This window comes from Mobula birostris, chromosome 8 (assembly GCF_030028105.1).
Source record: "Mobula birostris isolate sMobBir1 chromosome 8, sMobBir1.hap1, whole genome shotgun sequence".
Classification (NCBI taxonomy): Eukaryota; Metazoa; Chordata; class Chondrichthyes; order Myliobatiformes; family Myliobatidae; genus Mobula; species Mobula birostris.
In genome coordinates, this window is record NC_092377.1 from 159,400,791 (window position 1) to 159,472,316 (window position 71,526).

Genomic DNA, 71,526 nt, shown 5'->3' on the forward strand with positions numbered 1-71,526 from the left:
GTACTGATTAAGGAAACTTTCCGGAACATATTTGACAAAATTTATCCCATCCAGTCCTTTTACAGTATGGGAATTCCAGTCAATTTGTGCAAAATTAAAATCACCTACTATAAACAACCTTATGCTTCTTGCAACAGTCTGTGATCTCTCTACAAATTTGTTCCTCTAAATCCCTTGGACTGTTGGGTGGTCTGTAATATAGCCCCATGAATGTGGTCATACCTTTCTTATTTCCAGTTCCACCCATTTCACGTCACGAGACAGGTTCTCCAGTCTGTCCTGACAGAGCACTGCCATGATATTTTCCCTGACCAGTAGTGACACCATTACTCCTTTAATCCCTCCTGCTCTGTTGCATTAAAGTCCCCCTCCAACTCAGGTGCAAGTCATCTCTTCTGTACAGGTCCCACCTTCCCTGGAAAGGAACCCAATGATCCAAAAATCTTATGCCTCCTTCCTATACCAATTTCTTAGCCACGTGTCTAGCTGTATAATCTTCCTATTTCTGGCCTCACTAGCGCGTGGCATGGGTAGTAATCCTGAGATCACAGTCCTGGGGGTCCTGCCCTTTAACTTAGCACCTAACTCCCTGAACTCCCTTTGCAGAAACTCGTCACTCATCCTATCCATATCATTGGTACCCACATGGACCACGACCTCTAGCTGTTCAGCATCCCACTTCAGAATGCTGAGGACTCAGTCTGAGATGTACCAGACCCTGGCACCCGGGAAGCAACATACCATCTGGGAATTTTGTTGTCGCCCACAGAATATCCCTTCTGTTCTCCTAATTAACAAATTCCCTTACACCAGATATCACTCTTCTCTCCCCTTCCCTTCTGAATCGCAGAGTCTGACTCAGTGCTGAAGACCTGACTGCCGTGACTTTCCTCTGCAAGTCAGCCCCCTCAAAGTATCCAAAGTGATATACCCGTTGTTGAGGGGGATGGCCACAGGGGTACTCAGCGGTGGCTATTTAACCCCTTTCCCCTTCCTGACTGTCACCCAGTTTCCTGTGTCCTGCACCTTGGGAGTAACTACCCCTCTTTATGTCTTGTCTATCACCCCCTCAGCCTCCTGAATTATCCAGAGTTCATCCTGTTCCAGCTCCAACTCCTTAACACAGACTGTTAGAAGCTGCAGCTGGATGCACTTTTTGCAGGTGTAGTCATCAGGGACAATTCGGGTCTCCCTGCCTTCCCACATCCTGCAAGAGGAACATTCCACTATCCTGCCTGGAATCTTTACTGTTCTAACTGAGCAAATGTATAGAAGGAAAAAATAAACTCTCTCTAGCATTTTTTGCCATCTCTGAAACTTCTCTCTGAAGCCTCAAAATCTCCACTCCTAACTCTGTCCACTCCAAAGATGGCCACTCAGCTTGCCCCTGCCTTACTTTAGTTTGTTCTTGCTAATCAATCCCAGACACTGATTGGCCACTGCTCAAAGCTCCAAAACAGCCGCAAGTTGCTGCCTTTTCTACTCGATCAGCAAGCGGAGTGAATTACGTCTTCTCAAGCTTCTCATCTCTCCAACTGGCTCCTATCTTGTTGCATTTTCTGTAAGTTTTACCTTTAAACCTGCATTGGTCTGGTGTATGTGAGCACCTGCCACAACAGTAACACAAAATTGTTTGGGCAGGCTTGCTTTAGATGTTGCAATCTTGTTCACGCTCACTTTCATTCCTGACTGCAACTGAACTGCGCCTCTGTCTGCTGTTTCCATTGATACAGCAATTTCAACTGCTCTTTAAATGTGAGTTGTGCTTCAGTTAGGAGCCATCTTGAATATTTTCTTGTAAGGTTACACAAGCTAACTGATCTCTCAATGCAGATTTATGCCCATCATTGAACTGACAATGCTTAGACAACTTCTTCAATTATTCTTCAATTCTTCAATTCAGTAATGTAAGTCAAAATGGACTCCCATCCCTCTTGCTTCCACTTATGAAACCTAAAGCATTCTATAATCAATAATGGTTTCTGTTCTAAATGTTCCTGCATTACGTTCATGATATCAGCAAAGTTCATTTTGGCTAGTTTGGTTGGAGCATTCACATTTCTAAGCAAACTGTATGCTTTTCCGCCCAATGCACTCAGCAAAACTGGCACTTAGTTCTCATTAGCTAATTCATTTGCTTCAAATTACTATTCAATTTGCTCAGTATGCATTCCAGTTATTTGTTGTGCGATCGAAGGCATCCATCTTTCTGATGTAGCCAGCCATTTCTGCTTTTTTTTCAAAAATCATCATTATTATCTCCTGGTACTTACTGATTATGAACCTATTAATTTGCATATTTTCTGTCTTTTTTAAAAGTTAACCATATCTGTCCCTTCCTGAAGAAACACGTGCTGCACTGTTTTTTTTTCACTTGATCATTTTTTGCTGCACTTTTTTTAAAACTCAAAATGTCTCACTGCACTTCAAAAAGTGGGTAATTGTCTTGGGTTCATTTAAAAATTCCTCGTCACTACTGATATGTTTTGTAACTCCCAAACATAAAACTAATTGAAAGAAAAGCACAGGGAGACCAGAACAAACGGGTACTCTTCATTTTTACTTTTAGTGAGGCGCTCGCTTATGACATGGTGGCGTAATAATGCATGCTATTCACGTACTTTTACATATAACTCATAATGAATTATTAAAACAAACAAAGAATGATAAATCAAACAATACATGTACTATTTTCACAAATTACTGGAGGAACTCCACAGGTCAGGCATCATCTATGAAATGAATAAACAGTCGACATTTCGGGTCAAGACCCTTCGTCAGGACTGGAGTGGAAGGGAGAAGATGCCAGAACAAAAAGTGGGGGGGAGGGGAAGAAGGATAGCACAAAGGTGATAGGCAAAGCCTGGTGGGTGTGAAAGGTCAAGGGTTGGTGAAGAAGAAATCTGATAGGAGAAGAGATTGAACCAAAGGAGAAAGGGAAGGAGGAGAGGACCCAGAGAAATGTGGAAAGGCAGGTGAGAAGAGGCAAAAGGCCAGACAGGGGAATAGAGGAAGAGGTGAGGGGGTTTTTTAAACTGGTAGGAGAAATTGATATTCATGCCATCAGTTTGGAGTCTACATAGACGGAATATGAGGTGTTGTTCTTCCATCCTGAGGCTGACCTCATCTTGGCAGAAGAGGAGGCCATGGACTGACATGTCAGAAAGGGAATGGAAATCATAATTAAAATGTTTTGCCACAAGGAAGTTCTGCTTTTAGCAGATGGAGCAGAGGTACTCAATGAAGCAGTCCCCTAATTTATGATGACTCTAACCAATGTATCAAGAACACCGGACACAACAGACAACCCCAACAGATTTACAGGTGAAGTGTTGGAGGTGAGGGAGGAGGTGTATGGGCAGGTGTAGCTCTTAGGCTGTTGCAGGAATAAGTGCCTAGAGGAAGATGAGTTGGGAGGGATGAATGGATAAGGAAATCCCTGTGGAAGGCAGGGGGAGGAGGTAAAGATATGTTTAGTGGTAGGATCCCTTGGGAGATGGCAGACGTTGCAAAGGATAACATTGAATTTGGAAGCTGATGGGGTGGTGTGGAAGAAAATTAAGAAGACAATTAAATTTTGAATTAATTGGCAGATGGAGTTCAACCCAGATAACTGTGAAGTGGTTCATTTCGGTAGGTCAAATTTGAAGACAGAATATAATATTAATGGTAAGACTCTTGGCAGTGTAGAGGATCAGAGAGATCTTGGGGTCCATGTCGATAGGACACTCAAAGCTGCTGCGCAGGTTGACAGTGTTGTTAAGAAGGTGTCTGGTGTGATGGCCTTCACCAACCGTGGGATTGAGTCCAAGAACCGTGAGGTAATGTTAAAGCTATGTAAGACCTTAGTCAGACCCCACTTGGAGTACTGTGTTCAGTTCTGGTCACTTCACTACAGGAAGGATGTGGATACTATAGAGAGAGTGCAGAGGAAATTTACAAGGATGTTGCCTGGATTGGGGAGCATGCCTTATGAGAATAGGTTGAGTGAACTTGGTCTCTTCTCCTTGGAGTGACAGAAGATGAGAGGTGACCTGATACACAGTAGATGTATAAAGTGGCGAGAGACATTGATTGTATGGATAACCAGAGGCTTTTTCCCAGGGTTGAAATGGCTAACATGAGAGGGCATTGTTTTAAGGTGTCAAAGGTAAGTTTTTCTTACAGAGAGTGGTGGGTGTGTGGAATGCACTGCCAGCAAAGGCAGTAGAGGTGGATACAACAGGGTCTTTTAAGAGACTATTAGATAGCTACATGGAGCTTAGAAAAATAGAGGGCTATGCAGTAGGGTAATTCTAGGCAGTTTTTAGAGAAGGTTTCATGGTCGGCACAACATTGTGGGCCAAAGGGCCTGAAATAGGCTGTAGATTACTGTGATTCTAAATTTTGTTGTCATCTGGACTAGCTATGTATTGCACAGGACTTGGGTCATGAAGGTGACAGGGACACTGTCTTGCTTGTACAAGCTAACCATAGCTAGAAATAGGTCATGCCAGTGATGAGGTAGTGTTAACCTTTGTCCAAGACTGTCTAGCTAATAGAGGAACTGACTGTAAACGAGTAATTCTAATTTTGTGTATCACACGGTTACATTGGTAGACTTGCTGATACCTAAAAAGTGCTTCTTGAAATCGCTGACCAATAGCTGCTGGCTATTGCCCAAAATTTACCGTATAAATTTAAGATGTAACCTGACATTGGTGGAGTCATAACGCAACGGTTGCCCGTGATCACGTATTAAAGAGTAGCCTTAAACTGAGGTCTGTACCTTTATTTCTGTTCCATAACAGAGTAAAGTCTCCAACAGTAAGTGGTTGCAAAATTATTTTACAGTAAAATACAATAAATCGGGGTAAAGTCTTCGACAGGTGGTAGGTAAGCACTTTATATGGCACTGGGAAGGCCTCACTTGGCGTATTGTGAGCAGTTTTGGGCCCCTCATCTTAGAAAAGATGTGCTGAAACTGGAGGGTGTTCAAAGGAGGTTCACATGATGGCTCTTGGCTGGTATTCACTAAAATTCAGAAGAGTGAGGGGTGACCTTGTAGCGGTGTGCTACACACAGCGCTAGAATAACCACACAGAGTCGGTGAATTAGAGTTGCGATGAAAAAGATTTATTCAGACTTCGCGGCCTGCTTTAAAGCCTTCCTGTTCCCGCCCTCCCTGGGGCGGGACTGCTGTGGGGAATGCGTATTCCCAGACCCTTTCCGCGCGCGGGATTTTCCCCCTGCTGGTGAAGATGGCCTGGCGGCCTTTTTGGGGCCGGCCCTCTGCCTGCGCGCGCTGTTGTGAGCCGGTTCGTGGGTGCCAGAAAGTGGGTCGCCACAACCTCATTGAAACCTGTCGAATAGTGAAAGACCTTGATTGAGTGGATGTGGAGAGGGTGTTTCCTATGGTAGGAGAGTCTAAGACTAGAGGACACAGCCTCAGAATAGAGGGACATCCTTTTAGAACGGAGATGAGGAGGAATTTCTTTAGCCAGAGAGCGATGAATCTGTGGAATATTTTGCCATGGGCAGCTGTGGAGATCAAGTCCTTATGTACAGTATACTCAAGGCACAGGTTGATAGGTTCTTGATTGGTCAGGGCTTGAAGGGATACAGGGAGAAGGCAGGAGATTGGGGCGAGAAGGAAGTAGATCATCCATGATGAAAAGGCGGACAATACTCAGTGGGCTAAATGGCCTAGTCTAACGGTCAGGACAAGAGGGGATCTATATCACTATTACCACGGCATGGGAGATGCAGTGAGTGCAGATGCTCAGGAAATGGAGGAGATGCGGATGAGGGAATGTCAATAGTGGAGGCTTCTTCTCGGCATTTATCCCTGCAAGAAGTCTAAGTGCTACACCTGTCCATACATCTCCTCCCTCACCTCCATTCAGGGCACCTGAGTACATATGGTAACACCTACATACTTCGAAAATAAATTTTACTTTGACTTTTTGTCCATTAAATGTCCTGGGTCACCAACATACGGGTATCAGTAACTGGGGCCTTGTGCTTCCAGAGCACATACACTCAATGCCCATTTTATTAGGAACCTCCTGTATTTGAAAAAGTGGCAACCTAGTGTATGTTCGTGGCCTTCTGCTGCTGTAGCCCAAGCATGTGGCAGCAACTCAATGCATAAAAGCATGTAGGCGTGGCCAAGAGGTTTAGTTGTTCTTCAGACCAAACAGCAGAATGGGGATGAAATGCGACCAAAGTGATTTTGATCATGAAATGATTATTGGTGCCAGATGGGGTGATTTGAGTATCTCAGAGACTGCTGATCAACTGGGATTTTCACACACAACAGTCTGTAGAGTTATAATAAACAAAAGAAAAACAGTGAGCAGCAGTTCTGTGCATGAAAACAGCTTGCTAATGAGAGATGTCAGGAAAATGGCCAAACTGGTTCAAGCTGACAGGAAGGCAACAGTAACACAAATAACCACACAACAGTGGCGCACAGAAGAGCATCTCTGAAGGTACGACATGTCGAACCTAGACATGGATGGACTACAAACATACATTCAGTGGTCACTTTAGTAGGTACAGGAGATACCTAATAAAGTGGCCACTGGGTGTATATGACAGCAGTGTAATGCTTAATCAATAGCAATACCTCCTTCCTGTTGATCTGCATACTGGGAATGGTGACACAGAAGGATCTTAAGACTATATCGCTTTGTGCTCCCAGGATTGGCATCTGCTGAAAAGGGATCATGCTCACATTATGAACTGGATGCTCTCCTCACTGCAGTAGTGGGAACCAGGCACGAATCACAAATACCTTGCTAATGAAAGAGGCCAGAGGAGCTCGGCCAGACTAGTTCAAGCCGTCAGGAAGGTGAATGTAACTCAAATAAAAAGAGAGAAGAATTGTGAGGTAGTGTTCATGGTTTCGTGAACCATTCAGAAATCTGGTGGGTGTCATGCTTCACTCCGATCACAAGGGGGCGCCAGAGTCCTCCAGATGCCGACACTGCTCCTCCTCTGATATTTTCACCTATGGACACTACCAAAAAAACTACAATTCGTACTCTCAGTATTATTTGTTACTTACTTAATTGTCATTATTGTTTGATTTTTGTATGTTTGCATGGTTTGTCTTCTTTTGCATATTGTTTGTCTGTCTTTGTCTCTAGGTTTTCATTGGTTCAAATTTGTTTCTTCGTCTCTACAGTGAATGTCCACAAGAAAATGGCTTATACATGTGATATACATATGTGACATATACATACTCAGATAATGAATTTACTTTGAATGTAGGCGGGGCCAGAGAGAACAAGAGGGAAGGTGGAGTTGAGGAGAAAATTATTTACTGTACACAGTCCCTGATGAGAGGAACAAATGAATATCCAAAGGTGTGTCTGGAGGTGTGCAACCGAGAAACAAAGGGAACCTAAAGGAGAGAGAATTGAGATTTGTTAGAAATCTGAGTTGCAGACTTGGAGAAACACACAAAATACTGGAGAAACTCAATGGGCCAGGCAGCATCTATGGGGAGAAATAGACAGTTGACTTTGGGGGTCTGAGGGGCAACTTCTTCCACGGAGAAGGGGGTGGGTAGATGCAGCAAGCTGCCAGAGGGAATGGTAGAGTTGTGTACAAATACTAAGATTAAACAACTTCTAGCCAGATACAGCATGCTTGGGAAAGGCAAAGAAGGATGCGGGTAAACTATAAGGAAATTACAATAACCCTGACTCCATCTTACCCCTTCCCTTCTCCCCACCTCCCTCTGGTGCCCCTCCTCTCTCCCTGTCTCCCATGATCTACTCCCCTCTCCAATCAGATTATTTCTTCTTCAGCCTTTACCTACTGCTATTTATTTTTTTCTTCTTCTATATTATGTATTGCTTTGAACTGCTGCTGCTCAGCTAGGAAATTTCATGACACATGCCAGTGATAATAAACCTGATTCTGTCATCTCTCAGCTTCTCACTTCATTCCCCTCTCCCCCACCCCACCTTCCCCCTCACCTGGCTTCACCTATCACCTTCTCGCTCGTACTCATTCCCCTCCCCTCACCCTCCTATCCTGGATTCTTCCCCCTTCCTTTCCCAGTCCCGATGAAGGGTCTCGGCCCAAAACATCCGACTCTTTACTCCTCTCCACAGACGCTGCCTGACCTGCTGAGTACCTCCGGCATTTTGTGTGTTAGGTACTCTAATGCACAGGACTCTGCAGACACTTTCAATGCCTCCAAGGCTCAAGAGAAAAAGACTTATTTCACTTATAAAACAGCAATCCAATGTCTTGAACAGAGATCCCTAGTTGTAGAATTTCACACAAGGACAAACACTTACTCCTCAAGCACCCCTTGGGTCTTAGCTGTTTCAACTTCAGCGGAGTTAACATTGAAGATGAGTGAGTGCGTTGCTTGTATTTCCATTTTGCAAACTTGAAAATGCTGATTATCTTTTGTTTTATATGCTCAGTGGCCACTTTATTAGGTACACCTGTACACCAGCTCATTAGATCAAATATCAAATCAGCCAATCATGTGGCAGTCACTCAATGCATAAAAGCATGTGGACACGGTCAAGAGGCTCAGTAGTTGTTCAGATCGAACATCAGTATAGGGGGAAGAAATGTGATCTAAGTGACTTTGATTGTTGGTGCCAGATTGCTTGACTATTTCAGAATCTGTTGACTTCTTGGGATTTTCACACATAACAGTTTCTAGAGCAGGGGTTCCCAACCTTTTTTATGCCACGGACCCCTACGAAATTTCTGTGGACCCCAGGCAGGGAACTCCTGCTCTAGAGTTGACAGAGAATGGTGCGAACGACAAAAATATTCATGTGAGCGGCAGTTCTGTGGGCAAAAGCACCCTGATAATGAGAGAGCTCAGAGGAGAATGGTCAGACTGGTTCAAGCTGACAGGAAGGTGACAGTAACTCAAATAACCACACATTACAACAGTGGCGTGCAGAAGAGCATCCCTGAACATACAATGCATTGAACGCTGAAATGGATGGGCTACGAACGTACACTCAGTGGCCATTTTATAAGGTGTAGGCAGTACCTGCTTAAGTGGCTCTGAATGTATATTCCCATTTCCTTTTGACAGAGAGGAAGGCCATTATGTCCATTAAGTCTTTCCCCACCCACCCAGCAATTCTATTCCAACAGTAATTCTGCCCCACCCCCAGATTCTACCCCTCAATTACACAACTGGGGCAATTTACCACGGCCAATTAAACTTACCATCCTGCGCATCTTTGAGATGTGGGAGGAAACCGGTGATGGACTGGGCTGTATGCACCACTGTCTGTAGCCTTTTCTGTTCAGGCCAGGCCAGTTCCGATACTTTCACTGAGCAAATTGAGAAGTTTTCAAAGTTTTTGGATGACCTGCTCAACCAATGCCTCAGGTCTGTACTCTATACGTAGCTGATCCTGTTGCGTTCTCTTTGCCCCATAAACTTTTCCTTACAATAACCCTTGATTGATACATCTACCTAATTTTGTCTTAAAAACATTAACATTCTGCTTCCACTACTGTTTGAGGAAGGGCATTGAAGTTGAGTTTATTCTCGTGTGCACAAGGACTGTGAGGTAAGGTACAAGAAACAATTTGCTTGCAGCAACATCACAGTCATGTACAGTACTTGCGTAAGTCTTAGGCATAGCTATAATGAGGTTGACAAAGGCTTTTGCACAGTACTGCATTTGTCACCATGGAGTGAAGGGCAAGTTGGTAAGTCTGGCAGAAACAAAGGATATTGGAAACGGCGGGGGTGATGCTCCACGAGAGGTGTGTAGGACAGGTGGTAGAGGAGTGCCAGGGGCGGGTGAGGGTGGCATGGGTGCAGATACACGCAGCCCTGAGACACCAGGCAAGGTCATTTGATTCCAAACAATTGCTTTAAGACGATAAGATATAGGAGCAGAATTCGGTCATTTGGCCCATCGAGTCTCCCCCGCCATTTCATCATGGCTGATCCAATTTTCGTCTCAGCTCCAATTTCCTGTCTTCTCCCTATATCCCTTCATTCACTGACCAATCAAGAATCTATCAACCCACTGCCTTAAAAATACTGTACTGCCTGTGAAAAAGAATTCCACAGAATCACCAAGTCTGGCTAAAGAAACTCCTCCTCCTCTTTTCTAAAAGGACGCCCCTCTATTCTGAGAATGTCCCCTCTGGTCTTAGGCTCTCCCACCATAGGAAACATCCTCTCCACATCCACTCTATCAAGTTTTTTCACCTTTCGACAGGTTTCAATGACGTAACCCCTCATTCTTCTGAATTCCAGTGAATACAGGTCCCGAGCCATCAAACACTCTTCATACGACAACCCTTTCAATTCTGGAATTGTTCTCATGAACCTCCTTTGAACCCTCTCCAGTTTCAGCACATCCTTTCTAAGGGGCCCAAACCTGCTCACAACACTCAGAGTATGATTGACCATTACAGAATGTGTCTCTGGTACTTCCTGCCCCTTCCCCTCTCCCCACAATGATTCCCCTCTCAGTCCACAACAGAGACACCCCAATGCTAGACAGTGATGCATGTGCTGAGGATGTTCTGCCTGGAACATCTGTAGAAATTTGCAAGTCTTTGGTGACATGCAAATCAGAATCACTTTTATCAGCACTCCCATATATCATGATTTTATTTTGCAGCTGTAGTACAGTGCAATACAGAAAATTACTACAGCACCGTGCAAAAGTCCTAAGGAACCTTAGCTATGTATATGTGTGCCTAAGAATTTTGCACACTACTGAATGCTTAGAGAACATACAGAATACAGATTATAGATACATTATACAAAATAGCAGAAATTAAAGTGTTAGTGTGCACAAAGAGACAGTCAAAATACTACAAGTGGTGATCCATAGTGTTCTGTTGCTAAGGCATGTCACCAAGGACTTGCAAATTTCTACAGACGTACCAGGGAGAACACTCTGGGTGCTTGCATCACTGTCTGTTATTGAGGTGTCAATGCACAGAATTGGAAAAAAGCTGCAGAGGGTTATAGCTCCATCTTGGACATGAGCTTCCCTCTCTGAGGGCATTTTCAAAAGGCAGCATCCGTCACTAAGGACCGTCTCCACGCACTACATGCCCTCTTCTCATTACAGAGGAGGGACAGAAGCCTAAAGACCCACACTCAAATGGTTCTTCCCCTCCGACATCAGCTTTCTGAAACCATAAAGACTACCTCACTAATTTGCTCTCTTTTTGCACTATCCATCTTTTAAATGTGTTGGTGCATGGCCGAGTGGTTAAGGCATCGGTCTAGTGATCTGAAGTGGTCTAGTTCGAGCCTCAGCTGAGGCAGCATGTTGTGTCCTTGAGCAAGGCACTTAACCACACATTACTCTGCGACGACACTGGTGCTAAGCTGTATTGGCCCTAGTGCCCTTCCCTTGGACAATATTGGTGGCTTGGAGAGGGGAGACTTGCAGCATGGGCAACTGCTGTTCTTCTATACAGCCTTGCCCAGGAAACCTTCCAAGGCGCAAATCCATGGTCTCACGAGACTAACGAACGCCTATATCTTTTAAACATATTTATTATTGTAACTTATAGAAATTTGTTATGTACTGCTCCGCACTGCTGCCGCAAAACAACAAATTCCACAACATAAGTCAGTGATAATGAACCTGATTATCACCGATAGATGCCACCTTCTTCTTGGAGCAATGTCTCGTGTGGAGAGGGCTATGTCCACGTTCCCTTGCCGTGACTAAACGCCGGAAAAACTGCAGGTCACGATTGCGAACTGCAGGGAGTGACTGAGTGCCGCGGGCAACCCACCCTGGGCTGGATAGCCCCATGGCGCTCCCCCGACAACTCTGCAACTTATGTTTATCTTGTTCTGCAAATGTGACTAATTTATGTCAGTGTTGATTTACGCTCGCCGTGTATCGCTGATACATAGAAACTAACTCTCGTGGTATTTATAACCAGTCTAGCTGTTTCAATGACAGTAAACTTCAAACTCCAACAGAGTCGACGCCCGCATCCGAAATACCAAATGGATACATAGACACTGGGCCAATCAGCGTGGGGAACAGAGGCGGGAACTGAGAGCGGTTCTCCAATAGGGAGTGAAGGGGGCGGGGTTCCGGTGGCGGATTGAGCCAATAGGCGGAGGGGGGAGGAGCCGGGGAGGTTCCGGAGCGGAGCGGGGGCCGAGGACCGAGGACGAGCCATGATCCACAGTCTGTTCTTGATCAACGCGGCGGGCGACATCTTCCTGGAGAAGCACTGGAAGAGCGCGGTGAGCCGCTCGGTCTGCGACTACTTCTTCGAGGCGCAGGAGAAGGCGAGCGAGGCGGAGAATGTGCCGCCGGTCATCCCCACCCCGCATCACTTCCTCATCAGCGTGTACCGGGACCGCATCTTCTTCGTGGCCGTCATCCAGAGTGAGGTGCCGCCGCTCTTCGTCATCGAGTTCCTGCACCGGGTGGTGGACACGCTTCAGGTCGGTGCTGCCTTGCCCCCTCCCTTCCCGGGAATGGGTCTCACTATGCAGGATCTGACCCCTCTCCTGGGAAGGGCGGGGGTCACACCGTGAGGGGTCTGCCCCACCGGGAGTCGGTCTCAACCGTGACGGGGGGGGGGGGAATCTGCTCCGAACCCAACCCCCGGAACGGGATCTGACCCCTCTCCCTCGAAAGGTTCTCACCGTGAGGGATCTGCCCCATTGGGAGTGTCTCAATCGTGAGGGACCTGCCCCCTCCCCCTCAGATTGGTCGCACACTCCCCCGGGGAAGGGTCTTACCGTGAATGATCTGACGCCCACCCACTCCCCCGGAATGGATCTCACTGTGATGGATCAGACTTTTGGGAACGGATCTCGCTGTGAGGGGCCTTCCCCACAGGGAGTCGGTCTCAACCACGAAGGGTTAAACACAGAGACAGACACACACACACACACACACACACTCTCTCTCTCTCTATCTGTATCTCTCTCTCTCGGAATGGATCTCACTGTGATGGATCAAACTTCTGGGTATGGGTCTCACTCTGAGTGATTTACCCCCCCCCCCAGCGGATCACACTGCTTAGCTTGTAAAGATCTGGATTTTTCTGGTCCTGCCAGTCCCCCACCATCCAGGCCAAGCTCCCTTTCTCCCTATAACCATTGGGAAGGGGATACAGGAGCCTTGAGACCCACATTGCCAGCTTCAGGAACAGTTATTGCCCGACAACCATCAGGCTCCTGTACCATTGTAGGTAACTTCACTCACCTCAACACTGAACTGATTGTGCAACCTGAGGACTCTACACCCCCAGAGTCTCAGATTTTATTTTTTATTACGTTTTTTTTTTATATATTTGCATTGTTTGTCGTTTGTGCATTGGTTGTTTGTCAGACCTTGTGTGCTTCATTGATAAGACCAGAAGACATCGGAGCAGAATTAGGCCTTTCAGCCTATTCAATCAACTCTGCTCCTCCATTCCATCATGGCTGATTTATTAGCCTTCTCCCTGTAATCTTTGATTCTATTGTATTTCTTTATTCTACTGTGAAAGCTTCCAGAATATGAATCTCAGGGTAGTAGATGGTGACATACAAGTTATTTGATAATAAATTTATTTTGAATATTTGACCCCACACACCCACGCAGGTGCATGTATGCACATACGTATACACACAAGCACTTCGAGGCCTTTCCCAGAAGATTCGAGGCCGATGCAGGCAAGGGTAGTATTGGTAAGATGCGGCATAGTCTGTCTACCCATTCACTTGAAAGTGAGTGAGTCTACAGCCAGGTTGCTTTCATCTTTTTCCTTGCAACTCCGAACAAGCCATTGCTACTATCCCCACTCACGGATCACTTCCATTTTCCCTGAAAGGTATTCTCACCACATTCCCACTGCAAGTTGCAGCGGCCGTTTAATCTACCAACCTGCTCCTCTTTGGGATATGGGAGGGAGCTGGTGGACTCGGGGCAAACCCACACTGTCACAGGGAGAATCAGAATCAGGTTTATTGTCACTCAGTGGCCACTTTATTAGTTACACGCTGTATGCCTGCTCATTAATACAGACCTAATCAGCCAATCATGTGACCTCAACTCAGTATGTAAAAGCATATAGACATGGTCAAGAGGTTCAGTTGGTGTTCAAAGCAAACACTGAATGGGAAAGAAATGTGATCGAAGTGACCTTGACCGTGGAATGATTGTTGGTGCCAGATGGGGTAGTTTGAGTATTTTGGAATCTGTTGATCTCCTGGTATTTTCAGGCAGGCACAGCAGTCTCTTGAGTTTACAAAGAATAGTGCGAAAAGCAAAAAAAAAGTCGAGAGGGCGGCAGTCCTGTGGGCGAGTACACCTTGTTAATGACGAGGTCAGAGGAGAATGGCTGTTCAAGGTGACTTTATGTTACAACAGTAGTGTGCAAAAGAGCATCTCTGAACGCACAACACATCAAACCTTGAAGTGGATGGGCTGCTCATGAACACGCAGAAATGCTCTTGGCGGCTACATTATTAGCTCCCTAGTAAATTAGCCAGTGAGCGTATGTAATGAGATTGCTTTAGGTTACAATAATAAATATAAAAATAGTGCAAAAAGGGAAGAAAATAATGAGGTTGGGTTCATGGTCTGTTCAGGATTCTGATGGTGGAGGGGAAGAAGCTACTCCTAAACTGATGAGTTGTCATCTTCAGGCTCCTGTAGCTCCTCCCTAATGGTGGTATTGAGAAGAGGGCATGTCCCGGACAGAATGAACTCCTTGCAGACAACGCCGGAGGTCGGGATTGAACCTGGGTTATTATAACTGTGAGGCAAGAGCTACTCTAACTGTGCTTCCAAAGCATGCAAGTTATACCTGGTTTCCCCGTCTCTCCCATTAGGTAGAAGCTTGAAAGCATGTACCACCAGGCTCATGGGCAGTTTCTGTCCTACTGTTAGGCAGTTACGCTGGAAAACATAGTTTTTCGAAAGAGTTGCTTCCTCAGAACTTGTTTTTTTTGTTTATGATAGACCACTTGAAGCTGAACACAAATAAGTTTTCAGGCTACTTGTATCACATAGGAATTTGGAGAAACAACAAATTAACTTTTATTGAATATAATGCATTTAATTGCATAATGGTGCTGATGCTTTACAGTAGATCAACTAAGCTGAAAATGTTTTGCTGATGATTTTCGTTTGTACTCAGTGTCCGAGGCTTCTCGCTTAAGTGTCCAACGATAATCAGCCAGCATTGATGGATTCCAGTTGCCCTGATACCGTTTCTCCATGACCACAATGTCCTGGTGAAACCTTTCACCAGCTTGTCACTGACAGCACCAAGATTTGCAGGGAAGAAGTCTAAATGGGAATGCAGAAAATGCATCTTTAGTGGCATGTTGCACTTCATGGTTTTGTGTGCTTGAAAACCATGTTACCAACCAGCTGCACGTAGTTTGGTGCTCTGTAGTTGCATAGAAAATTTTCAGCAACATCCTTGAATGTCTCCCACGTGACTTTCTCTGGTCTCACTAACGTTCTTCAAATTGCCTGTCATTGATCCCATGTTTGATTTGTGGACCATCAAAGATGCCTTCCTTAATCTTGGCATCTCTTATTCTGACTTGAAGTATCAATTGAAACGACAAATACAGATGTTTTAAAAAATGGGCACATGATGGGGAAATTTCATGGTGACTTTCATGATCAGCAGCCCAAAAATCCATAAGATAGAACTAAAACAAATCAGGAAGCAGTATCTTGCCCAGTGTTGAATGATCCCTAAGATGGACGTAACTTCACAGTTTACCTCGTTAGGCACTTGCACTTTGACTCCTCTGCAACTATCACGTTTACTCTGCATTCTGCCATTGTTTTCCCTCAGTGCACTGTGATGGAATGATCTGTATGGACAGCAAGCAAAACAAAGATTTTTTTTTCACTGTTACCTTGGTACATGTGGCAATAATAAACCAGTTTATCAAGTAAAAGATTGCTACAGTTCTGTGCTGGTGGACTGCAAAATGACCAGCGCTGCTGTGAAGTGAACTGGTGTATCCAGAAATGGGCTAACACCCAGTCCTGCCTTGTGTTCTCATAGTTCAGCAGCAGCCAGAATTTGTTGTGACAGTTTTTGCAGAACAACCCCCTCCCTCCCCCCTCAGGATTTTTACTCAGACACATTTGTAACTGATTCCTTTTGCGAATAGTTGCTGGAAAATGAATTCGAGGTTGTCTCTCCTCATGAATTGTGGAACTGGAGGTGTTGAAAGATAAAGGTTATAAAGAATAGCTTTACTTTTTTGCACATACATCGTTGGTGTCAAATCAAATTAGTGAGGATTGTTTTGGGCAGCCTGCAAGTGTTGCCACCTTTCTGGTGACAACTTAGCGTGCCCGCAATTCATTATCCCTATGTCTTTGGAACATGGGAGGAAACCAGAGCGCTCTGAGGAAACCCACATGGTTAAGGGGAGAATATACAAACTCGTTACAGACAGCAGTGGGAATGAACCCCTTTCTTACACCAGGTTGATCCGGAGGATGTGGAGTTTGACCTACAACAGTATAGTACTCTTATAAAAGGTAATCTTTCTGAAATATGTAGATTTCTTGCAGGGCGTGAGAGTGGAGATGTGGGGATAATGATTTCCCTGGCCGCGATGGTTGGGTGCCACAGTAGCGTAGTGGTAAACGAGACACGAATAAAGCTCGGGGCATTTCGGAGTTCAGTTCCAGTGCCCTTCTGTAACGAGTCTCTGTACGTCCTCCTGTGGAACGTATGGGTTTTTCCTGGGTACTCCAGGTTCCTCCCACTGTTCAAAGAGGTACCGGCGAGGTTAATTGGTCACTGCAAATTGTTGCGCAATAAGACTAGGGTTAAATGGGGTTATAGGCTTGAAGGGGCCAGAGGGTCTATGCCATGCTGTATCTCTAAATCAGGGGTTTATAAACTCAATATAAGGGATCGGTGATTGAGGACTGGACAGAAATGAAAAGAGATTTCTTAATCCAGAGAATGGTGGGGCTTCAGAATTTGGGCAGTGGAAGTTCAGTTGTTGACTTTAGCCAAGATGGGTATTGATAATTTAATAAATTTTGAATTTAATACAAGGAGTCATCCATCATTAAAGGCCTCCGCCACCCAGGACATGGCTACTGTCAGTGAAGAGGTACAGGAGCCTGAAGGCACACATTTAATGATTTGGGAGCAGTTTCTTCCCCTCTGCCATGAGATTTCTGAATGCACATTGAACCCATGAGCAATACCTCACTTTTTTTTTTGTTTCCTTTTTGTTTGCACTACTTAATTAATTTTAAGTAGAAATTACAGTAATTCACTGTCCTGTTTTTCTGTCTATTATCATGTATTGCATTGTACTGCCGCCACAAAGTTAACAAACTTCACGATGTCTGCCAGTGATATTAAACCTGAACCTGATTTTACGAGAATCAATGCCAACAGATACCTGAGTTGTGAACTCCCATAATATTATTAAATTCAAAATTTTGGACTCTGTATTTGTGTTGTTCCTACAAACAGCACAACTAGTTTCCTGTGTGTGTGTCCTTGTAGTAATTATTCTTTGTCCTCAGTCATGTGTGCTTTTTCTGCCACTCGTTACAACACTGTGGAGGTATGATTACCATATCGACTGGGTTTTTTTTGTGTATTTTCCAACTTATGGACAAAATTGACGTGCGGAAGTTCTTTTTTTCTGAAAAAAAGGGAACTAGTTCGTAACTGGCAACTGTCTGTATGTGGTTAGTTCAGGAAAAGTGGAACTAAGACACTACATCTGTGTGATCCTGTGGATGTGTGGAGGAAGTGAGAGAGCCAAAACGGTCTTCTTATGAGTGTGTTTCTTGTGTTCTGACCCACCAAGTGGGAAGCAATTTATCGAACTATTCTTCACAGTTTTAAATAGAAATTAATCTACTCCTGGCTTTTGTCTGAACGCTAGAGGTGAGCAAGGTAAACAGAAAATATTGTTACTGCCTGAGAAACCAGCTTTGAAATGAAGTCAATCTTTCACTCAGAACTGTAGCGAGGAAGACTGGAGATCCTAAACAAATTAAAGTTTCTGGTAAAAGATCACTGACCTGAAATTGATTCTCTCCCCTCAGTTACTGCTGGAATTGCTGGGTGTTTGCTACAGTCACTGTTTTTATTCAGGTTTCCAGCGTCTGCAGTTTATTGGCGTTTCTGAAACTAAATAAATGAGGTGCTGGTGGAGAGAGCAAGGGGTAAAATGCAGAGTCCATTTTCTTTCTCCGACATCTCTGATATCCTTAAATTTAAAGCCTTGGTGACCCAAATCAAAACGGTAGGAAACCAACAGACACGTGGCTGTGGTTCGAGATTAACAAAGGCTAATTGATAATTGGATTATTGATGTCACGTATATTGTGATACTGTGAAAAGCTTTTGTTTGTGTGCCCTACAGATAGATCTTCCCTTGCGTAAGTGTACTAAGGTGGTATGAAAGAGGGAAAAAATGCAGAATGTAGCAGTACAATTACTGAAAAAGTGTGGTGCGTGTAGACAAATAAATTGATAAAATAGATTGCAAGATCTTTTAGAGCAGGGGTTACCTTGGCTAATGGTAGTGGTTCATAGCATAAAAACAATTGGGAACCCCTGGTTTAGAGTGTGAGGGGGTCTATTGGAGAGTCTTAAAACAGCAGGATAGATACTGTCGTTGAGCTTGATGGTACTGTATGTGGTGTCATTGGAGACAGGAGACCCCAGCCATTATGTCGACCTTTAAACCTTCTCTAGGTTCAATCTAGCCCTTCCATCCTATATAGCCCTACTTTTTTCTATCCATGTGTCCATCTAAGAGTTTCTGAAATGCCAATAATATATCTTATCTCTGCCACCGTATTGGGCAGGGTGTTCTACACACCCACCACTCTGTGTCAAATAGACTTAACCTCTGACATTCCCCTCCCTATACTTTCCTCCAATCACCTTAAAATGATCCCCCCTCATTACAATCATTTCAATCCTGAGGGAAAAAAAATCTCTGGTTATCTGCTTATCTGTGCCCCTTATCATCTTTTACACCTCTACCAAGTCTCTCATCATCCTCCTTTGCTTCAAAGAGAAAAACCCTAGCTCAGTCACTTCCTTCAGAAGAAATGCTCTCTAATCCAGGCAGCATCCTGGTAAATCTCCTCTGTGCTTTCTCTAAAGCTTCCGCATCCTTCCTATAATGAGGCAACCAGAACTGAACACAATATTCCAAATGTGGTCTAATCGGGGTTTTGTAGAGCTCAATATTACCTCATTGCTCTTGAATTCAATCCCCATGACCAATGATGGCCAATACACCATATGCCTTCTTAACATTGCTGAACGGATCCTAACCCTCCAAATATCCAGACCTGCCTCTCGGTTTTTTTGCACTGCCTTACTTTCCATTTTTCTATTTTCTATTTATGATTTATAATTTAAATTTTTAATATTTACTAATTTTTACTATTTTTAATATTTAATATTTGTAATCCAGGGAGCGGGAAGGGCAGAATCAAATATTGCTGTGATGATTGTACGTTCTAGTATCAATTGTTTGACAACAATAAAGTATAACAAACTTATCAACTTTGAGGGATCTGTGGATGTGGATCCCTAAGATCCCACTGTTCCTACAAATCCTGCCTTTATCCCTCATTCTGCCTTCAAATCTGACCTTCACGCTTTCCCAGATTGATCTGCCAATTCCTCAGCCCAACTCTGTATCCTGTCACTGTCCCATTATAACCTACAACAACCTTGTGCACTACCACAACTTGAGACTTTATAAGGTACTGGTGAGCCCTCACTTGAAGTATCGTGAACAGTTTTGGGCCCCTTGTCTAAGAAAGGATGTGGTGACAATGGAGAGGGTTCATGAAAATGATTCCAGGATTGAAAGGCTTATCATATGAGGAACATTTGATGACTCTGGGCCTGTATACACTAGAATGCAGAAGAATGGTGGGGGTGGGGGGAATCTCATTGCAATGCATTGGAGGTTGAAAGGCCTCGATAGAGTAGATGTGGAGAGAATGGTAGGAGAGTCCTAACACCAGAGGACACAGCCTCTGAATAGAGGGACATTCATTTAGAATGGAGATGAGGAGGAATTTCTTTAGCCAGAGTGGTGAAGCTCTGGAATTCATTGTAACAGGTGGCTGTGGAGGCCAAATCATTGGATATACTTACGGCAGAGGTTGATGGATTCTTAATTAGTCAGGGCATGAAGGGATACGGGGAGAAGCCAACAGACTGGGGCTGAGAGGGAAATGGATCACCCATGATGAAATGGCGGAGCAGACTCGATGGGCCTAAATCAGCTCCTATATCTTATGGTCTGACCCCACCAACCTTTGTCTGATTACCACATTATCCAGCTTCATGCTGCATTGCAGGTTTTAATATCTCAATAGAAAATTAAACCCATTAACTGCATCTGTATATTTTTAAGTTCTGAAGAACTCCCTTCACTCTGGCTTCTTTTCTCTTTCATTTCTTGTTCCAATGAATAATCGAGAGATTAATTTGTTTTCTCTTTTCAAGCATTTTGTGTGATTTCAGCTTTTTCTGTTGCATTGGTTTTTGATTGAAAGAACCGTCCTGTGAAAGATCCAATGTCAAACTGGAATAAAGTAGAAATCAGCCTGTCCACAATCATTCCTTAAACAGGAACTCAAGTTTGTATGTTTTAAGGTTTCCCTTCCCTCTCCTCTCTTCTATACCCCATCTGGCCTTTTACCTCTCGTCACCTGCCTATACTTCCCCCGAGTCCCCTCCAACGGTCCACGCTCTTCTCCTATCAGGTTCCTTCTCCAGCCAGTTATCTTTTCAACCTGCCTGGTTTCACCTATTCCCATCAGGCTTTCCTCTTTCCCCTCCCCTCCCTCCCTCCCTCCCTCCCTCCCACCTTTTTGTTCTGGCGTCTTCTCCCTTCCTTTTCAGTCCTGAAGAAGGGTCTCAGCCTGAAACATTGACTGTTTATTCATTTCCATAGAGGCTGCCTGACCTGCTGAGTTCTTCAACCATTTTTTGTGTGTTACTTTAAATTTACTTAAGTTCTTCTAAGTTTATTTTTATAATATATTATAATATATTTCTTTAGCCTTGTAGTTGTTGAAGTTTGCTTTTGTTGTTTAAACTAAAGGTGTAGCTATGGGCACTCGTATGGGTCCTAGCTATGCCTGCCTTTTTGTTGGGTTTGTGGAACAATCTATGTTCCGTGCCTATTCTGGTATCTGTCCCCCACTTTTCCTTCGCTACATCGACGACTGCATTGGCGCTGCTTCCTGCACGCATGCAGAACTCGTTGACTTTATTAACTTTGCCTCCAACTTTCACCCTGCCCTCAAGTTTACCTGGTCCATTTCCGACACCTCCCTTCCCTTTCTAGATCTTTCTGTCTCTGTCTCTGGAGACAGCTTATCCACTGATGTCTACTATAAGCCTACTGACTCTCACAGCTATCTGGACTATTCCTCTTCTCACCCTGTCTCTTGCAAAAACGCCATCCCCTTCTCGCAATTCCTCCGTCTCCGCCGCATCTGCTCTCAGGATGAGACTTTTCATTCTAGGACGAGGCAGATGTCTTCATTTTTTAAAGAAAGGGGCTTCCCTTCCTCCACTATCAACTCTGCTCTTAAACGCATCTCCCCCATTTCACGTACATCTGCTCTCACTCCATCCTCCCGCCACCCCACTAGGAATAGGGTTCCCCTGGTCCTCACCTACCACCCCACCAGCCTCCGGGTCCAACATATTATTCTCCGTAACTTCCGCCACCTCCAACAGGATCCCACCACTAAGCACATCTTTCCCTCCCCCCCCTCTCTCTGCATTCCGCAGGGATCGCTCCCTACACAACTCCCTTGTCCATTCGTCCCCCCCATCCCTCCCCACTGATCTCCCTCCTGGCACTTATCCATGTAAGCAGAACAAGTGCTACACATGCCCTTACACTTCCTCCCTTACCACCATTCAGGACCCCAGACAGTCCTTCCAGGTGAGGCGGCACTTCACCTGTGAGTCGACTGGGGTGATATTCTGCGTCCGGTGCTCCCGATGTGGCCTTTTATATATTGGCGAGACCCGACGCAGACTGGGAGACCGCTTTGCTGAACATCTACGCTCTGTCCGCCAGAGAAAGCAGGATCTCCCAGTGGCTACACATTTTAATTCCACAGCCCATTCCCATTCTGACATGTCTATCCACGGCCTCCTCTACTGTAAAGATGAAGCCACACTCAGGTTGGAGGAACAACACCTTATATTCCGTCTGGGTAGCCTCCAACCTGATGGCATGAACATCGACTTCTCTAACTTCCGCTAGGCCCCACCTCCCCCTCGTACCCCATCTGTTACTTATTTTTATACACACATTCTTTCTCTCACTCTCCTTTTTCTCCCTCTGTCCCTCTGAATATACCTCTTGCCCATCCTCTAGGCCCCCCCCCTTGTCTTTCTTCCCGGACCTCCTGCCCCATGATCCTCTCGTATCCCTTTTGCCTATCACCTGTCCAGCTCTTGGCTCCATCCCTCCCCCTCCTGTCTTCTCCTATCATTTTGGATCTCCCCCTCCCCCTCTCAAATCCCTTACTCACTCTTCCTTCAGTTAGTCCTGACGAAGGGTCTCGGCCTGAAACGTCGACTGCACCTCTTCCTACAGATGCTGCCTGGCCTGCTGCGTTCACCAGCAACTTTGATGTGTGATACTTGTTCATTTATTTATTGAGAAAAATATTACATGTATTTGTTGGACAAAGTATGTGAACCTTTGCTTTCAGTAACTGGTGTGACTGCCTTGTACAGTAATAACTTCAACCAAGCATTTCAGGTCATTGTTGATCAGTCTTGCACGTCAGCTTAGAGGAATTTTATGCCATTCCTGCTTACAAATCTGCTTCAACTCTGGGATGCTGGTGGGCTTCCTTGCATGAACTGCTGGCTTCAGGTCCTTCCACAACATTTCTATCGGATTAAGGTCAGGACTTTGACTCGGGCATTCCAAAACGTGAAGTTTCTTCTGCTTTAACCATTCTTTGGTCGACTGACTTGTGTGTTAAGGGTCGTTGTCTTGCTGCATGACCCACTTCCTCTTAAGCTTCAGTTCACGGACGGATACCCTGACATTGTAGAACTTGCTGGTACAATTCCATATTCGTAGTTCCATCAATGACGGCAAGCCGTCCTGGTCCTGAGACAGCAAAGCAGGCCCAAACTGTGACAGATCAGATGAGGTTCTTGTGCTGGAATGCTGTGTTTGCTTTTTGCCAAACACTGCCTCTCATTTAAGCCAGGTAATTCTACTTTGAACCCGTCCATCCACAGAACATTCTTTCAAAAGCCTTCTGCCTTATCACGAGGTCTTTAGCAAACTTTAGATGGGCAGCAATGTTCTTCTTGAAGAGTAGTGGCTTTCTCCTCGCAATCCTGCCATGCACACCGTTGTTGTTCACTGTTTGCCTGATGGTCGACTCATGAACATTGACATTAGCCAAAGCAAGAGAGGCCTGTAGCTCCCTGGGGTTCCTAGTGACCTCCTAGAATATTACATGTCTTGTTCTTGGAGTGATTTTTGTGGGTCAGCTACTCCTGGGGAGAGCAACAACTGTGTTGAATTACCTCCATTTGTACACCATCTGCCTGACTCTGGACTGGTGGAGACCAAACTCTTTAGAATGATTTTGCATCCATTTCCAGCCTGGTGAGCATCAACTTTTTTTCTGGGGTTCTCAGAAATCTCCTTTGATCAAGGCATGGCACACTTCCAAAACCCTGTGTGGTGAAGATCAGACTTTGATAGTGAAGACCCAGGTTTATGTTCTTTAAATAGGGCAGGGCTTCCCACACTCACGGCTGATTGTCATCCCATCGATTGAAACACCTGACTCTAATTTTCCCTTTAAATAAACTGACAATCTGAGAGGTTCACATACTTTTTCCAACAAATATGTGTAATATTGGATCATTTTTCTCAATAGATAAATGAACAAGTATAATGTTTTTGTGTTGTTTATTTAATTGGGTTCTGTTTATCTAGTTTTAAGACTTGCATGAAGATCTGGTCACATTTTAGGTCATATTTATACAGAAAGAAAGAAAATTTTAAAGGGTTCACTAACTTTCTAGCACCACTGTACAGCGACTGAAGAATATGTGTTTACTTTGGATTCAGAAAAGCAGACTTCAGTCCAAGAGTAAATGAAATTGGTAGAGAAGGATAGTGGGATAGCATGGATGAAGTGGGATGAATGGCCTGTTTTGCACTGTAGGTTTCTATTAATGAAGCATCAAAACCTCCAGAGTTTAGTCCTGATTTTCACTGTTCATTCCTTCCTCTGTCTGACCCATTTTGGCTTCCAGTTCTCTGAATTGGATTACCGCCTAAGTCCTTAAAACAATTCAGTTACGAAATGACCCAGAGTGACAGGTAGTTCTAAATCAGCCTGTCAGGGCTTATCACATGTTTCGGAACATCAGATTAGGGACATACAAGCTGCTGCTGATGTTTCTGTCATCTGCCTCTGTGTGTTGAAGGTGCTGGAAGCTTTCCAGGATGAGACTACACGCGGCATCTGTGAATGTTGCTCGAAGCCAGCTGGTGAGACCGAATGCCAGGGATTGGTGTTTGTGTAGTGTGTGGTAGGAGAGGAAAGGATATCTATCCTGGGATACCATAGTCTGTACAGAAAGACGAATGATGAGGATGAGAAACAGAGCTCTTGTTTAGTCAAAGACTGTGCGGCTTTTGAACTGTAGGGCTGAAAATAGGAGTCTTGAGATCAGTAATTAACGTGAAGTACATGATAAAGTTTGTGGTTTGCAGGCAATGCTGGCATTGAGTTCTCCCATGGCCGCTGATATGAAAAGCCATTGTCGGCCTCCCCAGCTGATCTGTCATGTGCCAGTGTTTGGAATCCCACCCTATCATGTGATGTCATCTTTAAGCACTTCCGGCTGAAGTGAGAAGACTGGATTAGTGCACACTGCCCCTTATTTTGTCTAGTTTCCTATTACGCTGCACAACGCCCCACTAAAGTGAGGGACGTGCAAATGAAAGGCATTTTTCTGTATTCAAAGACTCTCTGCATTTCGATGTACAGCAGGGGTTCCCAACCTTTTTTTTTTATGCCAAAGTTCAAAGTACATTTATTATCAAAATATTATACAACCTTGAGATTCATCTCCTAACAGGTAGCCATGGAATAAAGAACCCCAGAAAAACATTTCAAAAAAGTCCGTCGAACACACAATGTGCAGACGGGGAGAAAACAAATCATACAGACAATGAACGCAAGCTAATAATATTCTGAACTGGGCTGTCTTTTGCCTCCGGCCCTGATACCCCGACATTTTCAATCTGGCCGGGCATTTAAATCATCCAGACATTGGGTTCAGTTGCTTTAATACGCTCTGGGGCCTGGTGCCTGCTGCCTCGAGTCAGCCTGTTCCCGTTCCTTCCAATTTGGCCCAGCGCTGAAATAAGTTGAACTTCAGGTCTTCCTTGGTCTCGGTGACGGGCCCACTTTCTCACCTCAGCTGTGCCGTATCAAGTTGCCTCCAAGTCCAGAGGGAAGTTACGATGCTCGTTTACCAGAACAAAAAGTGATTAGCAAAGTACTTAGTTGTTTTCCTTGGTTCATCGGCTACCAGCCAAAATCCGCTGAGATTCATCAGCGCCTACCTTTAACTGAGGGGGTCTGAGGGACCCCAAGTTGGGGTATAGAGAATCCCTGACGCTTTGTACAAAACTGCTTTTGGATAGTCATGCAGTTCACCGGGATCTCCTATCCTTAGTTTGAAAATGGTTCCAGTATAATTCTGAATATGTTACCGTGTCCACTCACTTACCTCTTGCCCTGCAGTGAGTACAAGCAAGCAGAATCTGTAAGTATAAAGCAGGGGTTCCCAATCTGGGGGTCCACGGACCCCTTGCATAATGGATTGGTCCATCGTATAAAAAGGAGTTAGGAACCCCCGGTTTAAAATGTATCTAAATCTCATCGTTTATTTTTTTCTATATATTTATCGTGTATTGCATTGTGCTGCTGCCACAAAGTTAACAAATTTCACGGCATATGCGGTTGATAGTAAATCTGATTCTGATTCAAGGTTGCTCTTAAAACAGTTGAAGTCTAACTGTGTTGGCCCACAATCCTGACAGTCTTGGCATGTTCTTCTCTGGAGAGTCTGGCTTTGAGGAGACAGGTCAAAGAACTGCTGGAATAGTTGAGAGTGGGGAATTCTTGTTAGAGATTGATGGCAAGTGGTATTGTGGGTAAAGGCCTGGAATGATGCCCATCTCCAGTGTCATTTATACAAATGGTACCAGTGTCCCTGAGTAACCAGCTGTTCAGCTGAGAGTAAATAGTGGTTGGTGAAGACGGCTGGTTTAGGGGGTAAGTGATCGCTTTGTCAGTTTAGAGTTTGTTCTCATGTGAGCAGGATTATGACCAGTGGGCCATCTTTATCAATCGGGGAGAGAGCATCATTAGACCTTAGTCCCAAGATTAGAAACTGGCTCAGCTCACCAATTGCTGTAAGAATTGAGAGTTTACAGAGGTGACAAGATTCAAAATGTCAGGTCAGAATTCTGGTGGGATCTTTACCATTTACTATGTACACGGGCTTGTCATTTGACTGGAATCACAAACAAGTGATGTATCAAAGCTGCTTTAACCATGGAATGAGTACCAATTGACAAAGAGCCCCCCAGCCAAACCCCACTTCATCCTGGGGTCCATAGCTTTGTATATTTTCATGAACATATCTAAGTATTCTTTAAATATGATGAAGGTCTGGTTTTCCTCTGACCTTAATCTTGCTCCCTCTTGTTCTTGTGACCCCTAATATGGGATATTCCGTCTTCTCAAAATTTTACATAACTTTCTCAAGTCTCCCCCAGCCTCCTTCACCTCATGAAAAACAAGCCCACACTATCCGATCAGTCTCCCCCCACCCCCCCACAACTGATGTTCTCTTCAGCACAGCTTGCATTGCAGCGAACAGGACTGCACGCAATTCCACATGCCTCTTCCGTTCCTCGGGCGATCAGTTCCTGAACCTCTGGGTGGAAAGCAGATTTCCTCACCTCTCCTCTGTCCTTAAAATTATTGACCTTTGCTTTTTGTCCCCATCTATGGTGGGGAAATATGTCCCTTCCATTAGTTTGGACCCCACATAATACTGTACTCTCCAGTTAAATTCCACCTCTGCCCCTCCTACTGCCAAAAGCAACCCAGCCTTTCTAGCCTTTCCTTGGAGATGTTTTTCCCATTCCTGCAACACCCTTGTAAAATCCCACTGCGCCCTGTCCAGTGCACAGCATTGTTCCTGTGACCTGGGACCAGAATGTCGTACCCTAATCTCTGTGGTTAACAATCCAGAGCCTGAAATAATCATCCAATACGCGTTCACTACCTCAAAGGTTCGTTTATTATCCCAGTATGTATGCAGTATACAACACTGAGATTCACCTTCTCCAGATAGCCACGAAACAAAGAAGGCCATGGAAGGCGCTAAAAGATAAACTTCAATATCACCCCCCACCCCCACACCCGCACAAAAATAACAAATCTTGCCAATCCCCAATCCCCCTTGCTCAACACGGAAAACAGCGGCAAGAATATCAAACCCCAACGCCCTCCCTCACACAAAAAAGACTAACTGATCAATCCGCATGGAAAATGGCAACAGGGACAGCAAATCCCAAACCCCCAACAAGAAGGAATGGGCAAAAACACGGAGTGCAAAAAAAAGCATGGAACTGAAAGAGACCAATATGAACTGCAGTCGACAGTCCAATCCATAAAGTGCAGAATTCCAGTGACATCCCCCGACAGCATCGGAGAGCAACCACTCGAACGTTAGTCCCTCTCAGATCCGTCACACACAGATGATTGACCTCAAGCGATGGAACAGCACAGACCACCTCGCAGTACCACTGACAAACAAATGAGCCTTCTGTAGTATATGGTAGCATTATGTACTTTGGCAGTAAATATACTTTGACTTTAGCATGTTCGGGAATGAAATTTCCTGTGATGTCGCTGCTTCAGTCTCTGTGACTCCTGACCCACATAGCAGAAAAGCTGTAATTGATATGTTGGCTTCACGTGATGCTAGCAAGCTCATCCCTGCTGAAATCTTGAAGTAATCTCAGAATTCCTCAAGTACTAATTTAGTTATGCAGTTGATACTTTACCCGAGTCAATGGTGATCTCTGTATTTCCTCTTCTCTTATCGTTCCTTTTGGTTCCTATCCAGGTTAAGTTCTTCTGCGTTTGACTCTGCCTTTGTGTTAGGAATAGAGGGGATGTGCCTGCAGGGATATGGGACAAACCAGGTGAAGAATAAGGTCAACATGGATTCATTGGGCTGTATTCTAAGACCCACTGTTACTCGGTTGCCTCTACAATACTCCCTGTCCTAGATCAAGCCAGGCCATCACTTTGAAGGGTAGATATGAGAGGGGGAAGGGTAAATATAAGAGGAGCATAAATATTGGTGTGACCTGGAACACCAACATCCAGTCCGTGAGTACAGAAGAAAAATGGGCACCCTTTGGGCCATTGACCTTCTCTTGACCTTTTTCATCACCAGTCAGCATCTCCTTAATGTAACGTGGAACATTACAGCAGAATACAGGCCCTTCGGCCCACAATGTTGTGCCGACCTATTAACCTACTCTAAGATCAATCTAACCCTTCCCTCCCACAAAGCTCTCTTTTTTTTCTATCATCCACGTGCCTATCTAAGAGTTTCTTAAATGTCTTTAATGTATCTGCCCCTACCACCATGCCTGCCATCACTCTTTGTAAAAAAAAAAAAAAAAAAATTAACTTTCATAGAACAATACAGCACAGGATCAGGCCATTCAGCCCTCAATGTTGTGCTGAACCAGCTTAAAAAGTAAATCAAAAACACCCAAACACTAATCCCTCCTACCTACAAAATGTCCACATCCCTCCATCTTCCTCATATTCATGTGCCTATATAAACTTCACTTAAAAGCCTCTAATGTATTTGCCTCTACCACCATATCAGGGAGCACATTCCAGGCATCCACCACTATTGAATAAAAAAATCTTGCTCCTTGCATCCCCCTCTCACCTTCAAAGCATGCCCTCTGGTATTAGATGGTTCTATTCTATCTATGTCTCTGATAACCTTATAAGCCTCTGTCAGATTTCCCCTCAGCCTCCAGTGCTCCAGAGAAAACGACCCAACTTTATCCAGCCTCTCATGACAGTACATGCCCTCTAAACCAGGCAGCATCCTGGTAAACCTCTTCTGCACCCTCTCCAAAGCCTCACCGTCCTTCCTAACGAGGGGCTTTCCCCTGACATCCATTCTGTGCTTCAACCAGCCCCACTCCCCTCACCCTCTCAAACCTCACCCCAACCGGCATGTTCTGTCTCTTGTGTCACCTGTAAATTACATTAGCTGAGGCAGGGCTCTGAAAGGCAATCTGATCCTTGCTCTTTCAACATTAATGCCAAGGGTTTTGTGTCCTGTAACAGGATCCAGAGAGCTCGAGGTAAAGAGGCATGAGGAACTCGAGGAATTAATTTTCTGTGGTGCTGACCTTTGCTCTGGGCTGATTGATTTCATTTGGAAGCTGGATTACTTTTATGAAGTAACCCTTTGTAAACATGGTTTCTCTGATGCTCAGACACAGCGCCTTTTAAGTTATTGTTGTCTTCCCCTTCGATGAACTTTCTTCCATTTGCGCACGCACGCTTTTCATTTTTAAAATTTATTTTATTTAGAGATACAGCAAAGTAACATGTCCTTCCGGCCCAATGAGCCCAGGACACCCACTTGCACCCATGTGACCAATTAACCCACTAACCCCTGCATCTTTGGAAGGTGGGAGGAAACCAGAGCACCTGGAGGAAACCCACATGGTCACGGGGAGAAAGTGCAAACTTCTTACAGACAGCCCTGTGAGCAAAAATTGTGCAAACGAGAGAGGTCAGAGGGGAATGTCCAGGCTGGTTCAAGCTGACTGGAAGGTGACAGTAATTCAAAGAGCGATGCATTGCAGCAGTGGTGTGCAGAAGAGCACGACTGAATGAAAAACACGCCAGAACTCGAGGAAGTGGATGGGCTACAGCAACAGAAGACCACAGACATACACTGGCCATGTTATTAGGTTTGGGAGGTACCTACTGAAGTGTTGACTGGGTATAAGTGATTGGTAATGGTTTGGTGTAAGATTGTGGTATTTTTATACAACATTGTGTTTCATGTAAATTATATTTTTTGACTGCCCCCTCACAGGACTACTTTGGGAGCTGCTCAGAAGTAGCCATCAAAGACAATGTTGTGGTTGTGTATGAAGTGCTTGAGGAGATGTTGGACAATGGATTTCCACTGGCGACAGAATCTAACATCTTAAAGGAGCTGATCAGGCCTCCCACCATTCTCCGCACCGTGGTGAACACCATCACTGGTACGTATTGTAACTGCAGTTCAACACCGATGCGCTCCTTGTTATGTTAAGTTTCCTCAGCCTGCTTGAGATTCTATCTACATCTGGGTTAGGCAGCCATTTGGTCTCTGAACGTGCTGCAATGCTTGACAATTGCTGAGAGTGCAGTTGATCTTAGCTAATTACCTCTCAAATAAATAATCATTCCTCCAAACCTCTTTGACCATTTCTCCTTGAAGCTATTTTATTTTTATTCGGCCAGCCCTTCCAGCCAAATGAGCCTATATATCTGTGTGACAAATTATACTTTATTGTCGCCAAACAATTGGTACTAGAACGTACAATCATCACAGCGATATTTGATTCTGTGCTTCACACGTCCTGGATTACAAATATTAAGTACAGTATTAAAAATATTAAAGGTAGTTAAAATTATAAATATTAAAAATTTAAATTATAAATCATAAATAGAAAATAGAAAAATGGGAAGTAAGGTAGTGCAAAAAAACTGAGAGGCAGGTCTGGATATTTGGAGGGTACGGCCCAGATCCAGGTCAGGATCAGTTCAGCAGTCTTATCACCATTGGAAAGAAGCTCTTCCCAAATCTGGCCGTACGAGTCTTCAAGCTCCTGAGCCTTCTCCCGGAGGGAAGAGGGACGAAAAGTGTGTTGACTGGGTGGGTCGTGTCCTTGATTATCCTAGCAGCACTGCTCCGACAGTGTGCGGTGTAAAGTGAGTCCACGGAGGGAAGATTGGTTTAACCTACTAACCTGTACATCTTAGGAATGTGAGAGCACCAAGAGTCAGAATCAGGTTTGATATCACTGGCGTATGTCGTGAAATTTGTTGTCTTTGTGGCAGCAGTAGAATGCAATACATAATTTTAGAAAAAAACTCTGAATTACATCGTGTATGTATATTTTAGTTAAATAAGTAGTGCAAAAATAGAAATAAAAAAATAGTGAGGTAGTGTTCACGGGTTCAATGTCCTTTTAGATATCAGATGGCAGAGGGGAAGAAGCTGTTCCTGAATCATTAAATGTGTGCATTCAGGCTCCTGTACCTCCTTCCTGATGGTAGCAATGAGAAGAGGGCATGTCCTTGTGATGGGGGTTCTTTATTGATGGACTCGGCCTTTTTGAGCCCTCACACCTTGAAGATGCCCTGGATACTATGGAGGCTAGTGCCCATGGTGGAGTTTACAACTCTCTGCAGCTTGGTTCAATCCTGTGCAGTAACACCCCGCCCCAAACCCCCATACCAGGCGGTGATGCAGACCGTTAGAATGCTCTCCACAGTACATCTGTAGAGATCTGCGAATGTCTTTTATGACATACCAAACCTCCTCAAACTCCTCATGAAATATAGCTGTGGTCGTGCCGCCTTTGTAATTGTATCGATATGTTGGGACCAGGTTAGATCGTCAGAGATGTTGACACCCAGGAACTTGAAATTGCTCACTCTCTCCACTTCCGATCCCTCATGTTTCTTTGTCGTACCCTTTCTGAAAAATCTACGAACAACTTGCAGACAGCCTTGGAACTGAACCCCTGTCACTCGTGCTGTGATAGTGTCACACTAACCGCTAAGCTAGTTTGCCACCCTGTGCATCTTACCTTATCCCCTCTGCCTTGCTGCCCTGCTCTGTGCTCAAGGTATTTTACCTTCCCTGCATACCAGTTTATTATTAACCTCCTGTGAGCTGTATTTTACTGCGTTTGAAGCTACAATGATTCCCTGAGTTTTCCACAGCCGACACCTGGGATCCATCACTGCCAGGCTAGGTAACAGTTTCTTTCCTCAGGCTTATTAACACCCTGTCTCATTGCCCCCACCCCCAACTCTCAGACACACTCTCATCCTGCGCCCGTCACTTCACATCTTTTATTGCTGCTGGTTCACGTAGTTATACGACTGCTTGTTTTATTATATTAGTTACATTCTACTGTCTTACATAAACATGCATCTCGCACTTTAAGGCTGCCTTTGGGCCATATCACTGAGGGAGTTGTGTTAATATTATCTTGTGACTATCTATGCTGGATTGTAACTATATTTGCTGTGTGTGACTATGTGTACTGTGCTTTGAACCTTGGTCCCAGAGAAATGATATTTCAGAGATTCAAAGTACATTTATTATCAAACTATGTGTGCAGCATACAATGCTGAGATTCATCTTCCCAGAGACCGCCACAAAACAAAGGAACACCATAAGCACAAGATAATCTGCAGATGCTGGGGTCAAAGCAACACTCACAACACGCTGGAGGAACTCAGCAGGTCGGGCAGCATCCGTGAAAACGCTGAGTCGACGTTTCGGGCCGGAACCCTTCGTCAGGACTGAAGAGGGAAGGGGCAGAGGCCACCCTCCCCCTCCTTCTTTATAGGGCCTCTGCCCCTTCCCTCTTTAGTCCTGACGAAGGGTTCTGGCCCGAAACGTCAACTCATCGTTTTCACAGATGCTGCCCGACCTGCTGAGTTCCTCCAGTGTGTTGAAAGGAACACCGTGGAACCCGTTCAAAGAAAATCATCAAACACCCAACGCACAGAAGAAAAGAACAAATCGCGCAAGTGTCAAAACAAATGAGTGAAAAACCCAGGCTATTAAACATCTAGCCACAGAGTCATTGAAACAGGCCAGGAACGTTCAGTTCGGCTCAATTTAGCGTTGTATCGTTCGTTGACTGCAGACCATAGAACCAGTCTGTCCCAATCAAAGTCATACAAAATAAGTATTAAAAAAAGGAGTAACCAGAAACTAGAAACACATCAATACACGAACTACAGAGTCCAATCCACAAACTGTGCCAATTAAACATTGCCCAAGACTCTGGCACCAGCCGTTGAGCTAAATGAAACATGGTTGCTCTGGGGCCAAGTTGAACATGTGTTTGGTTGCATGACAATAAACTTGAACTTCAATATAACTGAGAGGTTACTGTAACTTTCTGAAATATTGCCTCTGTAACTAGTGATATCAGCCATCCCTGTAAATGCAGGCGAATAGTAAAGTGTATTTGATGTTGTGTTTACCGAGCTTTGCAATTAGCTTGCAGATGTTTTCATCAGCCATCGAGGAGACATCCTCAGTGTGCAGTTGTTGGTGTTTTTCTCTGGGAGTGTTCACGTTAATATAACCCCCTCCCCCCCATTTGCTTGCCTCAGTCCTGATTGGCTACCCCTTCACTTGACCTTTGAACTATATTGGCTCGTGTTTCTTTGGCTCCTAGGCGTTCACAGATGACGTCTATTTCGATATGTTTGTTAACGGAGTTATCAGAAGAGAGCCATGCTTCTTTTAAAAAAAAAAAATTCTCATGCGTTCTTCGTGTTTGCCTGCACCAGAACCCCCACAGTGTCCCAGTTAGAGTGGCGTCCTTCTTGATCAGCAGCAGGAAAATGAGTTATTCAAGTGTAATCTGCTTGGTTATGCTTAGGTTGCGAATGTGTCTTGTTTTTGACTAGTGGACCTCCTTTAGCAGCTTGTAAATTAAATTGTGTTTTGCAACTTGCCAGCAGTTCAAAAGCCAGGCAAGATCTTTGTCAATGAGGCCCGTGTTGCCTCTGAGTGCTGGCTGATGGCAGTCTGGTGGTGTAAAGTTAATGCTTGAAGCGGCCAGCTCCACATTGCAGTTGTTTGGTTCAGCTGCAGCTTAAATCCTCTGTTGTGTCTCGTCTGCTGTACTTTCAGTCAGGAAAACCTCTGCCAGTCCATTGGCTTCCAGGGGCAGGTCTCCAGTTGGCTTCATCTTGTGTAGTTCTTCAGCATTTCCTAGAAATGAATCGGGTTTAATATCACCAGCGTATCTGTGGAAATTTGTTAACTTTTTGGCAGCAGTACATTGCAATACATACTATAAATCTTTTTTTTTCTATTATTGTGTGTGTGTGTGTAATATTAGTTAAAAAGTAGTGCAAAAATATTTTTTTAAAAAGGTAGTGAGGTAGTGTTCATGGGTTCGATGTCCATTCAGAAATTGGATGGCAGAGGGGAAGAAGCTGACCCAGAATCATTGAGTGGGTGCCTTCAGGCTTCAGTACCTCCTACCTGATGGTAGCAATGAGGGCATGCCCTGGGTGATGGGAGTCCTTAATGATGGATGACGCCTTTTTGAGGATGTCCTGGATACTACGGAGGCTAGTGCCCATAATGGAGCTGACTAAGTTTACAACTCTCAGCAGCTTACTCCAATCCTGTGCAGTAGTCACACCCTCCCCCCCCCCCAAACCAGACAGTGATACAGACAGTTAGAATGCTGTCCATCTATAGAAATTTGCGAGTGTTTTAGGTGTCATACCAAATCTCCTAATGAAATATAGCCACTGTTGTGCCTTTTGTAGCTGCATTGATACGTCAGGTTCAGGTATGGTTCGGAGATATTGACCCCCAGGAGCTTGTTCGTCCTCAGTGGAGTTTAGAAGAATGAGAGGTGACATAGTTCAAAGATGTAAGATCTTAAAGTGGTCAGGTGTAGATGTTGAGATGTCAGAATCAGGTTTATTATCACTATTATTATACTGTATGTCATGAAATTTGATTTATCGTGGCACCTGTACAGGGGTTTATTGTGCATTTAGAAATCTGATGGTGGGGAGGGGAGAAAGAAGAATCTGTTCTTACAATCTTCAGGCTCCTCTTCCTCCTCTCTGATGGTAGCGATTAGAACAGGGCACGTTCTTGCTGGTGAGGGTCATTCATGATAGCTGCTGCCTTCTGGAGGCATTGCCTTTGGAGTGGCGGGGAGGTTAGTGCCCATGACGGTTGAGTTTACAACACTGCAGCTTTTTCCAATCCTGTCCAGTGGTGCTTCCATATCAGACAGTGATATAACCAGCTCGTGCTGCGAATTTCATCTGTATTTGCTTCCAGGGAGAGTGAGCCGTTAAGCAGCTTCCGTGGATGTAACTCTCTTCATTTGCTGCGGGGCTCGGTATATGAAGCTGTAATAGAATCGGTAGAGTTAGTGGGATTGATCTGTCCCCTTAGCAGGAGAGAGTGGGCGGAATGGCCTTTTCCTGCACCATATACTTCTCAGATCGCAAAATTTAATAAACTGGTGCCTCGTCCAAATAACATAACACTGGAAAAGCTACTGCTCTGTGTCAGGATATTCCAACTTTAACAACTTGCTTCAATCTTTCCCTGCTGTGATTGTAGGCAGTACGAATGTTGGGGACCATCTGCCCACGGGACAGCTCTCTGTGGTGCCTTGGCGACGCACTGGCGTGAGATACGCGAACAATGAGGCCTACTTCGATGTGGTTGAAGAGATCGACGCCATCATTGACAAATCAGGTAGGGGTGAGGAATACTCTCAATGGGGCTGGAGACCAGGCAAGCTCTGTCTGGGGCTGCATGTCCAAAGGACTTGGTGGCTTTGGAAACAGCACATTATCACACACTGGCAGTGACTGAGGTGAGGACTGCTGCCGCCAAGTGGTTGGGGATATGTTCACCTTCCTTGAAATGCTGGTGCATCCAGGAACATCATGGCTACGTAGCACCACAGCAAATAGACCTGGCTTCGATCCTGACCTCTCTGTGAAGTTTGCATGTGTTGCACCCTTTGATCCATTTAAATTACTCCCTTCTCCCACGCCCCCCCCCCGTTCTCTCCCGCCCCCCCCCCCCCCATTCTCTTCCCCCTCCTCGGTCTCTCCCGCGGGCCCCCCTGCCCCCGGGTTCTCTCCCGCATGAGGGGCGGGCAGTGTAAACTGTCTGTAGTGTGAGAGTGAGTGGTGGAATCTAAGGGAAGTTCATGAGAACGTGTGGAGAATAAAAATGGGGTAAGTATAGATTTAATGCCAGTGGTAGTTGATAGTTAGCTTGGACTCGATGGGCTGAGGGGCTTGTTTTCTGTCTCGGCTGTTTCCTCCCCTTCTCCCCCCACCTGATGCTCATCACTGTGTCGTGGAGGAGTGGCTTGTGAGTTCCTGAAATCCCAAGAGCAGTAGCATCTGGAACTTCCCTGATGGTGGGATCACCTGTGGTGATAAGATCAAGACAAAGCACCGTGTGGTGGCTGCTGGGCATTAGAATCCCTTTGTTAAACAAACTCACGCACAGGCATTCGCCATTAAGACAATAACTTCTTGGGGCAGCATCATACTCAACTCCAGTGAATGCAATGTTTCTAGCTCTCTGTGACTCTATCGTTTTGTTCTGTTTTTTTTTTATTTTTCCCAGTTAATACCACCTCCTCTATAGTTTTCCCAGCTCAGTAAGCTGAGCCTATAACCCGGTCTGTATCGGTCCCACGTGCACTTCCTCACCTGGGTCACGTTACAGCCTCGTGCATGGCTGCCAGCTCTCTGGATCTCAGTAATTACAGCTTGAGGCTGGCTGGTGCCATCTGCTGATGCTTTCATCGTGGGCCGACTCCTTTACCTGCGTTCTCGTTCTCCGTGCTGGGGGTGTTAGCCCAGTTATTATGTTGTTCTGAATATGAGTGCTGTCTGGTGGCTGTGAAGTTGAATCAGGAGGCAGCTGTGTGCAGGATGTCTCCTGTTTGCTGAGGGGTAGAATACAGATAACTACACATAACAATGTCACAGCTGAACTCAGCCGTGGATTTGGAGGTATGTAGGGAACACCAGTCCTGTTGGACAACCTCGGCCTCCTCTCTTTTGATTTCCCCCTCCTGCTCTGCCATTTTAGCCCTCTTTCCCAAAGCTGCTTCCAGCCCTCCACCCATTTTCACCCCCTCCAACTACCCATCCGCCACTCATACGTTTCAGGAGAGGGAGGGAGGGAGAAACGAGGCTTGTTTTTTTGCTTATTGTGGAGACACAAATGGCGCATTTCACTGTTTTTTAAAGTGTGGTCCGTCAGGCCAGTGCTTATGCTGGTTTCTGTGGCGTGAAGCGACTGAGAGTACGAGACCCCCCCCCCCCCCCAGGATAGGACGCCAGTCTATCGCGAGGTTAAACCCCACCATTTTTGCTGGTATCCATTTCTCAGCTGGGTATACTGGAGCATTGTGTGGTTAAGTGCCTTGCTCAAGGACAAACACGCTGCCCCGGCCAAGGCTTGAACCCACGACCTTCAGATCACTAGCCCTAACCACTTGGCCACACGCCACACATGTCTCAATGTACATGTGATAAATAATCCTGAACCTTGAATCATGGTTCTGGTCTTGCCTGGCCCTCATCCCATCCCCTGATGGTTCCCGTTATCCTTTTGTAAACAGGTTCTAGCAGCAGACTCCCCTTGTGTTTCAGCTCATCACCCTCTCAGTCTCTCCCGTCTTTCTCCCCCCCCCCCCATATGGCTCTAACTGCCTGTTTGACTGCTTCATTCCATCACCCACCTTGCTCTGTATTCCTCCCTCCCCTTGTCATCGTCCCATCATCCTCTACCCATCACTCATTGGTCCTGAGTCTCCCCTGCCCCTCTCTTTATATTGACTGTCTCCCCTCTCCACACGTTGTCCTGATACAGGGTTTAGACCCCAAAACATTGACAGTTCCTCCCCCCAACAGTTACTGCTTGACTAAATGCATTTCTCCAACAGATTGCTTGTGGATCCATTAGATAACCTCCCAGGTTTGATGGGTGTGTATTGTGTGATAAAACCCGAGAGGACATATTACCCCTGTGACATTATCAGCCTTAGCGCACTGGCTGTTCTTTTGTCTCCTCCTTGAGGAAAGAGGGTGTTGGAATCTACTATTTTTTAAAAGTAATTTTTGTAAGATATTAGATGAATTAATGTAAGACTAAAGTTTTAGTTTAATCATAAATTGCGCTTTTTAACAAGCTCATGTATTTTTAACAGTATATGATAGTTTTCATTTTTCATTGGCTAAGTGTTAGCACTTTACACACATGGTGTAATTTTGGAACCATTGATTGGTTTATTCTTATCTAAGGAATTTCGCTTAGTTCAATTATAAAGATGATGGTTTTTTTTTCTGGAGGCGCCATCTTTTTCTTTATCTTCGCCTTCACCTTTGCTTTTATTTGAATCTCTGCTATGCTTCTCAGCTCTTCACTTAGTTTGATTAGAATTTGTATGTTTGTTTAAGCTTTGAAATAAATGATTGTTAAGATCCTCACCGTTCTTGATCCCCGGAAGAACCCTAAAGTTCAGAACAGAGATCCAAGAAGGGACATACCTTTAGAGCAGAGAGGGGGAGGAATTTCTTTCACTAATGGGTGGTGAATCTGTGTAATTCAGCACAGATGGTGGTGGAGGCCGAGTCATTTGGTATATTTGAAGATGAGGCTGATAGGTTCTTGATTTGATAAGGGCATCAAAAAATTATGGGAAGAAGACAGGGGAATGGGGTTGAAAAATCAGATTAGTTTTATTTGTCACATGTACATCAAAACATACAGTGAAATGTGTCGTTTGCTTCAAATCAAGTCAGTGAGGGTTGTGCTGGGCAGCCCGCAAGTGTCACCACGCTTTTGGCACCAACATAGCATGTCCAAAACTCAGTGATGCTAACCCTTGCACCTTTGGAACGTGGGAGCAAACCTGAGCACCTGGAGGAAATCTACATGGTCACGAGAGAACATGCAAGCTCCTTACAGACAACAGCGGGAATCGAACCCCAATCTGGGAGCTGGTGCTGTGAAGTGTTGCTCTAACGGATACACGACCCTGCCATCCTGAAAGGGAAATTAAATTAGCCATGATCGAGTGGCAGAGCAGACTGGCTAGGCTGAAAGGCCTAATTCTGCTCTTGTGTCTTATGGTCTTAGAAGGAAATAGCTCTAAGAACTTGCCCATTACACTGTTTGACTGTCTGACATCAGCTGTACAAGAAAACCAAGGTGATGGACAGGAGAGCAAGAAGCTGGGGTGGGCCATTCTGCCCCTCTCACTTTTCAGACCATGCCTGCTTCACTCCCTTCTCGTGCTGGGTGATTTTTATTCTCAGCCTTGAGTATGATCCCCAGCAAACTGCCATCCACAGCCCACTGAAGTGAAGGATTCCAATGACTCAGAACTCACAATACTTATAAACAAATTCTCATCTTTGCCGTAAGTGGCTAATGTCTTAAGATACCCATGGCCGGAGATACTGCATCGTGAGAAAACAGTGTTTCTGCGCCTGCTACGAGATATTCTTCTAAACTTCACAGAGCACGGACTTGGAGTCTCATTGAAGGATAAAACGCTTCATCCCAGACTTCAATCTTGCATGTGTTCTCTGCATTAAGGAAAGAGTACTGGCTGTTGCTTTGCAAATGAATGGATTCTGATTTTTTACAAAAGAAGTCGATTTTGTCGGTAACTCAGAAAACATGCAAAAATCACTCCATATGGTAAACACAAGGACGTAGGCACAACACTCCTCGAATTTATTTATTGATTTATTGTGATACAGTGCAGAATAGGCCCTTTGAGTCACGCTGCCCAGCAATCCCTCAATTTAATCCTAGCCTAATCACAGGACAGTTCACAACGTCCAATTAACCTACCAACCGGTACGTCTTTGGACTGTGGGAGAAAACCGGAGCACCTGGAGGAAACCCACGCGGTCACGGGGAGAACATACAAACTCCTTACAGACAGCGGCGGGAATTGAACCTGGGTCGGTGGTACTGTAAAGCAAAGTGCTAACTGCTACACTGCCGCGCCGCCCATTGTAATGAACGGCATGAAAGAAATACTAGATTGATAAGAAAGAATAACAACTTAAAATGGAGAGGGTGGACTAGTTCTGTATGTACATCAAACTTCTGAATTTAATAATTTGGGAGCCTGTTAGTATGTAGGGTGTGGATATAAGTGGGGTGTTTGTAACCTGCGGATGGTCTGTACCAGCGAGACCAAAACCGCACTCAGTAGTGGATATGCAGTCTCACGTCTATTATTACAGTGAGTCTTCCCAGCCCAGAAACTCAATCTCCCTTGCAATAAAGCTGCCAGATCTTGCATATGGTCAGGCCACACTTAGATCCCCTCCAGTTCGCCTACCAGCCCCGACTAGGAGTTGAGGATGCCATCGTCTACCTGCTGAACCATGTCTACGCCCACCTGGACAAGCCGGCGAGCACTGTGAGGGTCATGTTTTTTGACTTCTCCAGTGCGTTCAACACCATCCGCCCTGCTCTGCTGGGGGAGAAGCTGACAGCGATGCAGGTGGATGCTTCCCTGGTATCATGGATTCTTGATTACCTGACTGGCAGACCACAGTACGTGTGCTTGCAACACTGTGTCTCCCTTTCTCTTCACCATTTACACCTCGGACTTCAACTACTGCGCAGAGTCTTGTCATCTTCAGAAGTTTTCGGATGACTCTGCCATAGTTGGATACATCAGCAAGGGAGATGAGGCTGAGTACAGGGCTACGGTAGGAAACTTTGTCACATGGTGTGAGCAGAATTATCTTCAGCTTAATATGAAAAAGACTAAGGAGCTGGTGGTAGACTTGAGGAGAGCTAAGGTACTGGTGACCCCTGTTTCCATCCAGGGGGTCAGTGTGGACATGGTGGAGGATTACAAATACCTGGGGATTTGAATTGACAATAAACTGGACTGGTCAAAGAACACTGAGGCTGTCTACAAGAAGGTCAGAGCCGTCTCTATTTCCTGAGGAGATGAGGTCCTTTAACATCTGCCGGACGATGCTGAGGATGTTCTACGAGTCTGTGGTGGCCAGTGCTATCATGTTTGCTGTTGTGTGCTGGGGCAGCAGGCTGAGGGTAGCAGACACCAACAGAATCAACAAACTCATCGTAAGGACAGTGATGTTGTGGGGATGGAACTGGACTCTCTGACGGTGGTGTCTGAAAAGAGGATGCTGTCTAAGTTGCATGCCGTCTTGGACAATGTCTCCCATCCACTACATAATGTACTGGGTGGGCACAGGAGTACATTCAGCCAGAGACTCATTCCACCGAGATGTAGCACAGAGCGTCATAGGAAGTCATTCCTGCCTGTGGCCATCAAACTTTACAACTCCTCCCTTGGAGGGTCAGGCACCCGGAGCCAATAGGCTGGTCCTGGACTTATTTCATAATTTACTGGCATAATTTACATATTACTATTTAACTATTTATGGTTCTATTACTATTTATTATTTATGGTGCAGCTGTAACGAAAACCAATTTCCCCCGGGATCAATAAAGCATGACTATGATATATTCCATCTGTTTTTTTTCCCCACACCACTTCCTGTCGGCTTTTCTTCCTCACTCACTCATACCTCCCCCTGACCACCGTGCGTGTAAGCAAGATGTGGTATTTGCACACTGCATCAGGAGCCTTGGTCTCCAAAACAGTGAGAGAAACTTGGAAAATCTTTAGTTCCTCTCTAAATGTGTAAGTTGACCTGATAACTCCCAAACAGAAGAGATTTAGCAGATCATAAACAGAAAATTGTGTTTAAGCTGGAAATCCTAGAGAATGCTAGAGAAACTCAGCGTGTCAGTGGAGAGGAATAAACAGTCGACGTCTCAGGCCAGGATCCTTCGTCAGGAGTTAGGAAATCGTACGGAAGTATCAAGAATGATCCTGATGAAGGGCCTCAACTCAAAATGTTGACTGTTTATTCCTCTCCATAGATTCAGCCTGACCTGCTGAGCTCCTCCAGCAGTTTGTGTGTGAGATTCTGCACTGCTGGAAGTTGCAGAGTTCCTACCAACGTTTTGGGTGCGTTGCTCCGATTGCAGCCGCTAGTGCGGAAGGGACCCTGACCTGACGTGTTCTCTGCCTAGCCCGGCAAGCAGCTCTAACCGTACTAAAGGTGCTCCTTACTCTCTGCAGGTTCAACAGTGTTTGCTGAGATACAGGGTGTTATTGATGCCTGTGTGAAGCTGACTGGAATGCCAGACCTCACCCTCTCATTCATGGTACGTCTTCCTGGTCCATGTACGGGCTGATAAAATATTTCATTCTACTTGTGTCCTGCTTGCTTATGGCTCATGTTTTATATAGCCTTCCATCTGCATACTTTGTCATTTTATTTCTGTTGAACAACTGACCCTTTATGAGCCCTGGTTTTGGATATTCAGCCAAAGAAAAAACTGCTAAGGCAGCTTCTATAAGAATTTTACACATTTCAATGAGATCACTTCTCGTTTTTCGGACGATTAGAGAGTACAGACCCAATATTCTTTACCGTTCCTTCTAAGACATGCTTCCCCTCTCCATCCCTTCATTTGGTTGAACCTTCACAGCACATTTTAATTTTTTAGAGATTCACGTGGCCAAGTGGTTAAGGCATTGGACTAGCAACCTGAAGGTCGTGAGTTCGAGCCGCAGCCAAGGCAACGTGTTGTGTCCTTGAGCAAGGCACTTAATCACACGTTGTTCTGCGACGACACTGGTGCCAAGCTGTATGGGTCCTAATGCCCTTCCCTTGGACAACATTGGTGTCGTGGAGAGGGGAGACTTGTAGCATGGGCAACTGCTGGTCTTCCATACAACATCGCCCAGGCCTGCACCCTGGAGAGTGAAGACTTTCCAGGCGCAGATCCATGTTCTCACAAGACTAACGGATGTCTTAGAGATTCAGCAGGGTAACAAGTCCTTCTGACCAAATGATCTCATTCTGTCTAATTACACCCATATGACCAATTAATCAGCTAACCCTTGTGTCTGTGGAATATGGGAGATCAGGCCAATATATGATATTCTCAGAATAAGGTTTAATATCACACTGACATGTTTTGTTGATTTTTTTTTGTTTTGAGGTAGCATTGCATTAAAAAAAATAATTACAATAAGACGTGTGTGTGTGTGTGTGTGTGTGTGTGTGTGTGTGTGTGTGTGTGTGTGTGTGTGTGTTTAGTTATTTTGTCAATGTGGAGCCGAGAGAATGTTTGTAAACCTAGTGGGAACAAAGGATGTTGGGAATAGTGAGGGTGGAGCGCCACGGAGGGGTGTGGGACAGGTGGCAGAGAAGAAGTGCCGGGCTGGTGGTGGAACTATTGCAGACACACCCAGCCCTTAGACACAAGGCAAGGACATTTGATTCCACATACAATTGGTTTATTGATCATTACAGAATGTCTCTCAGGTGCTCCTGGATTTTTTTTGTTTGTTTTTTGCACCATTCTCTGTAAACGCTAGAGACTATTGTGTATAAAAATGCCACATGATCAACAGTTTCTGAGATATTCAAACCACAACGTGATTGCACTAAAAATCATTCCATAATCAAAGTCACGACATCTCTTCCCCATTCTTATGTTTGGTCTAAACAGCAACTAAACCTCTTGACCATGTCTGCATATTTCAGTGCATTGAATTGTTTTGATATTTACTGGGGCAATCAGGTATAACTAATGAAGTGGCGACTGTTTATATCACCATATACTCCCTGATATTCATTTTTTTGCAGGCATTCACAGTAGAACAAAGAAATACAATAGAATCAATGAACCACTAAATAGAATTAAAGAAAAATTAAATTGAATCAATGGAAATCTGTATACGTATATCCTCTTGAATTCTCTCTGCCTCCTCCTTACAGCACAAAGGCTATCCAATATTATCAGCAGACTTGGATATATTATAATTGGTCCCTTCACCCATGGTGAGATACAGTGGATTCCAACTATGAGCGTTGACCTCTAGTGGATGGAAGTAGTGGTATACATAACATGACATTCTGATTGGACTGTTCATTTTGTTACAATTGCAGAATCCTCGGCTATTGGACGACGTCAGTTTCCACCCCTGTGTCCGTTTCAAGAGGTGGGAGTCGGAGCGAATCCTTTCTTTCATACCACCAGATGGGAATTTCCGGCTCCTGTCCTATCACGTCAGTTCCCAGAAGTAAGTGGCATGTGGCTGGTGTAGAGGGATGGAAGGACCAAGACTGGTGCTCTTGTGCAACTTTCCCTTGCAACTGTGGACTCCATGTTACTCCTGGACCGAATATGGGTAATCTCAAAAACGCAACAGATACTGAAGAAGGCCATTTGGCTGCTCTTGCCTGCTTTGCTATTCATTAGATCTTCTCTCTCAGTAGGAACCACACAGTAGCATTGTGGCTAGTGTAACACTGTTACAGCACCAGCAGCCTGGGTTCAATCCCACCACTGTCTGGTAAGGTGTTTGTATACATCACCAGCAGCCTGGGTTCAATCCCACCACTGTCTGGTAAGGTGTTTGTATATTCCTCCTATGACCTTGTGGGTTTCCTCCGGATACTCTGGTTTCCTCCCACGTTCCAAAGACGTATCGGTTAGTGGGTTAATTAGTCACATGGGTGATTGTGGGCGGTGTGGGCTTGTTGGTCTGGAAGGTCCTGCTACCATACTTTATCTGTAAATAATCTCAGCCTCATTTGTACTGGAGAGCTTGCAGGAGATTCGATAAGTTGCTACCTGGGGTGGGGTGCTCCAGTTATGAGGGGAGGCTGGATTGTCTGCCGGTTTTGCTTGGCGGGGAGGATGTCTGGCTGGGCATAGATAAGGGTCTAAATCAAATAATATAAATAATAACTGTCTTTTTCCAGAGCAGAGGTATCTAAAGCTGAAGGCTTAGGTTTATGATAAGATCTAAGGAAGACTGCAGGCAATGGTTGAAATTAGAAACACACAGGCAGAGAGGGTGCTGGAGGCAGACTCACAGCATTTACAGTGCCTTGAAAAAGTATTCGGCCCCCAACCCTTTCTTCACATAATTGAGTTTTACAACCAGGGATTTTGATGAATTTAGCTGAAAATTTATTTGTGAATTACATGCTCTTTTTTTTTCACAGTACAGCCCAATAAACAGGGGAAATTGCAAAGCAATGGAAAAACTAAAATGTCAGCAGTTCAAAAGTATTCATCCCCCTTGGCTCAGTACTTAGCTGAACCACCTTTCACAGCCTGAGGTCTTTTTGGATATGTCTCTATTAGCTTTGCTTATTGTGATGGAGCAAGATTTGCCCATTCCTTCTTGCTGCATTGCTCAAGCTGTGCTGGGTTAGTGGGGAGCAGCATTGAACAGCAATCTGGAGGTCTTGCCAGAGATGGTGAATCAGGTTGAGGTCAGGACTCTGACTGAGTCACTCAAGGACATCAATTTTCTTCATTTGAAGCCACACCATGGTTGCTCTGAAAATCTACCATACTGTTGGACCTTATGCAGAGAGGGTATTTAATCTTATGAATTCGTTGAAAACAGGTGATCCTCCAATTTTATGCATCAACAAATTGGGTGAGTTGGTAAGGTAATATACAGCATTGAACCTGAGGGAAGTTAGCATAGAAATTACAAAGGGGTTGAGTACTTTTTCAGCCTCACAATTTTGATTTTAGACCTTTAGTAAATTGTTGACAGATTTTGGAATTTTTCTTTTGACTTGACATGATGGACAATATTTTGTAAATTTGATCAAAATGATCCTAATTCAGTATATTTTAAATTTAGAAAATGAGACAGTAAAATGTGAACCACAAACACGAGAAAATCTGCAGATGCTGGAAATCCAAGGCACAACACACAAAGTGCTGGAGGAACTCAGCAGGTCAGGCAGCATTTATGGAAATGAATAAAAAGTCGACATTTCAGGCTGAGACCCTTCTTCAGGACTTTTCAGTCCTGATGAAGGGTCTGAGCCTAAAACAACAACTGTTTATTCATTTCCATAGATGCTGCCTGACCTGCTGAGTTCCTCCAGCACTTTGTGTGTTTTGCTCCAGTAAAATGTGAAAATAGTTGTAGAGACAAATTACTTTTTCAAGGCATTCTATATAGACAAACACATTAATTACCAGATGCAGAGGCTGTTGGCAAGATCCTAGTAATGAGGTTAGTATAGTGACTACTCGTGGTCAGCAAGGACACATGAACTGTTGCTCCACTGTATAACTCCATGAACACTTACCTGCATAGTTCTAACTTCCTTAATTCCGGTAAAAGCTTGACCCAATGTTACAAGGAGTAGTTGGAGAACTAACTTGTCACTTCACTCCTCAGCACAATAAATTTTATTGCCAATGGGAAGTTTTCAGGTCAAATGGATTTGTGCCTACCTGTCACAACCTGCTCCCTTCCTTGGTCCCCCAATCACCTCGCACTCCTTTCTCTCTCCTCTCAGTCCCGATGCAGGGTTTTGACCTGAAACTTCCATAATTCCTTCAGCACCCTACCCCCAGCAGAAGCTGAGTTGTCCCAGCAGGCAGTTTGTTGCTTCATGATTCTGCATTCCCCTGTCTTGAAATGTGTTAATAATGTTCACCATTTAATGCATAAAGTTTAACCAAATGATCAAGAAGCGTTAACGAAATGATCATCTCACCTATTTACACTCTGTTCCGAAAAGTCGGCAAACCAAAAACTTTCTAAAGGAGAATAGTGTTCACGACGTTTCCCTCGTGACCAGTCGCCAGAATCCGCCAAGAGGGCCACAACCTTCTTGTAGGGTTTGGAGGCTTACGTGCCTCAATGACCCAGAAAGCTATGTTGGCTCATTGCTGTTGTTCCTCTCCGGGCCTTGTGACGCATGGGGCAGCATTTATCTTCAGCACTTGTCTGTTTTTTTTGTGAGGCCGAGTTGCTAGCTCGAAACTCAACCCAGCACAGATGGAAAGCGTGCAAGGAGCCGACCGGATTCGGAACCCAGGACCATTCGCCTTGAAATCCAGTGCGGACGCCACTACGCTACCAGCCAGCTGGAATCAGCACCTTGTACTTTGACCTGTTTAGCATGGGTGACCCTACTAAGAGCCAAAGGGCAGGGGCCAGACTAAGAGTGGTCCACCGGTCCTCCTGGCTCTGGGGTTCAGCTCAGGCTAACCACCCTGACAGCTAAAACAAAATTGTTAGGAAACAGCAATGAAGAACCCTTCTGCATCCGGGTCTCCACCAGGGATTTGCATAACTGACGGTAGAGAAAGCTACTGACGTGATGAAGGAAGCCCTGAGCCCCACCAGAGATGAAAGACCTTCGTTACTGCCCTAAAGACCAGCAGCCTAATTTACAGTGCGGGAGCTTTCTGACTTGTACTTAGTGGATCAGTCAGTCACCAGAATATCAAAATCTGGAACATATTTTGGAAAGTTATATTTGGGTTGACTTATCCTCTACCCATCTCTCTGTGTAAAATATCTGCTGAGCTTATCTCTCGTGTTGGCTCATTTGACTTTTGATATCTCCCCTCGATATAATTTGTTTTTTATGATGTGATTAGAATCTAGAAATAAATTCTACATTGTTTAAAGTTGCTCAGATTAGAGAAGCTGAGTTCTAACGTGTTGAATCCAGTAAGTACAAGTCAGAAAGCTCCCGCACTGTAAATTATTTCAACAAACTGAAGGCACTTTCTATATTGTGGAAGTTGTACTAGGGTTGGGCAGAAATAAATGCAGGTTTTTTTCAATCTGCAATAACCTTGGCAGTAAAGATCAGAGGCTGCCTGGTCAGTCTTGCTGGTTTAGTAGTCACCGTACAGGTAGTGGTCACCTGACTATGGGCAAGCCCGTACACATGATCAAGTGCTTGGGAGACCGACAGGATGGGGTGGGGATGGATCTTCCAGCTGGTGCATGGCTGCGAACATCTTCTGCCGGGTGGGAATGGGGTATTTCCGTGAGCATTCACCCCCCCCCCCACCCTGCACACGCACTTCCTGAACCTCAGCCCAAAGGGGTGGCTGGGTGGAGCCGCGCAGACTCACTCCCTCACTCAGTGAGGCGTGTTGGCAGCTGCTGTTCCCTTACCAACTTGCTCTCCCGTCGCCACAGTTTTTATTCATTTCTGACTTACAGCTGGTTTGAGTTACAAACAATCCTCAGGAGTGGAACCCTGTCTCCACCGGAGAACTGTCTGTATCTATTATATTTGCATCCAATGGAGACTTGGTTTAGAAATACACTAGGCTGTTCTGGCCCGGGGAGCCTGGCTGCCCAATTACACCCATGTGGCCAATTTACCTTCTATTCTGTACGTCGTAGAAATGTGGTAGGAGACGGAAGCGCCTGGAAGAGAGGAACGTGGTCACAGGAAGAACACACAAACTTCTTACAGAAGTGGAGAACTGAACCCGGGTCATTGGCACTGTGATAACATTCGGCCGCGCTGCCACTGAGAGTGGATCTGTATCTGTTGAACACGAGACCTCTCTGTAATATTTCCCTACTCCCCAGGCATGCTTACGTGGAGCCTCTACCCTCTAGAAACCCAATTAGCTGTTGGATTTAGTTCGATGTTAGCATTAATGATCAGAAACCAATTGGGGTGTTGTAAAAACTGACTTGGTTGTTCAGTGGTCGTCAGCAGAGGACTTGTTCCATTCCTCCTTACTCAGACCCAAACAACGTGGTTGACTCTTGAGTTAAAAAGAAAGAAGTTAGTTACTGCCGGTTATGCCGCTGGTGTTTAGGGCAGCAATGAGGGTCCTTCATCTCTGCCTGTCCTTGGCCATCTTCTCACTCATGTAAATCTCAGGAATACCGTCACACCCGGATATAGGGTTTTTCATTGCTGTTTCCATAACAATTTTGTTTTACCAGTCAGGGTTGTTAGCCCTGAGCTGAACCCCCGAACCTGGAGGACCGATGGGCCACTCTTAGTCTGGCCTCTACCCTTTGACCTGTTTGGCATGGGTGACCCTACCAAGACCCAAAGCATAAAGTGCTGACTGCAACCAACACAGGTCTCCGGCTCATTGAGGCACGCAAGCCTCCAAACTGCAACAAGGTTGTGGTGCTCTTGGAGGCTTGATTCAGAAAGAAAGAAAGATTAGCGTTATTTATCACATGTACATTGAAACATACGATGAAATGAATTATTTGCATCAAATTAAATCAGCAAGTATTGTGCTGATCAGCCTGCAAGTGTTGCCATGCTTCCAGTGCCAACATAGCGAATTGTGGGCGGGCTATGTTGGCACGGCCACAACTCACTAACCCTGACCATTCATCTTTAGAATGTGGGAGGGAACCAGAGCACTGGGAGGAGAAACACACCCTCATGGGGAGCAAGTGCAAACTCCTTACAGACAGAGGTGGGAGTCGAACCCTGATCGCATTCTCCCCTGAAATGGTCCAGCAGGGACAGTTGGGGAATAGCAATAAGTGCTGCCTTTGGTAGTGACTGCCTGTGAATTTTAGTAAATGCAAACAGAGAGCCTTGTACAAAATCCTTCACTCTGCCTTGCAGCTTGGTGGCCATCCCCGTCTACGTCAAACACAACATCAACTTCCGGGATGGCAGCTCCACGGGGCGATTTGAGATCACCATCGGGCCAAAGCAGACGATGGGAAAGATGTTGGAGGGGACTATTGTGACCAGCCAGCTGCCAAAGGTGGTACTGAATGTGAATCTCACCTCCACGCAAGGGAACTACACTTTTGACCCCGTCACCAAGGTAAAGAAGAGTCATCAACCTGAAATGTTGATTTGGTTCCATTTCCACATATACTGCCTGTCCTCTTGAGTATGTTTTGCCCTTTCTATATAAGAATGACCTTTGTAGGAGCCATGTATCTATTCTCTCTGTATCATATTTTGTGTTGTACATTTAATTTGGGGTGTGGTAGAGCAATGAGTATAGTCACATACTCTTTCTCTTCGTGGGTTAGTCTTCTTGAGAGTTAGAGACAACCAGGGAATCTTTTTTTTTTTGCTAGCTGCTAACTTATTTTAGTTGCACTTGTTTTGCTTATTTCATTATTTCGTCGTTTCTAATATCGCTATGAGATCATTTGTCTCTGCTGGTTTCTTAACAGTGTATCAAACTTTCTCCGACATGGAACCTAGTTATTCTGGAAGCCTGTCATAAAGGCAACTCCCATACTCAGTCTCTCAGTGGTTTGATTTGTTTCCAAGTGACCGCTATGACCTTGATGTTAAGGGCAATTCTTTGGACTCTGTTTGGTCCATTTTGGACTGGTATATGGGTAGGAAAATTTTAGAGGGATATGGGCCAAGCGCTGGCAGACGGGATTAGCTTTGACAGGACCCTACAACCATTAGTCTCCTGAACCAGTGTGGATAACTTCACTCACCTCAACCCTGAACAGATTCTGGAACTTACAAACTCACCTTCAAGGACTCTGCAACGTGTTCTCAGTACTTGTGCAAAAGGAGACAAATTGTGCAAATAGAACATTAGTTGTTTGTCGGTCTTTTTTTTTATGTATTGTTCTTTATCTTCCTGTAACTGCCTACAAGACGACGATTCTCAGGGTAGTATATGGTGACATCTACATACTTTAATAGTAAGTTTACTTTGACTTTGACCATGGTCAGCATCACTGTTCCCTCTAAGTTGCGCGAATGTGCAGCCACACAGTAAATGAAATGCTCCTGCACACATAGCCTTTGTTGCCATGCAGTATAAAGGCAGTTTCTTTATATGATGTTCATATAATTTTGAAATCTAAATATAATTGTGAAATACCCTGTAATTAATTATGTTCTCATAAATATAATCCATTAATTTTCTAAATACTGAACTTACCACAACCTTTTAGTTTGGAACATTTTAGAGCTACAAAGTATTTACGTTCAATGTTTTAAGTTACAACTTTGTTTCAAATTGTAAAAATAAACACAGAATGGAAGTTGGGAGCTCATTGTTAATAAAGAACCAGCCCACTGAATGTGGACACTGTTTAAAATATCACGCATTTTAGGTGCCATATTAAAATTTCCTGCTCAGAGCAATGGTTGGTCCATGCCGCTGTAAAGAAAAAAGAAGGAGTGTTAGTCAGCATGGAAAAGTTGGGCTGAAAAGCGTGTCTCTGTACTGTATGACTATAAGCATGGTGGTAAAATTAATTGATCTGGTTCAGGGATCGTAGTAGGCCACCATAAATCCCAGGGGATCATGGGTTTGTGCCTCTGGTGGACTGTGTCCTCTCCAGTGCACGAGTCTGGGCGGGAAGATTTGAAGAACCGGCTGTTGCCCTTGCAGTGGGGTCCCCCTCTCCACCTCACTGATGTAGTCCAATGGAAGGGCAAGTGCCGATACTGCTTGGCACCAGTGTCGTCGCAGAGGTTGCCAGAGTGGAATTGTAAGCAACATCAAACTGCCTGAGGGACCCCAGCTCCGGATTTCTTCCTCGGGGTTTACTCCCGAAGCCTTTCCCGTGGGTGGGTATGGCCACAAGGCAGCGCAAGTTTTCCTTCTAGGCGGGCTGCCGTCCAAGGCTGATGAGCCCCACCTGCCGGAATAAATGCAAAAGGTAGGTCATGTGAATGCTCTCTGTACTTGCATCTACCACAGGAGATCCAGTATACTGTCAGTAATGTGTTTGTGTTACTGATCTGACCTAACGGTAGATCTTCTTTCCCCTGAAATGTTGCAGGTGCTGACGTGGGATGTTGGGAAGATCAATCCTCAGAAGCTGCCCAGTCTGAAGGGGTCCATGAGCTTGCAGACAGGGTCGCCCAAACCTGACGAGAACCCCAACATTAACGTCCAGTTCAAGATCCAACAGTTGGCCATATCAGGTACACCCAACCCAGCTGGGTCGACGCGTCCTGGCTTGTAACACGTTCAAACTGAGCTGACTTTGTTGTCACGTGCACCCTGCGGTGAGGTACAGGTACAAAGAGACACTCACTAGCATCGGCAACACAGGCACAGAATATACATTATATAAGACAGTGAAGAAAACAAGGCATAAAGTTGTACAGTGCTTCGGCACTGAAATGGGCCCTTTGGCCCATCTAGTCTGTACTAACTGTTTGTTTATTTAGAGATACAGGACAGGCTCTTCTGGCCCAACGAGCCACACCACCCAGCAACATATCTATTTACCCCTCGCCGAATCGGAGGGCAATTTGCAGTGAGCAATTAACCTACTAAGTGGTATGTCTTGGGACTGTGGAAGGAAGCTGCAGCACTCAGGGAAACCCGTGCGCTTACGGAAAGGACCTCGAAAACTTCTTACAGGGAGCATCAGAAGTGAACTCTGCCTCGAGCTGTAATAGCGTTGCGCTAACTGCTACGCCACCATGGTGCCCCGTTATTCTGCCTCGTCCCATCGACCCACACCAGGTCCATAGTACTCCAGAACCCCCCCCCCCCGCCATACACATACTTACCCAAACTTCTTATACCTGCGTCCACCATGTCTTGTCCCACACTCTGAGTGAAGTAGCTCCCCGTCAGGTACCCCTTAACTATTTTAACTTTCACCCTTCTCCTATGACCTCTAGTTCTAGTCTCACTCAACCTGCTTGCATTTATCCTATCTATATTCCTCAAAGTTTTGCATACCTCTATCAAATCTCCCCTCATTTTCCTATGCTCTAGTGGATAAAAGTCCCAATGCATTCAATCCTTCCTGATAACTTAGGTTCCCCCAAGCCCCAGCAACATCTTTGTAAGTTTTCCCTGTACCCTTTCAATCTTATGAATGTCTTTTCTGTAGATAGGTGATCAGAACCGCACATAATAAACTAAACCGCAGTTCAAGCCAAGTCCACGGGGTGGTGCAAGAAATGGCCTATAGCATTCCGTTGATGAGGTAGGATTAGGTTTGGGAATATCAGTTGAGGAAAATATCTGTTTCTTAACCTGGTGGCATGGTACCTTCTGCTCAATGGTAGCTACGAGAAAAGAGGGCAAGGAAGAGATTTGTATTTAACTAGCTCCTTCCACTTCCTTTGCTGATGATTTGCTACCAGCAGAATTCTGCTGTAGCTTAAGGAGATGGGAAAAGTATAATGGAGATTTATGAGGCTGGTCAGTAATGGTATCAAGCAAGATCTTGCTGTCTGTGTGTTTTCCCCATGACCTCTCCACTTTCCTCCCAAGTGCTCTATGATGCTTCTAAATTCCAAGAAGTATGCAGTTTGGAAGGATTTCTTGCCCATAGTGAGTGGTTCAATCTGGAGATATTGATGAGCATGATGGTAGAGTAGTGCGAGGCACAGTACCGTACGGTTTGCGTAATGCTATTACAGCACCAGGGACCTGGGTTCAATTCCCACCGCTGTCTTTAAGGAGTTTTCAGTGTTTCCTCTGGTGAATCAAAGAATCATAGAAAAGCACAGCATATAAACTAGTCCATGCCGAATCATTTAAGCTGCCTAGTCCCATCGACCTACCTACACTGGGACCATAACCCCCCCCCCATAGCTCTACCATCAATGTACAGTACTTATCCAAATCTCTTAAACGTTGAAATCAAGCTCACATGCTCCAGTTTCCTCCCACATTCCAAAAGTGTATGGGTGAGAGAGTTAATTGGTCACATGAATGAAATTGGGTGGTGTGGGCTCGTTGGGACAGAAAGCCTGTTGCTATGCTGTATCTCTAAATAAATAAAAGGAGGGATTGATGTAGGAATAGTGCAAGTGGGTGCCTAATGGTCAGTATTGACTTAGTGGGCAGAAGGGTCTGTTTCAGTGCTGTGTGACTATGATTTTATGGAAACTAACTTTAAAAGATATTCACAGAATGCAAAAGGATATTGGCCAAGTTATGTTTTTTTAAAAGAAGGGTGAGGGATAAATATCACCAGGGAGTGGGATAGCTGCCTCGCTTTTTAAAAGTTTTGCATAGGATCCTTTACCGCCTCCTAAAACACATACCCCTCCGTTAATGGTCAGGGTCCATGGCAAAGTCTGGGAACCCCTGTCCCAAAATTAGTGACCTCAGCTCGGTGTCCAGATGACAACACTTCCAACAGTGCACAGCTTGCTTCATACTGTCTGGTGGGTCAGCCTTTTGTTGAAATTGGACGATTTGCTGTAACAGCCTGGGGTAAAAGGGAGAGAGATATAAGATGGCAGAGTACATAGAACATAGACTAGTACAGCACAGTACAGGCCCTTTGGCCCACAATATTGTGCCGACCCCTCCCACATGTTGACCCTTGATTATCCTAGGCCATAACACATAGGAGTAGAATTGGGGAGTTTGTCCCATCAAGTCTGCTCTGCCATGGCTGATTTATTAACTCTCTCAACCCCATTCTCCTGCCTTCCTCATGTAACCTTTAACACCCTTTCTAATCAAGAATGTGTCAATCTCTGCTTTAAATGCACCCAGTGACTTGGCCTCCAAGGCTATCGGTGGCAATGAATTCCATGGATGGATTCACCATCCTCTGGCTAAATTCTTAATTCTTGATTGTTGTTTATACTTCTTAACTACTGTCCCACTGACCTTGTAGCCTGTTCTTGGCACTGCCCCAGTAAGCGCACCAGTGTCCTGCAGAACTGCCCACCTATCAACATAGCACTCCCCCAGGGTAACACACGCACAAAGTGCTGAAGGAACTCGGCAGGTCAGGCAGCATCTGTGGAGAGGAATAAACAGTCGACATTTTGAGGTGGGACTAGAATAAGGTGTGTAAAGGGGTAGGAGTTCAAGATAGAAGGCGATAGGTGAAGCCAGGTGAGGGGGAAGATATGTGGCTAGAGGAGGGGGCGGGTGAAGTGAGCAACTAGGACGTGATAGGTGGAAAAGGCTGAAGAAGGAATCTGATAGGAGAGTGTGGCCAAAAGGGAAGGTGATAGGCAAGTGAGAAGGGAGCCAGAGTGAGGACTGGAAGAAGAGGGAAGGGGGAGGGGGAAATTACAGGAAGTTGAAGAAATCGATGTTCATGATCAGGTTGGAGGCTACCCAGATGGAGTATGAGGTGTTGCTCCAATCTGATAGTGGCCTCATTATGGCAGTCGAGGAAGTCATGGACCGACATATTGGAATGGGAATGGCCAGTGGAATTAAAATGGTTGGCCAGTGGGAAATCCTGCTTGTTATGGAGAGAGTGAGGGTGCTTGACAACTCTGAACTAAGCCCCGGTTTTTTTCCTAACCAGAGAAAACTTCTTCGATCACTGAGCAACTTTGCTGAGCACCCACATGAAGGGGTTAATTGCTGGCAAGCGGTAGGCAGCTGGGGTATTAATGATTAAAGCTGTTAGGATTTCAGAACTCCATTAAACATCTCCATCTAGCTCAAGTGGCACACGGCCGTAAAGATCCCTGGCTGTCTTTTCTTGAGTAGGCTGTGTTAACACTCGTGATGCCCAAAAACAAAACTTGCTTAAAGCTCCAGAAAGATTTCCTGGTGATAGAAATCAATTTGTACTTACTGCCCCGTTACGCCACTGGCGTTTAGGGTAGCAATGAAGATCCTCCATCTCTGGTGGTGTTCAGAGCTTCCTTCATCGTGTCAGTAGTTTCCTCTCAGTTTTCACTACTGGCAGCCACGCAGGTCCCGGGTGGAGACTCAGGAATACCGTCGCCCTCAGATGTAGAAGGATTCTTCATCGTTGTTTCCGTGGCTATTTTGTTTGACCAGTCAGGGTTGTTAGCTCTGAACTGAACCCTCAAACCTGGAGGAGCGGTGGTCCACTCTTAGTCTGGCCTCTACCCTTTGACCTGTTTGGCATGGGTGACCCTACCAAGAGTTAAAGCATAAAGCCCTGAGTACAGCCAACGTAGCTCTCCAGGTCATTGAGACACACAAACTTCCAAACCACATGACAAAGTTATGGTTCTCTTGGAGGAAATCAACTTTGTATGGACTTATAAGCTGATTGCATTGAATATGGGAGAGGGTAGACCCATAGGGGAGGTATTTAAAATTAAGGGACATTGGTTTGCAGTAAGAGGTTCAGGGGTTTCTTCACCAAGAGAGTGGTTGGAGTCTCAAACATACTTGCTGGGGAGGTAGTGGAGGCAAAGGGTCTCAGCATTTACGAAGCATGTACAAGGTATAGAACGCCTTTGACTATGTGTCAGTAAATGGGAATGTATACGTAGGGGATTAATGGCACGATGGGCTGAAAGGTCTTTTTCTATAAAACTAGGCTCTGTCAAACTAGTTCATTTTCCTTTACCTTAGGGGAAGGAACTGGTGCTTTTTATTAGAATTGGGATAATGTCTTTCCTTTGAGAAAGTCTAGGGTAGGGAGGGAGGGAAGGGAACGGAATGTCGACTCAGACCATCAGAGGCCTGTGTTGGGCATTTTCATGCCTTACAAGGCGCAGATTGGAAGTCTGTATGGGGCGCCACTCCTCGCACAGACTAGAGCAATGTGTGATTAATTGTGTTGCTCAAGGGCACGAACATGCTGCCACAGCTGAGGCTCGAACTAGAGACCTTGAGATAACCAGACGAACGCCTTAACCACTTGGCCACGTGCCCAACACAAGGGTAGAACACAACACAAGGTCTAGGATAGAAGGGCACTTAATACTATGAAAGGCTCCTGTCCAATCAACAGTGGCACGGATCTCAATGAATAGGATTGAATTGGGTTATGAGAAAGAGTCTCATCGACTCTTTATTCCCCTCCATAGTAGCTGCCTGGCCTGCTGAGTTCCTCCGGTATTTTGTGTTTGTTCGTCTAGATTTGCAGCATCTGCAGAACCTCTTGTGCTTGATAATTGAACTTTTTTTTAAACAAAAGGAAGGTTTTCTACATCACTGCTTAGCTTTTATTTAGAATCAGTTGGATACTTTGATGCAGCTCCAATCACGGAATACCACTCTTAATTTTGATTTCTCGAGCACTACTGTTCTGACCTCTGGGCACGACTGTAAGTGGGGTGCCACTTCAGTTGGGGGTGGTCATTTCAAAGTGAAGCATCTGCAAGCGGAGTAGATTTGTACCCGCTTTTTCAGTCTCCCTAGCCCCTTCAAAGTCCGTAAAATACCATTCGGTTTCTGTCTCCTGTGATCTACAGCGGCCCACTGACGAGATCCTGTGCCGCACTTTCTTTCAGGTCTGAAGGTGAACCGACTGGACATGTATGGAGAAAAGTACAAGCCGTTCAAGGGCATCAAGTACATGACGAAAGCCGGCAAGTTCCAAGTCCGCACATAGTGGCTGCTCCGAAGACACTTGCTCCCTACGGCCATGAGAGTTTTGTTCCCTGCCTGCCTGCTTCCCGGTCGGAGTTACCTTTTTTTTCCTTTCTTTATTATTGCTTCTTGTGTATCGATAGAACCACCTTGGTGGTTAGCTGCACTTCCAAGGAATCCAGCACAGGTTTAACCATCAATATTGTTGGTATGAACCAGAGGTTATAGACTTGAAGTCAAGTTGGTGATGCCTGGGACTAAATGCCCTCTGGAGCAGCAGCTACCGTCCTCCATTCCCGTAACGCATTCACGTAAATCATTGATGGAGGTTCTCAAGAGGTACAGCTGCAACCACAATACATGCTGTCCATGGTAAAGTTTAACATCAGTTTCTTCTCAACACTACATTGCGAGAAGTCTACCTTTAACCCGCATGCTAACAGGCAGCAGCCTTCCAAAAGCTGAAAAATGTGTGTTAATTATGTTTATGTTACTGGAGTAGAAAAGAAGTTACGGAACAAACAAGCACACTGCACATTCCCCAGCTTTGTGTGTTGGCTGGGTATTGGCACAGTAATTTAACTTTGTCACTATTTCAGTGTGCTCGAGGATTTACGAGGGTGCTAATTTAGTTTTATGCTGTTATAAGGACACTTGATTTCCACAGGATATTTTTCTTAGCTTATGTAAGATAAAAACAGAAGATGCTTGGGAACTGCTCGGCAGGTCAGGCAGCATCTGTGGAGAGTGAAATAGCGTGAGTGAATAAGTTCTCCTCTGTTCTGAACTTGAACTCAAAATTCTCCTCACATTCTGCCCCTGCCCGCTGAACCACCCCAGCCTTCTGGTTTTTATTTCAACGTGCAGCATCTGTAGTGGGTTTTCTTTTTTGTGAATCACAATGTAATCCTAGCTTCCCGGTCATCGAGCAGCGCTTGCTGTTCACCTGACAACAATAAACGTCTCTCTGTCGAGTGAATTACCCCTGAGAGAAACGGTCTGGGCACCTCTTTTGCCTATTCTGACCTGGCAATGCTGAATTAGAAATGAGACCTCAGTAACTGCTGGAACAATCCTGAATGTGGACGTTGCAATGTAGCGGTGAAGTCATTCTTTTGCCCTGCTTGGTTTCTAACCTTTTCGCAGGCCCGTTGTAAAGCTCCCACTGCAATCCTCTTTGCTGAGTGTGTATGTTGTAGTGCCCCATCAGGACCAGATAAACTCTTGCCAATGAAGTATAATTTTCAATCCTCGTCTGTGCTCCGAAGCAAGAATTCCTAAGCTGAACGTTTGCTACGCTTTACATTATCAGGTGAACAGACCTATATGGGAAGCAATGATACCTTGTCGCTTAACGTTTACCCAAACCCCTGCATTTGTGCTGCATTTGTTAAGGTTTTGGTGTTGTAACCTTGCATTGAGTTGTACTCTATTTAATGTTAATGTAATGCCCGCTATTCTATAGCCCACTGGTGGCTGTGAGAAAAGTATTGTGTTTTAACAAATAAGTCAACGAAGGGATTCGGCAGGATCTTCCTGGAAAGTACAAGACTGTGAATAAACTATTTGTTGCTATTGCAAATGTAACAAACCCAAAATATGCAGCCGGAATTTCTGTATTTCTTTTCATGAGCATCAGATTAAGGCATGGGTTCCATGGACCCCTTGCTAGATGGTGTTACTCCGTGGCATAAAAAAAGGTTGGAAATCCCTGGATTAAGGTGTAGTGTATGGTCCGAGAAATGACTTAATTAAAGAGCACCTTAAAGATTATTCTCCTGTGATCAGGCAAATGATGGTGCTGAGAGTGGCCACTATGGTTTTAATTATGTGCCTCTAGCCGAGGGGTTCCCAACCTTTTTTTATGCCATGGACCCCTACCATTAGCCAAGTGGTCCCAACAGGGAACCCCTGCTCTTTTTTTCACCCTATAAGAGAGGTGGGGCCTTTTCTTATCCGCATGTTGCTTTGTGAAGAGATTGAAGCATTTGACTCTGCTCCATTGGGCCAAGTGGTACATTCTGCTCTAGATTTCTTCATGACCTAACATTCTGAGATGTTTCGAGTTCGACTGTGCAATGCAGGTGACCTGAAATATTTCCAAGAGTAAAATGCTGACCACAGAAAGCGGATTCCTCTCCGAAGTCTCATTGGTGACATAAGCAGGATTTGCCATGTTAATTTCCTGTTGAGATGGAACTGAATTATTTGTGTGTGCAATACCTGACTTGCCCCTTGCAGGTGGTACAGTATCTTAATTTATTGTTTGGATATATTTAAAAGGATGATCTTTACTGTACACTTATCGGATGTTGTTAATAGAGTATGAACTGTTACCGGAGCAGGGCAACCTTGCCTGGGAAGCCTGTTCATTAATGTTTAGCTTTAAATAAAGTAAAAGTTTGTTATGACAAAGTGCCAGTGAAATTTTGTGTTTCTATTAGCTTCTCCTTCTCAATGATGTTTTCCCTGGAATCCTGGATGTATGCAGTAGTCCGCCAGGTTTGCCATTCATAGATTGTAAAAACCCTAACACGGATCCCGCTGATCAAGCAGGTTCAAGTAGCATGGAGATACTTCTAGTTCCCTCACAGCTTGACAGCTGGTAAAGCTGTGGGTGGAAGCGCAGCCAGCTGTCAGTTTTGATGTGGTGGCAAGGATTTTGTGTACTTCTGTCTACCTGCACTACACTTTCTCTGTAACTGCAGCAGTATATCCTGAAGAAAGGTCTTAACCTGAAAGATCAGCTGTTTATTCATTTCCATAGATGCTGCCTGACCTGCTGAGTTCCTCCTACATTTTGTGTTTGTGCGTGTTGCTTTGCATTTCCAGCATCTGCAGACGTTCTCCTATTTGGTGTATCTTGCATTCTGTTTACATTTTACTAACTCAGTGTAATTACAGATGGCATGACCTGCCAGAGTGGCACACAAATCCCAAGCTCTTCACTACGTCTTGCGCTGAAGAGGTTTACCAAGATGCTTCCCGGATTAGAGGGCGTGTGTTATCAGGAGGTTGGACAAACTTGAGTTGTTTTCTCCAAAACACGAGATTGTGCAGATTTTGGAAATCAAGAGCAACGGGCATGAAATCCCAGAGGAATTCAGCAGATCAGGCAACATCTGTGGAGGGCAAGACAACATTTTGATCCGAAACGCTTCATTAGGACTGAAGTTTTCTCTTGAGTGGCGGAGGCCAAGGGGAGACCTGCTAGAAGTGTATAAGATTGTGATTGACAAAGATGGAGTACACAGCCTGTATCCTTTCCCAAGGCTGAAATGTGTAATACTTTCCGACATCTGCAGAATCTCTTAGTGGAGGCACTGCCACTCTCTCACACTGCTCCACAGGAGCCCTAAGGTTGGGCCTGGATTGGAGAGTCCATCTGGAGTTCAGGTGTGGGTTGGCCGTGAACATCCTTTACATCCCCATGACCTGGATGAATTTTTCCACTCTGTCCTGTCTGCGGCTGGCACAAGTGGCAACTTGTTCAAAGCTCTCCACATTCCTTCTATCAACAAATGCAGCACATTAAGTTCAACTTGGAAATATTGTTAAAATAAAAGTAGGGGCAGGCCATTTGTCCCTTCCATCCTCTGTTGTTCAATACCATATTCCCACCCAAAGTTCAAAGTAAATTCATTATCCAACTATGTATATGTTCCCATAAACTACCTTCGGATTTATTTTGAAACAAGAGAAAATCTGTGGATGCTGGAAATCCAAGCAACACACACAAAACACTGGAGGAACTCAGCAGGACAGGCAGCATCTGTGGCAGGGGTGGCCAACCTTTTACATTCCATGCGTCAATTTTTTCACGATTTCAGGTGCGCCATACAACTCTTGTACCCCCATTCAATTCTTGTAAAAATATGTTAGAATAGAACTCGTGCGTGAAAAAATCGCATCTGAACTCGTGCGTGCAAAAACTGACGCATGGAATGTAAAAGGTTGGCCACCCCTGATCTATGGAAAGGAATACAGTCGATATTTCAGGCCGAGACCCTTCTGAAGGGTCCTGCTGAAGACTCTCAGCCTGAGGTGTCAACTGTACTCTTTTCCAAAGATGCTGCCTGGCCTGCTGAGTTCCTCCAGCATTTTGTGTGTGTTGTTCAGATTTATAGGCATTTACAGGAAAATAAATGAATACACTAGAATTTATCAAAAGCTACAAATATAGTAACAAAGTCTAAACAAATAACCAATGTGCAAAAGACAACAAATCGTGCAAATAATTTAAAAAGTAGACAAATAATATTGAGAACATGAGTTGCAATATCCTTGAAAATGGGTCCTTAGGTTGTGGAATCAGTTCAGTGTTGAAGTGAGTGAAGCTTTCCTCGCTGGTTCAGAAACCTGATGCTTATAGGGTAATATCTGTTCCTGCACCTGGTGGTCTAAAGTTCATGTGCCTCCTTCTCAATAGAGTTTCAAGAAGAGGCTGCAGCCTGGATTTTTGGGGCCCTTTATGATGGATGCTGCTTTCTTGTGGCAATGCTCCTTGTAGATGTGCTCAATAATGCGGAGGGCTTTGCCCGTGGCGGTCTCTTCCCATCATCAATGATGCCTGCCCACCCCCATGCTTCTGAGAACTGAACACCCCCCAACAGACATTTCAAAGCACTGGTGTAGTATCATCAACATAGTCAATGCAAACTCCTCCAACTTCACTTAAAGGATAAAAAGCCCATACTCAATAGACAATAGGTGCAGGTGTAGGCCATTCAGCCTTCGAGCCAGCACCGCCATTCACTGTGATCACACTCCTCTGAGGCTTTATGAAGCCCCACTTCGACTATTGTGAGCAATTTTGGGTCCCTTATCTAAGAAAGGGTGCGCCGACGTTGGAGACGGTTCAGAGGACGTTCACGAGAATGATTCTGGGAATGAAAGGCTGAGGAGCGTTTGGTGGCTCTGGGCCTGCACTCACTGGAATTTTGGAGAATGGTGAAACCTATTGAATGTTGAAAGGCCAAGATAGGGTGGATCTGGAGAGGGTGTTTCCAAAAGTGGGTAGTCTGGGACCAGAGGGCACAGCTTCAGATTAGAGAGATGACCATTTAGAATGGAGACGAGGAGGAACTTCTTTAGCAAGAGGATGGTGGATCTGTGGAATTTGTTGCCACAGGCACCTGTGGAGGCCAGATCACTGGGTGTATTTAAGGTAGAGGTTGATGGGTTCTTGATTAATCAGGTGTGCATGAAAGGTTACAGAGAGAGGGCAGCACATTAGGGTTAAGAGTGAAATAGATCAGCCATGATGAAATGGCGGAACAGACTCAATGGACCAAATGGCCTAATTCTGCTCCCATGTAACTCAGAGTCGAGGAGCATCTGTGGAAGGAAAAGGATCTGTGAATGTTTCAGGTTGGACACAAGGGTCCAGATGCAGGATATTGACACACACAGACATACACACCCTCACCCTCAATTGGCTTAGTTTTCCCCAGCAGATTTCAAATACTGGGATTTGCAGCAATTGGGTAGTGTAGTGGTTAGCACTTGGTGGTGGGATAGAGATGTATCTCTACAAAAGGAGTTGTAAGGTGCTCCTTCCTTCCACTGGCCTGCTGGTCGCCCTAGGGCAAGGTGTAGCCCCTGCTTAGCCACCCCCTCCCAACCCTGATCAGGGTCACGTAAAGTCACAGGATCAGGTGGTGGATGGTCGTATGAGCAGCTGGTACATATCACAAGTCCTGGTTATGTGACCACTGACTCCAGGCAGACAATCTCTGAAGGGTATTGGTAATGGTTGGGGTCACCTGTCTTGTAAGGACGAAGGCAATGGTAAACCAAGATCAATCATTGTCAAGACCATGATTGTCCACATCATACAATGTGTTAGCATAACGCTGATTCAGCACCATTGATCAGGTTTAAATTCCCACCACTGTAAGGAGTTTGTACGTTCTCCTCGTGACCGCACGGGTTTCCTCCAGGTGCTCCGGTTTCCTCCTACAGTACCCGTTAGGGTTGTAATTTGTGGGCATGCTATGTTACCATTGGAAGTGTGACGACAGTGGTGGGCTGCCCCCAGCACATCCCCAGACTGCTCATTGATGCACTTCTCTATGTTTTGATGTTTCGATGTACACATGATAGAGGAAGCTCATCTTTCTCTTTTAACCAGCCTCTTGCGTTTCCAACAATACTGGGACTTAATTTCACTCAGTTAGCTTCAGTGGGCAGGCCATGTCCTTGCAAACCCAATACCGGACTCCTGAAAGAACATAAGAAATAGGAGCAGGAGTAGGCCATCTGGCCTGTCGAGCCTGCTCCGCCATTCAATAAGATCATGGCTGATCTGACCATGGACTCATCTCCACCCACCTGCCTTTTCCCCATAACCTTTAATTCACCTACTGTGCAAAAATCTATCAACTTTGTTTTAAATATATTTACTGAGGTAGCTTCCACTGCTTCACTGGGCAGAGAATTCCACAGATTCACCACACTCTGGGAAAAGCAGTTCCTCCTCATCTCCGTCCTAAATCTACTCCCCTGAGTCTTGAGGCTATGTCCCCTAGTTCTAGTCTCACCTACCAGTGGAAACAATGTCCCTGCCTCTATCTTGTCTATCCCTTCCATTATTTTATATGTTTCTATAAGATCTCTCAACCTTCTGAATTCCAGTGAGTACAGTCCTAGGCGACTCAATCTCTCCTCATAGTCTAAGCCCCTCATCTCTGAAATCAACCTGGTGAACCTCCTCTGCACCACCTCCAAAGCCAGTATATCCTTCTTCAAGTAAGGAGACCAGAACTGCACGCAGTACTCCAGGTGCAGCCTCACCAGTACCCTGTACAGCTACAGCATAACCTTCCCGCTCTTAAGTTCAATCCCTCTAGCAACGAAGGCCAGCATTCCATTTGCCGCCTTGACAGCCTGCTGCACCTGCAAACCAACCTTTTGTGATCCGTGCACAAGCACTCGCAAGTCCTTCTGCACAGCAGCATGCAGCAATCTTTTACCATTTAAATAACAATCTGATCTTCCATTTTCCCTTCCAAAGTGGATGACTTCGCATTTATCAACATTGTACTCCATCTGTCAGACCCTTTCCCACTCACTTATCTATCTATAACACACACTATTCCAAGCTCTGCAGTGAGGGGAGATCCAAGGATATGCTCAAGGCTATGCAATATACTGACTGACTTCAGGGAATCTCTGGTCCATGACCATCCAAGACAACAAAGAAGCAATTGGGATGGTATTGATACCTTCAGGTCCATTGCTCAGGAACATGGAAGCTCTGGGTAGAAAGTGGAGCACCTCGGTCCTGTCCTATCGGACACCTGCTCTATCTGTGGGACAGTCTGTGGTTCTCGTATTTGCCTCATTCATCAGCTCGGAACCCAGCAAACTGGACTGAAATGAGGTCATCCTCAATCCCAATGAACGTGACTGCATGCACGTCACTCCAGAGGTGATCTCTGCGAGTCCGCTGGAGAAGTCTGAGGCCCAATGTCTGCAAGTCCAAGCCTGAGCCTGCTGGAGGCTGAGGACGGCCTATCCTGGGGTTGGAGGATGGGGTATGTGATTGGGTTGGAGGGAGGAACGAGGCTTGTTTTTGCTGTTTTGTTGCTTGTTGTGTTCTGTGATGTTCTGCTGAGCATTGTGGGTATGCTACGTGTGGCGACATTTGCAGGCTGCCCCCAGCACTCTCTTGGGTGTGTTGATTGTTAGTACAAATGACACATTTCACTGCACATTACAACGATGCATGTGATAAATAAATTTGAATCTTCAAAGTCCTGTGTGTGTTTTTTTTTCACAAAACTATAAAAGTTTATTTAAATAACAATCACGCAAGGTACAGACATTCAGTATTTGCAAGACAGTGTGTACGCTCAGATTAAGATATGATTACTACCCTCTATAAATCAGTCAATACCACCTGGGGAGCCGACCACACCCAGAAGTCCTCCAATGTACCCATTGAAACCAAGTGTTCTGTCCCCAAGGACAGCCAGGCATGAACAGATCCTCGGAAAAGGGGCAGTCGGCCCCGGCAGGGCCCCCGCTTTCTGCCACCTAGACCCGTAAATTGCAATCTTGGCCAGGGCTAGGAGCAAGCCCACTCAGAGATTATGACCCGCCTCCTTCCAAACTGGGTGCCCGTATACGAGGAGCGCGGGGCTGACGTGCAGCCGGAACCTGAGCAGCAGCCCCTTCAGAAACTTAAACAAGGGCTGCAACCTCTCACTCTCCATGTAAGCGTGGTACACTGACTCCTCCCGCCCGCAGATCGGAGAGGCGGGTCCTGTGTGTTGAATCAGTATAGCCAATTTTCTTTTCTGGGCCAGGTGATCTAATTTCAAGGTGGCTTAATCATTCACTAAAGGTCCTCCTGTTGCCTTCCTCAAGCCACATGATCAGACCTGTATGTTCCACCAGAGGGTGCAGTGACATAACACGTCTACTTCCGTTCCAAAGAAACAAGAACTTGGTTTTGAGTCTCCTGGTCGACAAGCAGTTAGTTCAAAATTATCAGAAGCATTGTGAATGTGGGAAGGGAAAATATTAACTTATAACTGGTTCTTAAAGAGACCATTTACGGTGACCCTCCAATTTCAGAGTCTATTATTAACAAATAGATTATGAAGGCATGTAGTCCTCTTTTATTGTCATTTAGTAATGCATGCATTAAGAAATGATACATTATTTCCTCCGATGTGATATCACAAAACATAGAACAGACCAAAACTGACAAAACCACATAATTATAACATATAATTACAACAGTGCAACAATACCATAACTTGATGAAGAAGTCCATGAGCACAGTAAAGTTCAAAGTTTCTCAAATGTCCCACGTCTCACGCAGACGGGAGAAGGAAGGAAAACTCACCCTGCTATGCCGACCACAATCCGACTCTGAGTCATCTGAAAACTTCAAGCTCTGATCAGCCCTCCGACACCAAGTACTGAGCGCCATCTCTGTCTGAACGATTTGACCTCCTTCTCGGTCGCCAAAAGCAGGCAAGGCCGGGGATTTTGAGGCCTACCCGCCGAAAGATTCTCAACCACATAGTAATGACAGCAGCGAACGGGCGTTTCAGAAATTTCTCCAGATGTTCCTCTGTGCTTTCACGTCCATTCTCCATCAACTCCAATTCAACTTTCAGTTATAAAGATGAAAAGCATAAGTATTGTGCTTCCTCAGATGTTTACAGAAGAAAGGACACAGCCTGTAGGACTTTTCCCTGTCAAGACCAACATTTATTGCCCATTTCTTGTTGCCTTTGAGGAGATATAGTCCTTCTGGTCACTGCCCCTGGGAAGGGCGTAGCAGGATTACAACCAATCCTTTCCGAAGTGGATCTCACTCACTTAGATGTAATACTTATTTATTTATACATTTTTATTCAGAAATACAGCACAGTACCAGGGTCCTTCTGCCAGGAGAACACGTGCCACCCCTGTAACTGATTAACCTACTCTCCAGTAGAGGAAACCACAGGAAACTCACGAGGTCATGGGGAGAACGTACAAACTCCTTGCAGACAGCTGTGATGCGAATCCAGGTCAGTGGTACTGCAATAGCACTCTGCTTTTAAAAGTTTACTTATTCTTCAACATTTCGAATGGTATTCAGTATTCTGAGCCATGATGAAAACTCTTGTTTGCCTCTTTAAAGAGATAACTAACCATGAATAAGGATAGTATGCATACAACTGACGGTTAGGAATAAACTGGACAGACCTGAAGTAACCTTTAGTCAAAGTAAATTATTATTTATTTTGTATAGAGTAATATATACTCAGTAACTATAAGGAACCTACTTTACTGATAAAGTGGCTACTGAATGTATGTTCACAGTCTTCTGCTGTTGCAGCCCGTCCACTTCAAGATTCAATATGTTGTGCATTCAGAGATGCTCTTCTGCACCCCACTGTAGTAATGCGTAGTTATTTGAGTTACTGTCAGCTTCCTGTCCGCTCAAACCCGTCTGGACATTCTCCACTGATCTTTCACGTTAACGAGGTGTTTCCGCCTACAGAATTGCTACTTGCTGGATGTTTCTTGTTTTTTGCTCCATTCTCTGTAAACTCTAGAGACTGTTGTACATGAAATCCTAAAGGGCTGGTAGTTTCCGAGATACTCAAACCACCCTGTCTGGCACCAACAATCATTCTACAGTCTAAGTCACATAGATCACATTTCTTCCCTGTTTTGATGTTTAGTCTGAACAACAACTAAACCTTCTCACCATGTCTGCATGCTTTTATGCATTTATTTGCTGCCAAATGACTGGCTGATTAGAAATTTGTATTAACAAGTGGGTGTACAGGTGTACCTTCAGTAAGACTAAGGAGGATTGGAGGGAGGCAAATGTTGTTCCCTTGTTCAAAAAAGGTAGTAGGGATAGTCCGGGTAATTATAGACCAGTGAGCCTTACGTCTGTGGTGGGAAAGCTGTTGGAAAAGATTCTTAGAGATAGGATCTATAGGCATTTAGAGAATCATGGTCTGATCAGGGACAGTCAGCATGGCTTTGTGAAGGGCAGATCGTGTCTAACAAGCCTGATAGAGTTCTTTGAGGAGGTGACCAGGCATATAGATGAGGGTAGTGCAGTGGATGCGATCTATATGGATTTTAGTAAGGCATATGACAAGGTTCCACACTTATTCAGAAAGTTAGAAGGCATGGGATCCAGGGAAGTTTGGCCAGGTGGATTCAGAATTGGCTTGTCTGCAGAAGGCAGAGGGTGGTGGTGGAGGGAGTACATTCAGATTGGAGGATTGTGACTAGTGGTGTCCCACAAGGATCTGTTCTGGGACCTCTACTTTTCGTGATTTTTATTAACGACCTGGATGTGGGGGTAGAAGGGTGGGTTGGCAAGTTTGCAGACGACACAAAGGTTGGTGGTGTTGTAGATAGTGTAGAGGATTGTCAAAGATTGCAGAGAGACATTGATAGGATGCAGAAGTGGGCTGAGAAGTGGCAGATGGAGTTCAACCCGGAGAAGTGTGAGGTGGTACACTTTGGAAGGCCAAACTCCAAGGCAGAGTACAAAGTAAATGGCAGGATACTTGGTAGTGTGGAGGAGCAGAGGGATCTCGGGGTACATGTCCACAGATCCCTGAAAGTTGCCTCACAGGTGGATAGGGTAGTTAAGAAAGCTTATGGGGTGTTAGCTTTCATAAGTCAAGGGATAGAGTTTAAGAGTCGCGATGTAACGATGCAGCTCTATAAAACTCTGGTTAGGCCACACTTGGAGTATTGTGTCCAGTTCTGGTCACCTCACTATAGGAAGGATGTGGAAGCATTGGAAAGGGTACAGAGGAGATTTACCAGGATGCTGCCTAGTTTAGAAAGTATGCATTATGATCAGAGATTAAGGGAGCTCGGGCTTTACTCTTTGGAGAGAAGGAGGATGAGAGGAGACATGATAGAGGTGTACAAGATAATAAGAGGAATAGATAGAGTGGATAACCAGCGCCTCTTCCCCAGGGCACCACTGCTCAATACAAGAGGACATGGTTTTAAGGTAAGGGGTGGGAAGTTCAAGGGGGATATTAGAGGAAGGTTTTTTACTCAGAGAGTGGTTGGTGCGTGGAATGCACTGCCTGAGTCAGTGGTGGAGGCAGATACACTAGTGAAGTTTAAGAGACTACTAGACAGGTATATGGAGGAATCTAAGGTGGGGACTTATATGGGAGGCAGGGTTTGAGGGTCGGCACAACATTGTGGGCTGAAGGGCCTGTACTGTGCTGTACTATTCTATGTTCTATGTTTGCCTCCCAGGCGCCAGGGTCAGGGACATCTTGAATCAGGTCCATAGCATTCTAAAGGGGAGGGTAAGCAGCCAGAAGTCGTGGTACATATTGGTACCAATGACATGGGTAGGAAGTGGGAGGAGATCCTGAAGAGAGAATATAGGGAGTTGGATAGGAAGCTGAAAAGAAGGACCTCCGGGAGAGTAATATCTGGACTGCTGCCCGTACCACACACCAGTGAGGGTAAGAATAGGATGATTTGGCAGATGAATGCGTCACTGAGGGGCCAGATGGACTACACCCCAAGGTTCTGAAGAGGTGGCTGAAGAGACTGTGAAGGCATTAGAAGGCACTAGATTCTGGAATGGTCCTGGAGTACTGGAAAATTGCAAATGTCACTCTCCTCTTTAAGAAGGGAGGGAGGCAGATGAAAGGAAATTATAGGCCGGTTAATCGGATTTCAGTGGCTGGGAAGATGTCGGAGGTTATTATTAAGGTTGAAGTTTTGGGGCACTTGCAAGCACATGATAAAATAGGCCAAAGTCACCATGGTTTCCTTATGGGGAAATCTTGCCTGACAAATCTGTTGGAATTCTTTGAGGAAACAACATGCAGGATAGACAGAGAGTCAGTGGATGTTGTTTTCTTGGACATTTAGGGGACCTTTGACAAGGAGCCATACATGAGGCTGCTTAACAAGATAAGTGCCCATGTTATTACAGGAAAGATACTCGCATGGATAGCAGATTGGTACCCTGGCAGGAGGTAAAGAGTGGGATTAAAGGGGGCTTTTTTCTGTTTGGCTGTCGGTGTCTAGTGATTTTCCACTAGTTGTTGGGACTGCTCCTTTTTATGTTATATGTGAATGATTTGGCTGATGGAATTGGTGGCTTTGTGGCCAAGTTAGTGGATGATATGAAGGTCGGTGGAGGGCCAGGTAATGTTGAGGAAGCTGGGGGTTGTCAGAAGGACTTAGACAAATTAGGAGAACGGGCAAAGAAGTGCCAGATGAAATACAGTGTAGGGAAGTGTATGGTCATGCACTTAGGTAGAAGGAATAAAGGCGTGGACTATTTTCTAAACAGAGAGCAAATTAAAAAATCAGAGGAGCAAAGAAACTTAAGAGCACTCGTACCGGATTCCCTGAAGATAACTTGCAGGTTGAGTTGGTGGTCAGAAAGGCAATGAATGTTAGTATTCATTTTAGGAGGACTTAAATATAAGAGCAAGGGTGCCATGCTGAGTCTTTGTAAAGTATTTATCAGACAGCACTTGGAGTATTGTGATCAGTTTTGGGTCCCTTATCTAAGAAAAAATGTGCTGGCATTGGAGTGGGTCCAGAGGATGTTTACGAAAATGAAAGGGTGTAAATATGAGGAGCTTTTGATGGCTCTAGGCCTGTACTTGCTGGAGTTTAGAAGGAGAGGAGATCTCATTGAAACCTATTGAATATTGAAAGGGCTAGATAGAGAGGATGTGGCGAGAATGTTTTCTATAGTGGGTGGATCTAGGATCAGAGGGCACAGCCTCAGAATAGAGGGTTGTTGATTTAGAACAGAGAAGAGGAGGAATTTCTTTAGCAAGGGTAATGAACCTGTGCAATTCAGTGCCACAGATGGCTGTGGAGGTCAATATTTAAAGCGGAGGTTGATAGGGTCGTGATTAGTCAGAGTGTCAAAGGGAGAAGGCAGGAGAATGGAGTTGAGAGAAATAATAAATCCCCCTCCACCTGCTTTTTTATTCTGCCGTTTTCCTTCTTCCTTTTCAGTGCTAAAGAAGGGTCTGGGCCTGAAACATCAACTGTTTATTATTTCCATAGATGCCGCCTGACCTGCTGAGTTAATCCAGCATTTTGTGGGTATTGCTTTAGATTTCAAGCAGATGTAGACTTTCTCGTGTTTTTAAGTAAGCCATGATGAAATGGTGGAGCAGACTCGATGGGCTGAATGGCCTGATTCTACTTCTATGTCGTATGGTCTTATTCTTCAGTACATGAGTGTAAAGGAAGATGAAATGATTGCGACTCTGAATCCAATCCAGCATAAGAAATAATAAAAAATAAATTATAAAAGCAATCCTATAAAACACAATGTACAGTTCCGATGAAGGGTCTCGGCTTGAAATGATGACTCTTTATTCCTCTCCTTTGATGCTGCCTGACCCTCTGAGTTTCTCCAGCATCTTGTGTGTGTGTGTGTTGCTGTTGAGTGTGGTGGTAAATACGTAGACTGGTTGCATGTACAGTATTGTGAACAGCTTGGGGTCTCTTTTCTCAGAAAAGATGTGCTGGCATTGGAGAGGGTCCACAGGAGGTTCACGGGAGTGAAAGGGTTAAACATATGCCTCCATGGTATCCAAGACATCTTCAAGGAGTGGTACCTCAGAAAGGCACTGTGCATCATCAAGGACCCCAGTCACACAGGACATGCCCTCTTGTCCTTGTTACCATCATGGAGGAGGTACAGAAGCCTGAAGGCACACACGCAGCGATTCAGGTCAGGAACAGTTTCTTCCCCTCTGCCATTCAATTTCTGAATGAACATTGAACCCATGAACATGACCTGACTGCTTTTTTTAATTTCTGATTTTACATTATTTATTTAACTATTTTATATATATATTAGTAATTTGCAGTTTATTTTCCTATATTATCATGTATCGCATTGTATTACTTCCCTAAAGTTAACAAATTTCATGACACACGGCGGTGATATTAAACCTGATTCTGATATGAAGAGCGTTTGATGGGTCGGAA

The 71,526-nt window shown here is 45.0% G+C and overlaps 1 protein-coding gene across 1 annotated transcript; it reads left to right on the forward strand.

The window, feature by feature from the left end:
- The first annotated feature begins 12,107 nt into the window (after nucleotides 1-12,107).
- Nucleotides 12,108-59,458, forward strand: LOC140201865 (AP-3 complex subunit mu-2). The gene is made up of 8 exons (XM_072266611.1): nucleotides 12,108-12,430; nucleotides 30,214-30,385; nucleotides 35,524-35,661; nucleotides 42,092-42,177; nucleotides 43,974-44,107; nucleotides 49,428-49,635; nucleotides 51,581-51,725; nucleotides 56,964-59,458. The coding sequence occupies exons 1-8, from the start codon at nucleotides 12,158-12,160 to the stop codon at nucleotides 57,062-57,064; spliced, it is 1,257 nt and encodes a 418-aa protein (XP_072122712.1). The 5' UTR covers nucleotides 12,108-12,157; the 3' UTR covers nucleotides 57,065-59,458.
- The last annotated feature ends 12,068 nt before the right edge of the window (nucleotides 59,459-71,526 follow it).

What these genes read in the sequence shown, in the direction of transcription:
- LOC140201865 (XM_072266611.1), top strand. Translation starts at nt 12,158, where the DNA reads ATGATCCACAGTCTGTTCTTGATCAACGCGGCGGGCGACATCTTCCTG. An exon ending in CGTGGTGAACACCATCACTG is followed by an intron (nt 30,386 to 35,523) that starts GTACGTATTGTA and finishes CTGTGATTGTAG; the next exon opens with GCAGTACGAATGTTGGGGAC. An exon ending in ACCTCACCCTCTCATTCATG is followed by an intron (nt 42,178 to 43,973) that starts GTACGTCTTCCT and finishes TTACAATTGCAG; the next exon opens with AATCCTCGGCTATTGGACGA.